The sequence below is a fragment of the Coenobita brevimanus genome, chromosome 40 (genome assembly GCF_032717465.1).
Source record: "Coenobita brevimanus isolate Jiangsu-jjx chromosome 40, ASM3271746v2, whole genome shotgun sequence".
In the NCBI taxonomy this organism is placed as follows: domain Eukaryota; kingdom Metazoa; phylum Arthropoda; class Malacostraca; order Decapoda; family Coenobitidae; genus Coenobita; species Coenobita brevimanus.
This window is the reverse complement of record NC_136993.1, coordinates 54,572,145-54,644,233: the sequence shown is the minus strand read 5'-3', so window position 1 is coordinate 54,644,233 and position 72,089 is coordinate 54,572,145. Positions and strand designations below refer to the sequence as shown.

Here is a 72,089-nt window from a genome sequence, read left to right as displayed (position 1 = left end):
GACTTCCTGAGAAACTCACAATAATAATAACTGTACAGGGGAGGACAGAGATGTGAACAAAATGAGGAGCAGATCTAAGTGGCAATGATGCAGAGACTGAGCTCATTATATAGGGGCCGGCAGAGCTTGATACAACTTGTAAGAAGGACGCGCAAATGAAGCCATGGGGACAAAGAGTTGACAATCCCCCACTGAACAACAGAAAGGACGACTTACTCTACTATAACGGTAGAAGGGGGGGACTGAGGCAGAACACGCTCGTGATCAAACAGGCAGCTCACTTTACGTTAGAATTACACAAAGGATGATGAAATCATAGGCTATGTAACACCTCCCCACAAAGAAAAAGAAATTTACAAAGGAAATTTCTTACTACTCTAAAACAATCTGTATATGGCATTACACAACATGCAAAAGTCTTTCCTAATGTTACAAAACATGAGATCTCCCTATCACATTCAGTCATAGGTACTTGCCAGTATCCCTTTAACAAATCAAACTTACTTATGTATCTAGCCTTTCAAATCTTGTCTATGCAATCTTCCACACGAGGGAGAGGGTAAGTGTCTGTTTTGGTTATCTGATTAACACGTCTGTAGTCAATGCAAAGCCGCTGTGACCCACCTGGCTTAGGGACTAGAGTGACAGGAGAACTCCACTCGCTCTGACAGGGCTCAATCATCTTGTGGTCCAACAGGTAGCCAAGCTCCGTCTGGATGAGAGGAACTTTCACCGGGTTCACACGGTAAGGAGGCAATTTAATTGGCTTTGTGTCTCCAACATCGACATCATGCATCAACACAGTGGTTCTTCCTGGAGTGGCACGGAACACTTGCGGGTACTCCTGCAGTAATGCCGAAAACTCCTGCCTTTCCTCGGGAGGTAGATGAGAAAGCTTAGTCTGGAGATCATTCATGATATCAGGATTCTTCCCCAAACTATCACTCAGGCTCATACTGCATGGGAGAGCTTCACTTGCAGACTCGGGTGGAACAGCTTCAGTGCAGACTAGATTATTTTCGTCCCGCCTGTGATATAACTTTAGCATGTTGATGTGACATAGTTGCTCGTTCTTTCTACGATCTGGTGTGGCGATGACATAGTTGACATCACTGAGTTTCTTCTCCACGAAATAAGGACCACTAAACTTGGCTTGAAGAGGTTGCTCATGAACCGGTAGCAGAACCAAAACCTGATCTCCTGGCTGAAAGTGGCGTAACCTGGACTTCTTATCATACCAAGTCTTCATCTTCTCCTGAGCAGCTCCTAAATTCTCTCTCGCCAGCTGTAAAGCAGTGGACAGCCGTTCTTTGAACTTCATCACATACTCCAGCAGGTTGATGTCATCTTCCTCCGACAGCCAGCATTCCTTGAGTAACTTAAGGGGTCCTCTTACTTCATGGCCAAACAGTAGTTCAAAAGGTGAGAAGCCCAGTGATTTATTTGGAGATTCTCATGCAGCAAACACAACGAATGGAAGACCTTTATCCCAGTCTTTCTGATGTTCCAAACAGTATTTTTTGAGCATCGATTTGAGTGTTTGATGATATCTCTCCAACGCTCCTTGGGTCTGGGGATGGTAAGCTAAAGACGTGATCTGGGTGATGGCCAACTCTTTCAGAGACTGCTTGAAAACATTTGACATGAAATTACTTCCCCGGTCTGACTGTACCTCCTTGGGCAGACCAAACTTTGTGAAGAACCCTAGCATTTCCTTAACCACGTTCTTTGCTGAGATATTTCTAAGTGGAATGGCTTCAGGATAACGAGTAGCCATATCAATCAGGGTCAACACATAAGAAAATCCTGAAGAAGTCTTAGGAAGAGGGCCCACAATATCCACCAACACACGGGTGAATGGCGCCTCAAAAGGAGGAATGGGAACTAGAGGTGCAACCTTTTCGGTCTGATTACACTTCCCCACAACTTGACAGGTGTGACAAGACTTACAATACCAGGAAACATCCCTGAAGATACCTGGCCAGTAGAAGTGTTTCAAAATGCGTGCCACAGTCTTCCTCACTCCAAGGTGTCCTGCCAAACTGGAATCATGAGCCACTCTAATGATATCCTGCCTACAAACACGAGGGATGACAACTTGATGTACAACCTCCCATTCACAGTCGGCTGATGCTGTTGGGGGTCTCCACTTCCTCATAAGTACTCCTGACTTTATATAATAACAAGTAGAAGCACCAGTTGACTCTTCCTCACTGCAAGCAGAGTTAGCAAGACCTTTCAACTCAGGGTCAGCAACCTGCAACTCAACCAACTCTTGACGAGACAAATTATCAACACTACGGGGTACTGCCTCATCTGGTGAGTGGTCCAAATTAGCAAGAAAAGTGTCAGCTAGGATAACATCATCATCATCATTATCCTCTAAATCACCAGTAACTTTAGACTTAGCCCTAGTGACAGCACATGCAGGGAACACATCAGGGACATCACAATCCTGGGTCGCAGCCACTGGCTCACTAGACAACTGAGGAGCTGGACACACTTGACTTCCATCAATATAATTTCCAAGTAAGAAAGTTACACCTGACATTGGGAGTGTCTCAACCAACCCAACCATAACGGAACTATTAGCAAAACCAGACTCTAAATTCACTCTGCACAGAGGGACAGAGATGTAATTATTCCCTACACCTTGTAAGATTACAGTTTCATGAGAGGAATTAACATTAGAGCCTAGAACACTGGTCAGCATAAGGGATTGGCAAGCACCTGTATCACGATATATTTTAACTGATTTCCTGTCATTATTGTCCAGAGGACGGACAAAACCATCAGACAGGAAATTAGCACATGAACTCTTGAGAGTGTCACCCACGTTACTGCTCAAAAGAGGAGCTCCATTATGAGAATTTAAGTTACCCCTCAAAGCAGGTTCAGTTAACTCAGTTAAAGAATTCTGGGAACTCTCAAGGGTGGACACTAGACCAATTGACTGAATATTTAAAGACTCCTTTTTGTTCACATCACGCTGTCTCCTGAAACATTTCTCCGTAGTATGACCAAGCTTACTACAATAAGTACATTTACTTTTCTGACACCTAGAGGTGAAGCTGGTATTTACTTCCTGAGAAACATCATCGTTATTCTCTTTCCTGTTACCTGTACTCTGAGTAGAGGCAACGTACTTACTCTCAGCTTTCCTTTTTTCTTGAGAATATCTCTTGTGAGTGAGAACATATTCATCAGCTAAAACTGCAGCATCAGGCAAATGATCTATTCTTTTCTCATCAAGATATAGGCTTACATCTTTATTAACACACCTTTTAAAGTCCTCCAGCAAAATCATCTGCTTAAATTTGTCAAAATCAGAATCCACATTCTTAGAATTTAACCACTGCTCTAACAGATCTTCTTTGATTTTTGCATACTCAACATGGGATTGCTTATCTTGCTTGTAAGTTGTCCTAAATTTTGCTCTATAGGCTTCAGGAACAAGCTCATAGGCCTTAAGAATCAAGCTCTTAACTACATCATAATTATCAGATTGATCCTGAGGCAAAGATGCATAAGTTACTTGAGCTTTACCGGTGAGAACAGTTTGAAGGAGTACTGGCCAATACTTTTTGGGCCAATTAAAACCTGTAGCTACCCTCTCTAAAAACTGAAAATACTTTGTTAAATCAGATTCATTAAAAGGAGGGACAAGTTTAACATTTTTAGCCACATCAAAATCATCAGAGCTAGATGATCCAGTTCCACCTTGTTTCATGCGATACTCATGGTCTGCCTGAATCCTAGCAATTTCAACTTGTGCCTCAGCCTCCTTAGAACGGGCCTGAAATTCAGCCTCCTTAGCATTTGCTTGAAATTCAGCCTCCTGAATACGAGCCTGAGACTCCGCCTCCTTAGCCTGAGACTCAGCCTCCTTAGCACGTGCTTGAAATTCAGCCTCCTTAACACGAGCCTCCTGCAGGGCTAGCTGTAACTTAGCTAATTCAGTCTGCGTTTGCTCATTTGGAGGAGTTACATTAAACAAGCTTTTATTAATCATGCCAACAATTTGATCTTTAGAATGATGAGAGTGAACTGCAATTCCCAATTGTTGAGCAACAAGCTTAAGTTCATTCTTTGTTCTGTTTTCTACATCACACACTGTTTGCACATTTGACAAAAAATCTTTGGCTTCATCAAGCGTAGTAATAGTAGACATCATGAATAAGTAACAGTCACAAAATATCAAGCAATATCCTTATGATAATATCCTGAATATCCTGATAAGAGGTCGCCAAGTTTATGTTACAGAACAGAGAAAGATAATGTACACTTTAAGTGAGAATACTAAAAAGCACTACTGTCCCGTAAAGTTCCAGGTTCAAAACAAAAGAGTTAGGTAAAATTACAAGTTAAAGTTTAATGCACAAACTAACAACAAAACATTCAGGACTCATAAGGATAATGTAATGGCAAAAAACAGGTTAAATATATGGTTAACTGCAATAGCCTCTATTAACATGAAATTAGCAAGAGTAAATTTACCTAAGTCAGCCCTGATAAAATGAAAATACACTGGGTAATGCTCAGTTAATGCAAGATAAATTATTACAGATACAAACTAGTATTAAAACTGGCTAACAAAATGAATCCTACATAAATTACAAAAACTTCACTAGGCCTACAAATCAACACCTTATGCTATACAGTACAAGGAAAAAATGCAATAACAGTTATACTCAAATTACACAGCTGCTAGATGGTTGGAGACTTCCTGAGAAACTCACAATAATAATAACTGTACAGGGGAGGACAGAGATGTGAACAAAATGAGGAGCAGATCTAAGTGGCAATGATGCAGAGACTGAGCTCATTATATAGGGGCCGGCAGAGCTTGATACAACTTGTAAGAAGGACGCGCAAATGAAGCCATGGGGACAAAGAGTTGACAATCCCCCACTGAACAACAGAAAGGACGACTTACTCTACTATAACGGTAGAAGGGGGGGACTGAGGCAGAACACGCTCGTGATCAAACAGGCAGCACACTTTACGTTAGAATTACACAAAGGATGATGAAATCATAGGCTATGTTACAATATATATAACTGTTTTCCTTGTTGTATGAAAGTGGAATATATCTTTTAATAATTAACATTTGCTTTGCAATAATGTAGTAACTCCAGTCTGTCTGGATGATCACACTCATCAGCCAAAGACAGACAGTCGTCCCTGCTGGGATATATCATGCAGTGAACTGATGATCCATTGTGGTGGAGAGCGCTTCGCTGTGGTGGAGATTTATTTCCTGAATAGGCGCTGCATATGGATTTCTCCACCCAGTTAACAGGGGCACCTTAGTAATCTCCTCATCATGTTGTAAAACAAATTAATGGTAAAACTATGACTTAATTATAATAGCGTTTCTTTTCCTTCTTGGTTGACATTAAACCGATAAGGCAGCAACTTCAACAGGTCCATAATATAACTCTTTCCGAGGATAACGCATCATGACTCTTATTTCCGTTGATCTTATACCAAAAAAAGCTTCCGGACTTACTCTAAATCGTAGTTGGATACCTACAAAACACCCTGATAAAACAACTTACTTTCTTCTTACACCGAGTGGTCGAAGAAAAGCTGAGACTTCATTCTGAAAAATCATTACAAGCAAGCGAACGATATGTAGGCTACTCTCAGGTAAGACTGGAAACGAACTACCCGGCCTGACCCAGCCGTCATGATTAACAGAAGGTAACAATTTTATTCCTATGTGATGCAGGGTTGAAATTCTTTCTGCATTTGATTCAATCATTCAGTAAATTTTATCAACTAATTTCTCACCCATAAAGGGGTAGAAGTCCTTGGAATCTTGAGTTTTCCAAAGGAGTTGTCGGCTCCAGTATATTTTTCATTGTTCAGCTACCATCATGAAAAAAAAAATATCAGAGAAACTGGGATAACATGGCGCTCACTAACTTGTCAATCGTTCACAAGCGTCCTTTGCAGGTATGGTGTACTCAGAGAAAAAATCGTTAAACTTAGGTTGACACACGATGATCTATGACCATTACACCCCTTCTTCCCTATCTTAGGTTAGGTGCATACCACAGTAAACACTAGAGGGGCACTCAGTGGAGCGCATCTCTCCAACAAACCATTCTTCATAATGGGTTAGAGAGAGAGAGATAGAGACGTCTATGGGTTAGGTTTTCTCATCATTGATTAAGGTTTCACAAAAGTGTTTTCCGAATCCAGAATCTGTAATACGATCCGGATCAGTCCCAAAAGTTAACTGAGTGTACCCTGGGACATGGGCTTTCTACCGACCAAATTTAGTCCAAATCTTTTAGTTCTGAGTAATCCTGTCAAGAGACAAACAGATTAACAAACAAACAAACAGGAGAGAGAACATACTCTCCTTGTCGGAGAGAACTAGTATTTGGCTCTTAGAGCATAGACGTACACCCACTAAAACAGTTATTAGCAACCCATGCTTTGATAACCTCCTCAACTGTCACTGCCACAAAGCCATCAATATGCGGGAAGGGTTGGTACACATCTCTCTCTCTCTCTCTCTCTCTCTCTCTCTCTCTCTCTCTCTCTCTCTCTCTCAAGATATAGGATAACTTCTGTTGCTTCATGTCGTGTATAAAGAATAAATCATAACACTGGATATAATGCTCGAAGGAAGGTCTCAACAAAGCATTAGCCACTGAAATGTAGGTAATATAGAAATCAAAGTACTATTTGTCTGCTTGTTACCCATCGTATCTGAGGTTACCACCTTAGGATTTTCTCATGCGTTGTGATACAGTGACAACCACCATTAGCATTTTAAGAGTGGGTTGATGGCAGACTAAGCTAAACACATCCACTTCCACAGAACTATACTACAGTATTATATCTCCGAGCAGTCACATGTTCTTGCTTTCCTTCACATCCTTCCCTTTCTGGATTTTTAAGTTTTATATTTCCCTCCATTTTACCAGTGTGTATTATCCATTCTCTCTTATCAGCCATTTCCTTTTAGTGTTCCGTCATTTTCTACTACCTAGTATAGTATCGTATTTTTGGGAAATCTGTATCTGGAGCCAAGCTTTCAGTAGGGCCTGTTGTTTACCCTCATTCACACCGATGCTGCTGCATCGCAGCTTATTTTAGAACTAGGTTTTTATTGTTCAATTTCTACGCAGTTACTTTAACCAGGGGAGACCGGCAGTTTCTCAATCATTCAAAGCTATGGCATGAAATCACCGCTACAGTATAGTACTAACCACAAAGAAATGTATTGGAAAATATGGTGAGCCATAGTATTGCCTTAATAATGCAATTAAGGTAAGGGAAATAACCTATAAAATTACTAAAATTCCGCTAGATGAAATGAAAGAACTCAATATTTTGATACCAACTCATTCCATTTTTCCCTAAGGAAAAGTTTCATAGTTTGTTATGTCCGTCCGCAACTTCCAAAACATCCTCAGACTCATAGTATGTACTGTACACTGACGGTCAAAAGTTCTGCCCTGATCTCAGGCACAACATATATCTCTACCAACTTGAGGTTCGAACAACGGTGCTTCGGGACGAGGGAGATGCGAGGTACCGGGGTGGCAGGAGGCGGGGGCAGAGGGAGGGATTCAGTGTCCATATCCATGGGAAAATAAGTAACCAATATTGCCATGATCTCAATGTGGTTCACTGATATGGTGATATTAAACTGATATGAACATGAGATACAGGTAACTGTATTCTCCGCGAGGCATAAGTTTTTATAAGGGGATTAATAGAATAACTGTTAGTGCCATGATGTTTCTCAGTTCTCGTAACGTAGGAGCATTCAGTTTGTATTTCATTTTTGTTAATAATCGTTTGCATAACTGTGATTCGTTGGTTTCTTTGCAGAGGAGTCAGTCGTTGGTTATCATTGGATATTAAGCTTTTCAGCGATTATTATGGTCAAACTTTTATTTCTTTAATAAAATTATAATTCATGTCACACAGGTATACCACCGTGATTTTTAGTCCCTTCAGCTAAGGAAGAACTTTATAGCAAAAGCCTGATCATTTTAATCAGTTTCCGGAGGTACTCGGGATGAAGTTAGAAAATATAGCGGCAAATTTTAGTTAGGGAAAACTGAAACAAATGAGTTCAGTGAAATTATATGAGTCAAACACTACAATGTTAATGACACACATACAATCGATTGGATTTAGTTCACAACCCTTCTCTATGTAGTGAAATGACATATCCGGATGCAGATTTAGCCAATCCTTTACCTATCGTGAATGAATCCAAAAGGATGAGGATGTGGGATTGCCATATTTTGCACGGATGGCAATAAAACAATTACTAACACGTCACTGTATTTTTCCTCTTTAAATCTTCCTTCTATTTTCGTCAATTCTCCAGGTCCATTGGCCCACATCCAACCCCTAAATGATAGGGGCACCCTACCATTTTTGCCCTTTTCCTGTATATTATTCATTTCATGCCTTGTGTTTACTGGTCTCCAGAACGTTCGAGTCCCTGCTTCCACCGACGTTAAGTATTTCTCATCAGTAAATATTACTGTGTTCCAGAAATATACATCTGTTCCTAAATACTGTAAAGCAAAGCCCAGTCTACTCTCTTTACTGGCTTGAGAGTTTTTCTTTCTTGGACATCCTACAACAGTGAATGCCCATCTCGTGACTGCGTCTTCTCGTCGTCCGCGGATTACAGGAAAGCTTTAGAGCCCGAGTAACCTGAACTGCAGAACACTTTGACTGCTCGTTTACCATGTCCGCTATACGGGCGACTTCTTGATGAGTGTGAACTCGAGGTCTTTCACTGCGGGACTTTGTCTTCACTGAGCCCTCCATTTGCCACCGACGAATCCCTCGGTTCACAGTCCTGACAGAGACACCGTGAGAAGGGCAATTTCTCTTGAGGACTTTCCCACTTCCCACCGCCCGGTGATGCAGCCACGGAGGGTAATGACCCGACGATCATTTGCACTCTTCCCTTCACCCGCCACGTTCCGCGTCTCTGCCATTTCTACAACGAATACGAAATAATGAAATAGTTGGTAATGTAGTCTTAGACTATTCATTGCTCGCTGTTGATTATATTGCAAGATAACATTGGTAATGCCATCTTGCACTGCCGCTCTCCTCAGCATTCAAAACAACCTCCTCTCTCTCTCTCTCTCTCTCTCTCTCTCTCTCTCTCTCTCACACACACACACACACACACACACACACACACACACACACACACACACACACACACACACACACACACACACACTGTTTCAAACAACCACTCATGTCATTTCATTGCATAATTAAGAGGTTCTGCATTCCTCCCATTGTCTCATTCTTGCATTCCAAAATAACTTGCAGTGCTTATTAAAACTTTCGTATTGATTCAGTAGTTCATTTTTTTTTTCTACAATGAATAAGGGAAGATTTGGAAAATGAGTATTTACAGTATTCATGTAATCAAAAGTCTACGAATAAAGCTGGTCAGATTACTTCTAGATAATAATAAAATGAATGTCGTGGTATACGTGGTAAAGGGAAACTCCATACCAGTTAGCTTTCCCTGTATTTTTTATCACATGTAGCACCTGGTCCAAAAAGGAGGTCCATGACCCTCAGGGGATGGAGTAAGTAGGTAGGAAGAATGAAAGTGGGCGGAGAGAGTTCGGGAAGAGGGACGAATGAGGTAGGAGGTTCACAGGAAGGGTCTGAATGGCTGGAAAGGGGTTAGAGATCTAGTGTTTGATATAAATAAATTCATTTGTTTAACTCATTTGTTTCATTTTTCTCTAATTAAAATTTGCCCTTACATTTTCTAACTTCATCCCGAGCACCTCCTGAAACTGACTGAAATGATCAGGCTTTTGCTATAAAGTTCTTCCTTAGCTGAAAGGGACTCAGAATCACGGTGGTATACCTGTAAGTGTGTATGAATTATAAACTGATTCTATCTATCTATCTATATACCTAGGCTGCTTCCCCCAAGGAAAGGGAGGTAGCCGAGACAGGACGACACACTCCCCATTTACTCATCCATTCAAACCCATTCATTCTCATCTTAACCCCAAAGGGGAGAAGGGACAGATCCTCACCGCATCACACCGCACAAGGGTCAACTGCGCAGTGCAATCAGTGACATCCGCAGCAGGGCCCGACAGCAGAGCTGGTTTACCCCTGCCACATCATAATAGACCCATCCCCTTACCCGCACCTGACCTGACTAGCTGATCAGACCAAATGCGGGAGAATATCCCCTCAGGGCTGCGTCATCATTTATTCATTCCCAATTTCTCTCCATTTATTTCTGTCACGCACAGCCACACTTCCTTGCTTAACAGACATCCCTCTCGCACCCAGCACTCTCTTCACACTGTCCATCCATCCAATTCGGTGTCTTCCTCTCAGCCTTACACCTCTCACATCAGATCTAGTTATCTTTTTCACCAATCGCTCATTATCCGTTCTCTCCATATGCCGAAACCATCGCAACACCCTCTGCTGAACTCTACCACCCATCTCCCGAAGAACTCCAGTTCCTTCGCACTTCATCATTTCGCACTCGATCCATACACGTCATTCCACACATACTCCTCAGCCACCTCATCTCCATTACATTCAAACTTTTCCTCTCTGCTACACACATATTCCATGTTTCAGGCCCATATAACGCAGTCGGTACCACAACACCTTCATACAGCCTTTTCTTTACATCCATTTTAAGCGAACGACATTTAAACACTTTTTTCATTCCTTCCAGCACCTTACCTACTTCATTCATTCTAAACTTCACTTCTGCGTCTATTCTTCCATCCACAGCAACATGTGACCCTAAATATTTAAAACACTCTACCTCCTCAAGCAACTCACCATTCGAAACTATATTCATCCCCCTACCGTCTACCAACCTCGTACACTTCACTTTACTCTTATTCTCATTTACTTTCAATTTCCTCCTTTCACACACCCTTCCAAACTCCTCTACCATCTGTCTCAATCTCTCCTCTGAATCAGCCTCCAGTGCAGTATCATCTGCAATCAGCAGCTTCTTCAGATTCCACTCTCCACCATCAACTGATTAAGGACAGAAAAGTATGACCATAATAATCACTGAAAAGCTTAGTATCCAATGATAACCAACGACTGGCCCCTCTGCAAAGAAACCAATGAATCACAGTTATGCAAACGATTATTAACAAAAATTAAGTACAAACTGAATGCTCCTATGTTACGAGAACTGAGAAACAATCATGGCACTAACAGTTATTCTATTAATCCCCTTATAAAAACTTATGCCTCGCGGAGAATACAGTTACCTGTATCTCATGTTCATATCAGTTTAATATCACCATATCAGTGAACCACATTGAGATCATGGCAATGTTGGTTACTTACTTTCCCATGGATATGGACACTGAATCCCTCCCTCTGCCCCGCCTCCTGCCACCCCGTTACCTCGCATCTCCCTCGTCCCGAAGCACCGTTGTTCGAACCTCAAGTTGGTAGAGATTCATACTGTGCCTGAGATCAGGACAGAACTTTTGACCGCCAGTGTACCTCGGTGGCAGAAGAAAGAAGTGCAATATAGCAGTCTTGTTTCATTAAGCACTGAGCCTACTAAAAGGTATGTATTAGTTTAAATATAAGTGCAATATAAAGCGCTAGCAGAATTTCACATACGTGTAATATACGCTAAATGATTCAGAGTGCTAGAAATGGCGATTTCCGCGCCAAACTGGCAAGGTTACAAGTTACACACTAAAGAGTACTCGAACCTAGGGTTCATATTCAAAATGGTTTCGGATTCTTCGTAACACTTCTTAGATATTTTTTTCTCCATATTACATATCGACATCCTCGTTTATAAATTTTATGAAAACTATGTTGTTACTCAGCCTCTCTAAATAACGTAAAAGATTGAAAATTATTGGCAAAACAAGCTGCTTAGTATTGTAAGAGATGCTCCTCAGCCTTCGATGCAACTATGAATACCGACTTAAGGCTCAGCAAATCAGATACACCAACCAGGCACGTTAACTAAGGGGTTTATTATCAGTTCTCTCGTCCGGTGTGTCAAAATTTATCACGCTAAAAGAGTGCGGATTTTTTTGTTTTTTTTTTTTTTTTTTTTTTTTGTGGGTGTAAACTCTCGAGCACTAAAATCTGCTCAGGGGTTTGGTGGGGAGGGGTCTATCAGCCACGGGCCCAAAGACCAAGGTCATTTGGTCATTCTTTTTTCACTTTTTATTTTATTTTTTTTCATTTCTTTAATCATCGTTGATGTCATAAACTAATCTGTAAAGAAAAATAAAACAATTTAACAGTCAAACACTGATAAACCTAACAAATAAATCGCTATCCTACTCTAAAGGCTAAAGATACAAATAACTAAATCATACAAAATATCCACAGTATGCTAACAACAATCGTGCTCAGGTGTCCCTTTTTCCCGCCTCCACATGTTCAGGGCAGAGGGGAGGGTGAGCCAAAACGAGCGCCGCCGCGCCTCTCTCGCCCGTCACTAATCATCTCCCCATACCCCAAACAGCCATTGTTAACTGGCAGGTATATTTTTCGCTGCCTTCACGGTTAGAGTTATTAGTGATACTGTTATTACACACACTTTTTAAAAAACCGTATGTGTAAAATTATGATGGACCTATTTTATAATTATTAACACACTGCAGGCAAGATATATTAACCTGCAAAACAAAAATGTTTCCAACCGTCAGCCCAAGCCAAAGGGGTAAGTCCCATTGATATAAACACACACACACACACACACACACACACACACACACACACACACACATACACTAAACATTCATGTCCAGTAGGCTACTGCATTATAGGTTAGTGGTTGTACTCCATCTGTGAAGACACTTTTTGGGTGCACTTATGCTACTTTTATCTAAGGAAGAAGGAACAAAGGCCAGAAGTCCGCAAGATCGTTCCCTTCAAGAAAAAAAAAAATCAGAGATCCAGATTCAATATCTGTTCATTTCGAGATGCCTGGATACACTGCGCTTGAAACACGGGATGTCAAAAACAGTAGGGAATACAGGCAAAGACGGTAAAAAAACTTAGAGATGGCATTGCATGTAGTTTTACTGCCTCGACCTTGTTCTGATGTTTTTTAATGTGTTTCCATTTCTACATCTTTATAAGATTTGAATAAATGGTTTTTTAAATGCCTACTTAACTGATTATGTGTAGCGAGATTCCAGAGTTTTAAGTTTTTCATCCGATAAGCATAGCATTATTAGAGGAATTAATGAAGGCTCTGACTAACCCGTTTCATTTTGACAACTCTCCCTTGAGCTGATTATAATTTTCTAAAGAAAATAACGAGAAGTTCTACAATCAGTCTGTGGCCGAAATTTTGACGTAGTTCAGTAACCTTGACCTTTACCCAATTGTTCTCAAACCTGAAGTAGTTAGTCTTTGGGTAAGCTTGAAGCCCACCTCTAAGTTTGGTTCAGATTGGATCAAATGTTTATGACTTTGTTCTGTAACTGTAACCTTTGTCCTGTTGATCTTACATTTAGATAATTTTATGTTTGGCTGACCCTAAATCTTGCCACTAAGTTTAATCCCAATTGAATAAAAACTTTTTGAGCAAAAGGGTAGAAAGTTTCACACTTTCCTGTGACTTAAAATTTTTACTAGTTGTTCCCCAAATTGAAGCATTTCACACTTTGTTCTCCCGTTACCCCTATACCAAACTGTGTTTAAACCGGATAAGAAATGTAAAGGGATCTAGTCGCGACCTATTACCTTTGAACCTTTTTAGACCATACAGTATGTACCATGCTTCCTACCCAGTCGAGAATGAAGTCTCTTTTTGAAAAAAAAAAAAAAAAAAAGTAATAAGCTTAGCCATTTTAGAGACAGAGTGTTTACAAAAGAAGAAGAAAGAAAAAGAAAAAAAGTTGAAGAAGAAAGAAAAAAGAAGGAAGGAAAGCCGAAAAAGGAGAAGACGAAGAGGAGGAGGAGGAGGAGGAGGAGGAGAAGGAAGAAGAAGAAGAAGAAGAAAATGAAGAGGAAGAAGAAAACAAAAACTATAGAAAAACAGTGATTTTTGTCACGTGTGTCTTAGCGTGTTGGCGTTATGTTTTAGAGACATTAGGAGATGCTTTCGGTACAGAGAAGCATGAAGATTGAAGCTGGGTCTTAATATAGAGATAACAAAATGAAGATGATGATGATGATGATGATTACCGGTATGATAATTACAACAACAACAACAACAACAATAATAATAATAATAATAATAATAATAATAATAATATGTTTGGAAGTTAAGCAAGATCATATTTGTTAACACTTATGGACTATTTGGCGACTTCCCTACATAGAGTGTCAACCGACACTGATGTATATAACAACATTTTCACGCTGAGGGAAGCGGAATTTCACGGTAGCCAGCAAGACCAGCGTGACAACAAGCATGTTTTATTCAAGTGAGTGTTACGTTTCAGTTAACATAACCAACTTCAGACCTGAAACACAGATCAACCCACCACATATACCATACATTTAATGACGATGACCATGAACAAAAAAAGATAAATGGGAGTGACACACTATAGCATATAACTTTTATTACGAATTATAAACAGAAAGCGTGTGGAGTCATAAGAAAAACAACGAACCACTAACTCGGTTCTGTGTGAGACCCTGGGTACAGCTTTTGGTCAGGGATAATATTGAAGGGTATGAAGAAGCCATGGTTCACGAGAGTGCAGACACTAGCATTCAGAGTTAAAGGAAACAGGAATCTGGCCTGGGAAATCAGTGTCCTACAAACACATAAATTCATTTAGCTAGAAAAATGACAGTCTACAAAATACAAGATACTTGACAGAATATAAGGATGGGGTGTTGGCAAGCTGCAAACTCTACATGCCTGTATATACAGTGATATGATTATTTTGCTTCTTAATCGTTTGTCGTTGAATACTCCTTACTGTTTAGAGAGTCTATTACAGTCATGAATAATATTGGGTAAAGGTGGATACAACTGGAAAAGACAGAGATCAGTAATTTTAGGTGGTTTGTCCAAGTGAGAATAGCTAAGAAAAAGAATGGGATTGAGGAGATTGTAAGTAAAAAAAAAGTAAGCAGGTTAGCAAGGAGAGAGAGAGAGAGAGAGAGAGAGGGCGGGGGACAGGGGGAGAAACTTACAAGATCGTTTGTCGAATACACTTTGGCCTGTGATTCACGCAATCAGGGTTAGTTAAGAGTCAAGCATTCCCTAAATTACATTTCACATCGTCCATGATAATATCCAAATCTCCAAAATTATTGATGGGTAAACAGAGAATGGGGAAAAAAATATCTCGAAGAGTGTGACTGACCCGAGATTGATCAAGGATATTTCCAGGTGCGAGCTACACATGTTAAGCTTATGTGCCAACGGCTCCCTGAGAACAAGGTGGAGATAATGTGCGATATACACTATATATATATATATATATATATATATATATATATATATATATATATATATATATATATATATATATATATATATCTATACTGGAGGTAGGGTTTTTTTCGAGAATACTCCCCCAGTATCCGTGCTTGCCGTATGAGGCGACTAAAAGGGTTGGCGGAGGGTTAGTGCCCCTCCCCGGAAAACAGCTAACTAAAAAGATGAACAAGAAACCTCGGACAAGGACTGACCAAAAGATGACGACCAAGGACAGGACAAAGGACATGGTACGGATCGCGATGTGGAGTGTAAGGGGTTCGAATACTGAGGTGAAAGAGAGAGAGATTGTCCAGGTGCTAGAGGGTGCAAAAGTGGATGTATGTGGAGTAAATGAAACTAAATAGAGGGGAGAGAGTGTGAGAGAATGGGAGTATGGATGGGGTATATGTGCAAGGGTAGGTGAGAATGAGAGGGCAAAAGAAAGAGTGTGTATTGTTGTGAGTAAAAGATGGAAGAAGAACATAAGAGAGTATGGATCAGTTGGGTCAAGGATTGTGTGGGTAAGATTGAAAGTTGGAATACAAATGTGGGCGATTGTGTGCATGTATGCTCCAACTCAGGATCGTGCAAGCAGAGTGAAAGAAGAGTTCTGGACAAATGTGGAAATGTGCATGGAAAAGTTTGGAAGGAATGAGAGTGCTTTTGATTGGTGATATGAACGGTAAAGTAGGGAATGTGAAGGTGGATGGAATAGTTGATGAGTGGGGTGTGCCTGCAGAGATAAATGAGTATGGCAGTGCGTTAGTGGACATTTGTGCTGGGAGGGGGTTGGTGATAGCCAACTCCCTCTTCAGGCACAAAGTGATCCACAGGTGTACATGGCGAGTGATGAGAAGGGTGGGTGGTGAACTGAATGAAAGGAAGGCAATGATTGATTATGTGTGTGTGGATGAAAAGATGCGAAGATGTGTAATGGATGCAAGAGCTTATAGAGGCTGGGGGAGTGGACTTTCTGACCATTACTTGGTGGTGGCCAGAATTAAGATCCAAGTAAGATGGAGAAATAGAAGAAGGGAAGGAGAGAGGAAGGAGTAGTTGCAAGGAGAGTGGAAAGGTTACAAGAGGATGAGAAAAAGGCAGAATATAAGAGAGAAGTGAAGGAACGATCGGGTAAATATGAATTGGAGCAGATGGGGGACGTGGAAGGTGTGTGCAAGATATTCACAGAAGAAATGTGTGCAGCATGTGATGTGGTGTGTGGGGTGAAGAGAAGACGGAAAGGGGTGCAAGGAACAGCATGGTGGAATGAAGAGGCGAGACAGGCAGTGGCACAAAAGAAGAAAGCATACAATGAATGGATGAGAAATAGGGGCGTGGAAGAAGTTGAGAGGTGGAAGAGAGAGTTGCATGTGAAAGGAAGACAAAGGTGAAAAGATTAGTAAGAGAGAGTAAGAAGAAAGTGGATGAGGAATTTGGAAGAATTTGAGTGTAAAGTGGAGGGACTGTAAGAAAATGTTCTGGAAAGAAGTGAAAAGATTAAGACAGGGTGGCAGTGAAGTTAGTAGGGGAATGAAAGATAAAAATGGTAGATTCCTAGTGGAGAAGGGAGAAAAAGTGAGCAGATGGAGAGAACACTTTTAGGAATTGTTGAACATAGAGAATGGAAGTAATGCGAGTATAAGTGGCTGGGGAATGGATGGGAGAAGGAGGGAGGTGAGAAGACAGGAAGAAATCAGTAAGACAGAAGTTGTGGAAGCATTAAGAAAGTCAAATTGGGGAAAGCCTCAGGAATTGATGGAGTGTGTGGTAAAATGCTGAAGCATGGGGGAGAGATAGTAGTAGAATGGATGTGGATGATGTGCAGATTGGCCTGGGAGGAAGGTGGAGTCCCAGAGGATTGGAAGTCAGATATAATTATTCCCTTGTGCAAAGGGAAAGAGGAAAATGAAGTGTATGGTAATCATAGGAGCATTTGTCTTCTTAGTGTAATAAGAAAAGTGTGTGGTAGGATACTTCTTGAATGAGTTAGGGAAAAAACAAAGGAATTAGTTGGAGAAGAGCAGGGAGGCTTTATGAAGGGAAGAGGTTGTGTAGATCAGAAATTCATTCTTAGATCTTTAGTGCAAAAGTTCCTAGACAATGAAAAGAAGTTGTATGCAGCCTACATGGATTTGGAGAAAGCATATGACAGGGTGGACAAACAAGGATTGTGGAAAGTATTAAGAATATATGGAGTAGATGGGAAATTGTTGAATGCTGTGAAGAGTACGTATGATGATGCTAAGGCTGCAGTGCGTGTGGATGGTGAACTAAGTGAATTTTCTCTTTGAAGGTTGGGTTGAAACAGGGATGTGTTATGTCTCCATGGTTGTTTAATCTGTACATGGATGGGGTAATAAAAGAGGTACAAGGTAGGACAGTGGATGTTGACGTGGCCCTAGTGAGAGAGGGTGATGTTTGGAAACTTCCTGTACTGTGTTTGCAGATGATACTGTGTTTTTAAGTGAAAACGAAGGGGAGCTGCAAGGCTTGATGGATGAGTTTGGGAGAGTGTGTAAGAAACGGATTGTAAAGGTGAATTTGGGGAAGAGTAAAGTGATGGTCTTTGAGAGAGGTTAAGTCAGTGAATGTACAGTGAGATTGGTTGGTGAGGAAATGGAAAATGTGAGTACGTTTAAGTACTTGGGGAGTGTGATGAGTAAGGATGGAAGATTGGAGGGTGAAGTGCTTGAAAGGGTACAACAAGAGAGAAAAGTTGCTGGTTCCTTGAAAACAGTGATAAAAAACAGGCAAGTGAGCATGGAAGTGAAAAAGTTACTAAATGACTGTATTGTGATACCAACTCTAACGTATGGAAGTGAAGCTTGGACGTTGTTGGCAGGACACAAGTCAAGAGTGAGAGCAGTGGAAATGAGTTATTTAAGAGGAGCCTGTGGAGTCACATGGAGAGACAGGCTGACAAATGAGAATATAAAGGAGCGTTGTGGTGTGGATGTGGATGTGATGGGAAGCGTTAGGAGATCATTGAGGTGGTTTGGCCATGTGGAGAGGATGGAGGGTGAGAGACTGACGATGAGAGTGTATGTGAGTGAGGTGGAGGAGGGGAGAGGGAGGGGGAGGGGGAGGCCGAGGATGAGATGGAGGGATGGAGTGGTGGGGTATATGAGAGAGGGGTGTGTGAGTTGGGAGCAGGGCAGTGATATGGCGGGGGACAGAGTGACGTTGAGGCGATTTGTTTGTGGCTACCCCGTACAGGATTGAGGCGTCTGGCAATAGATAGATAGATAGATAGAATATAATGAGTATAAGATAGGGGGACGCATCCCGAGAAGATTGTTACCCGTCTAATAATTAGTGCTATTGACCTATTTCGGTTCACAACAGGAGCGTTGTAATGTTGATGTGGATGTGCTGAAAAGAATGGCCATGTGAAGAGAATGGAGAATTAGGTACTGAATAGGGGCGTGTATATGAACGACGTGGGGGAAGAGTGGGGGAAGTAGAGACCAAAGATGTAATGGAGGGCTGGGGTGTGAAGGAATATCGGTGATGGTGGTGTAAGTTGGATGAAGGACAGCCTGAAAGAGGAGAACAGGCCGACACGGAGGCGACCTGTTTTTTATCGTTTCCATAAACTGATGATACCTCCAGATTTTATCAGGTGGGAGTGATTTAAAGATGGTTGAGAGAATTATGCTGACTTTTCAATAACCCACTCTATACTTGGGAAAACCCTGGTAGCTGCATGCAGCGAACACGAGAGGGACTTTTACCTGTTTAAGTTAGTTATATGAGCCTAGAATTGCTTGGAGATCCTTTTGTCAGGACCATTGCTCACAGGATACTGAGTCAGCTAATAGATAGTTGAATATTCGATGACGAAGTGCTGCAAGAATTAGAGTAGCAACAAATAGTCTTTGCCCACTAGAAAAAAAATCTTTGCACTCCTGAAAATCCTGCAGTTCTGAAGGATCCTCCAACAGTTACTTACACGGATGCCAGTCTGCTTAGTAACTCCTCCAGCGGTGTAGATCAGGCTTGTGAAGATCTTTGAAGCCTTCCCTGTCAGTACCACGAACTGTTCTGAAGTCTCCCAAAAGCAATACTGTATCCTAAAAGGGTTCTGTTTTACAAATGAGTTTACTCATTTGGCATAGAAGGGCTCTTTTCCTTTAAGATCACTTATCTCAGTTGGAGCGTACAGCGCAGTAAGAGAGAGATGAAGCCCACAGTGTACATCAAGTTCATTCTAAGTAATCCTGAAGATTGATGGGGCAAAAGGAATAGAAATCCTCACCCCAACTCAGCTACCATGGACATTGCTGTCATAGTCGGACCAGTAGTGTGTGTAGTAGGGTGATCATTCAAATGGCGAAGTTGGAATGTTTAAGCGCCTTAATAATAAGTAGCCATGCCATGCCAAATTTGAAAAAAAGAAATAAAAATCAAGGGTTTTAATCAGGTCGCACATGAAATAGGTAGTTCTCACTGAAATACACTGTGAAATTGGATTATTTTCAGATAAATTTCATTTAACCATCAAACAGTGATAATTTGTCCATGTACAAGTAATTCTTGGCCTATAGGTTAGGTTCAGTATCAGGAACAAACCCCACATATTTATTTTATTGGCAGGCTTTAAGCCAAATTTGGGTGAACATGATGGAACTGTTTCCTCATGGTAATAAGAGGGCCAAAATAATGCGGCTGAAATATTTTATATACAAACTCACCAATTGGCCAAGGCTATTTGTCTGTGAAAGCTTTAGTCATAATTATCAATGTTTGATGGTTATCTGAAATTTGTTTGAAAACTTCTTAATTTCACCATGTACTTCTGTGAGAGAAATGATCTCCTGTGCTACTGTTAAAATTAAGAATTTATTGTACTAATTATTACATGGAAATATTTTAGGTATAGAGCTTTCTTCTTTTTAGTTTTAGGAGCTTTAAAATTACATTTCCATTTCATGGACCAACTTCATGTGTGAAAATAGCTATTGAACTTCCCATGGCCAGGCCACCTCGCCTGAGAGAGTGCAGCTATGCTAACCCACTGTCGCCAAGCTCTCGTGAAAACAAACCCAGATGGTCATGCTCCTAGAGGCTTCGAATAATCCAAGCCCCAACACAAAGTGCCCACTAAATGTTAAACTGCGTCTGAAACTTCGGGCTTGTGTTTCCATTGCTCCAACGCAAGGTCGAGCTAAAATGAGGGACTACAGGCCTTCCCTTTCATCCAGCTGCTGGGGCCCTAAAGGCTTTACTCAGCAGGCATCATAATTAGGTGCCAGCCTGAGAAAGCCCGAAGATTCATGGCCCATTGGCATCTATGGTGGGAGCCCCCTTCCCTTCCTGGCAATCCTGAAGGTTGGCATCATACCAAAGGTACTAAATACTTAAGGAAAAATAAAATTCCGTGTTTTATGTTCAGTTCTTTCTTTCATGACCTGTTAGCATTTCTCCAACGGCTTTCTTTAGATATTATCCGTAATGGTAACAGGGGTACAGCCAATACTTTTTTTTTTTTTAATGCAAGGAAGAAGGATTCACAGAAAAGAAGCCCGCAAGACTGTTCCCTAAAAGAAAAAATATAAAAGTATAAAAAAGGTACTAGAAAGCCAAATTCAAGATTTGTTTATTTCAAGATGCCTGGACACACTGGAGGCCATAGGCAGTAGGAAATACAGAAAAATTAAGACATTTCCAGAGCTGACATGTTACATATATGATAAGCTGGGAGTAATGGTTATCTCTTGCATTAGAGAGTTGGACAGAAAAGTGATAACAGCGTTCTGTTAGACTGGCGCTATGAGCCCGTCATGGTGGTGGAGGGATGCAAAAAAACAGTTCAGAGCAGCAAGGATCATTGAAGTAGTGACTGAAATGAGATAAAGGTGCTACAATGCAACAAAGGGACAGAGGTTGAAGGGAACCAATAAGAATAGGGGAGGGAATGAGAAGAAAGCTTTTGACTCAACGTTGATGAGAATAGCTGCAGAAGGGGAGCCTCCCCACACATGAGAGTTGTGCTCTAAACTGGGGCAATTAAAACCACTGTATAAAGACAACAACTGTGCAGAGGTAAAGAAGGCATGGAGGTGGCTTAACACACATAATCTATTGGAAGCAGCTTTTACAAGGGAGATAATATAATCTCTCCGAGATATATCCCGAAAGAATGAAACCCCAAGAAACAAGTATGTTCAGTGATGATAAGGTATTGATCTGGATATTGTTAAAAATTAAAAGAAACTCCTATGGTTGATACTGATAGTTCGAGAGATGTTAGAACTGAGTTTTTTATACTGTATATTAAAGACAAAAAGATTACTTTTAGCCCAATCAGAGAAATAAGCCACGACAGTCGTTAAGTGTGCATAGCCTCGTCCTTTGTTTGTTGAAGTAATGCTAAGATGGACGCTGCAGGAAGCGGATGGGAAGGTGAAGGGTGGAGTCATTAGCGTATAAGTGGATTGAATTAGATGTACAGCTTAAAAGGTCACTGATGAAGAAATGGAAGAAAGTAGATGATAGGAGCGAACTCTGAGAACACCACTATTGATAGCCTTAGGAGAAGAACAGTGGCCGTCTACAACAGCAGCTATAGAATGACCAGAAAGGAAGCTAGAGATGAAGATATACAGAGAACGATATAAACCGTAAGACTGTGTTTTGGAAAGTGAGAATTTATGCTAGACTTGACTGAAAGCCTTTGAGATGTCAAGTGCAGTGGCAAAGCTTTCGCTAGTCTCGAAAGGAGGATGACCATGAGTCCGAATGAAAGATGAGAAGATGGCCAGTGGAATGTCCCTGGGGGAACCCATACTGACGATCGAAAGGAACGTTTTGATTGGAAAAATGTTTTCAATTTTTTAAAGAATAGAGTCAAAAACTTTAGAAATACAGGATGCTAAAACAATTGAGCGATTGTTAGAGGGCTGGGAATGGTCACCTTTCTTTGGGACAAGCTGAATGAAAGCAGACGTCCAGCATGAATGAATGGTACAAGCTAACAAAGACAAGAGTTTACCTAGGCAGGATGTATGCACAGAAGCGCACAGTTTTGGGGAACAACAGGGGAGACCCCATCAGGCTGATATTCCGTGTTAGTGTTAAGGCCAGTGATGGCAGAGAAGACACCAACTGAAGAAAATTAAATGTCAATCATGAGGAAGTTAGAGAGTGATAAAGGAAGAGCACTAGAATCATCTATGGTGGAAATGGAGGAAAAAGTCTGAGCAAAAAGTTTTGCTGAATCAATACAAGAAACAGCTACTGAGCCATTACAGCAGAAAAGAGGAGGGAAGGCTGATGAATTAAATACGTAGAAAGGTTTTTGGCAAGGTGCCACAAGGAAAGGGAAGATTTGAGTTGGAGAGTTCAGAGCATTTAGTAAGAATGAAATTGTTTTTATTAGAGCAAATGATGGACTTACCAGAGTTCCGGCCAGAGACACAAAAGAAATGAGATTCATGGGTGGAATGACTCCGGTACTTTTTGCAGGCCCTCTTCTAGTTGTGGACAGCATTAGAAAAGCACAATTAAACCATTTTTATCATTAGCCACAGGATAAGAGAAAGGAACGTATGCCTCCATGCCTAACAGAATAATCTCTGTAATGCACAAGGCTCATTGAAATGGCTCTCGACCACATTCCAGGGAAGAGCAAAGGAATACTGCCTGAGAACCTCCCAGTCAGCATCACCAAAATGCCACAGCTGCCACATCTTGGAAGGGTCCAGAAGCCTTACTGGAGCAAAAGCACAGGTCAAGGTGATAAGGATGTGATTGAAGGTGCACAATAGAGTGAAATGATTAACAGCATAAGCAGATGGAGTAGTTGTAAGTAAAAACTCAAGTATGTTGGAACTCTCTATGGCGGTCAGGGAAACGGGGAGGGTGCTGCACAAACTGTTCTAGATCATTGATGATAGTAAAGATGTAGGCTTGTTCACCAGGTGGATCAGTGAAAGGAGAGGAGAGCCAAAAGTGATGCTGACCACTAAAATGATCTAGAATGGAGATTTCAGAGAAAGAAGAAATTGATAGGATATGTTCCATCTCAGAAGTAAGTTAGCCAAAGACTTTTTGACAGTCAGCAGAAGTAGTTGGTAAGAACACAACACAGGTATATTTAGTCACAGAAAGACAGGATAGCCAAAACCAGAGAGTATAGAATTCAGAGGATTCATTTTCAGGAACAAGAGAGCAAGATATATTGTTGTGTACATATACACGACAGCCACCTCTGGCTTTGAAGTGATTATATAAAAAGTAGAAGGATACAGAGAAGGGTTTGCTATCAGTCGCCTCTGACAGCTGAGTCTCATTAGGGATGAGCAGGTGAGGTTTACAGGAAGAAAGGTGGTGTTCAGCAAAAAGAAAATTATAGGACAGGCTACAAATGTTGCAGAGATGAACGGGAAGTGACTCATACAACGTTTCCATGCATTTCTCTATCCCATGACCGGGAGAGGGACGGATGATGAGGGCTTTTATGCCCCGTTGGAGTTCGAGGCTGGGCGTTGAGATGCCACTATTATTTAGAATAGGAAGTGTGGTGTATATTGTGCAAAGTACTTTTGTGTTACAGTTAGAGGAAATAGTACAGGAGTGTATGCTGGCCTGCTCACTGTAATACTGATATACTTGAATTAGTTCAGAAAAGAGGAATGGTCAGTAGCTGGTCCCGAGGGCTGATGAGATAGCAGCTCCAGCACTCCCTACCATTAGCTTTCCGTCCAGCTTGGGAGTACTATCCTGTTCGACTGGTGCCACAGTCTGCCTTGCAGTCGCGAAGAATCTTGAAAATAACCTTCTGGAAGTAGAAAGAATAAAATTTGATATCACATTACTAATCTGGTAAATATAACGCCGAAACTTCTTTGTCCTTACTCTGGTCAAGTTAGCAGGGTCTCCAGTACCTCTTTCTTTCTCAAATATTTCTCAATATGACAAGGTTAATCCTCTTGCCACAGGGCATCACTGCTATTTTGTTATTCCTGGTACCAGACGGTCCCATTTTATTTCAGGGAGTCCTACTGCACCAGCGGGGTTAATGAAGTCTAAATGTAAACTCTCTACTTTGATATATCTCTTAGTTCAGTAAAAAAAAATAATGGCAATATCAAGAATAAGAAAGTCATCGTACTGAAGGATTTTATTTTTATTTTTTTTGCGTGTTATTTATGCTCTTGGTATAAATACGAGTATTTATAAAAGAACTGCCTTGAAATTGCCTTAAAATGGAACGTCATTAAAGGCTACGGGAGTTGAACACCTTGCATTAGAAAAACCTTTGAGTATGATTGACTGAATGGGCCGTTCCAGACATGTTCTTACATTAAAAAAAAAGAAATTATCAATGAAATAGCCTACAGGAGTAATGTAAACAATGGAAAAAAATAACAATGGGATGTATCTGAAAATTGCTAGTTACCAGAATACTGTTCCCTCAACCAATAGGATGACTGGATTTACTGTTCACCTAACGACACTCAGGGAGTAGTGATTAGTTAATCTCTTCCTTACCCCTTCATTCTGATGATGTATATAAAATGTTTATTATTAGACACTTTTATTCAGCTTTAAGGGGAAAAATCCATATAGAGGGATCAAAAATACCTTCCACGAATCCCTCGATATCATGAAATCCTTTGTAACTCGAACAGTGTCTTCGACTGAAAGGCAGAGTTCTTTGAAAAATATGTCACTGGATTGAAAAGGTTAAGTGTCTAGGCTGAATAGAATACCCCCAACCCTATACTGATGAAATGTTAAAGGATGAAGTGGTGGAACAATATGTAACAGGTTTTTTTAGTAGGTGGTGATGGACACAACAAGACCTGTGCTGATCAAACTATTGCTGACCTCAGCCATCTTTCAGCGTTCCTTCACTCAGCTAAAATTGCCGGCAGGTAAGACTCTATTTCCTTCTCTATATTTCTGTGACAGGAATAGCTGTATATGTTACATTACTGACAAGCAAATCTATTTCCTCCTCTATATTTCTGTGACAGGAATAGCTGTATATGTTACTTTACTGAGAAGCAAATAATGAGAAAATCGTTAATGCAATTTTCTTCATATTAGTTGGTAAGGACTTTCCAGTGACTCAAACCATCGGCGCTTTGCTACCGTCTGAGGCTTCACAGTGCACGGTCTTCTATTTCACGGACGGGAATTCTTCAATTTCTTATTCGGTACTGTCCATGTATACTTATAACTTAGTTAGACAGTATATTATTACTGGTCGGTCAGTAAAATTACACTCTTGGCATAATTATTCAACCATATATATCCATCTTCAACTAAGCGGACATTAATCTTTCGTTCCACACACTTCTGACCTCCAAAAGTTACTTTTTTTTTTTTTTTTGGTTCTCTAGTACTCAGTTGGTCCCTTAATTTACTTCTTCCAATTATTCTGTTTAGCCTTACTTCACTCCAGTCTGCTTTGCCTGTGTGCTACATCTTACTAAATCTTTATCGTTCTTACATACATTCATTTACGAGTATACTCCTCCTCCTACAAATGTTTCCAAAATCATATACATTACTACCCTGCTGAAGCTAATGAATCTATGTCTAATATTGTGTCATCTGCAAATACCAAGTGATTGACTTTCAGATTTCTCCCTTTCGCTTGTTGACTTAAATCTGTCTTCTGTTCAGCAAACTTAAATCTAACTCCCTCACCTACTCACCCTTGCGATAACGACCTGTTTCTTCCATGGTGAAACTCCACCTTTACATTAGTAATGTCACTCATTTCCTCTAACACTCACACACGTGCCTTACTCGTTTGCTAGAAATTTTCATTGCACTAGAGTTTCCCCCTCCGCTCCCAGTCATAATATAGATCTGTGACACTTCCATTCAATCATCTCTGTAAACTTTGCTCTATGCCATTTCTTTATCATCAGAAACCACACATAAGATCCCTCCCTTTGTTTCTTTAATTGGAACACACGGTTCTTAAACTCACGATGAACACAAAGGAAACACCTCATCCACATAATCCCTGCTCTTCAAACCGTCCTTCTTCTGCCTAGTATGATGCTGTACTGGTTGCACACAAACCCTTATTCACGCGCCTTCATTTGCACGCTGAACAGACTAGATCTCTTTTATGACCATACAAGTAGACCTCAAATAATGACATTGTATATGCACTCAGCCAGTCTTTAAGTGACTCAGTTTGATTGAAGCTTACACTGACTACAAATTAAATAAGATTATTCCAGCATATGGGCCTACATCAAAGACCATGGAGTCCATTCTCCACAGTGGAGGGCAAGGAAGCTAACGAAACACAGGCTCTGCTCTCCAGGTTGACAGTAGAGGCAAGACAGGTAGGATTTTCTAACAAGAGTAGACAGGAGATGAACTCTTGAATTACTTCAAAGAACTGAGTGTTATACACTTTACTGTAAAGCGGAAAACAGCGATTTTCCTAACTCTGATACACTGCTAAAAGTACTCTAGGTTACAAGCATTTCCATACATTTTCAATACATTATTTTTGTGTCAGCTGAGGCAGGCGTCGTGGTGCGTAACAGTAGTGGTGATGAGTGATGACCCAACATTCCTTACCGCCTTTTCTGATACATCCCTCAAGAACCGCCTCTTGGTGTGGTCGACAAGGCTTATTGTCCTCACCCGCCTACCGTTGACGCAAATACAAGAACTAGTAGCGTCCAAGTACACTTTATCCAGCATGAATACAATTATTGTTGCGCCTTTTAATGACAGGAATTTGCAAAAGTAAGTGATGGAAAAGGTAATGCCAGTTTTCTTGTGTTAATTCCAGAGTAAAATAAAGAAAAAAAGGCCATCTAAAGTTTCATACCAAGTAGATGATCTGCTGGCTTTCCCAAATTTACATTACTAACTATATAGATAATTTTGTGATATTTTGCAACATCTTGGCCTTTAAAAAGAGGGCTGCGTGTATCAGCATCCATATACACTGAGAAGAATCATACCTATGATTCGATTTTGCTGTCTGCCGTTCTTGAACCCTCTCCATTCGAGCCCAAATACTTCTAAACTTATATAAAATTATCGCTATACGTGTACTGTATTAATATTACATTTGAACAATAAGGGTTCACTGTTAATTAAAAACAAATTGATATTTACCAGGTCGATATAATATTTATTCGTCTAGTTGATGTGCATAATAATTTTCAGATTTTGCGGTTATGATTACTTATTAGGAAATGTTGTTCGTGAGAATGTATATCTGTGTGTGTGTGTGTGTGTGTGTGTGTGTGTGTGTGTGTGTGTGTGTGTGTGTGTGTGTGTGTGTGTGTGTGTGTGTGTGTGTGTGTGTGTGTGTGTGTGTGTGTTTGTGTGTGTGTGTTTGTGTGTGTGTGTGTGAGAGAGAGAGAGAGAGAGAGAGAGAGAGAGAGAGAGAGAGAGGGGATTTAATTTTTCTCTCAGCAGTGCTAAAACACACACTGTTTCTCAGGCTAGGGGTGTATGTTCATCTTCCTTATGGGTCACAAGGTTCTCAGACAATATGTGTGGCTTCGTGGAGTGAGCAGCATGGTCTCGCACACACATCTACTCTCCCAGTCTTTCCTGAGAAGTATGACAAGTGAGTGGATCTTGCCTTTCTTGGTCGGTCACACTGTTACGCTGTGTTTGTTTCCCCCTTGTCCTTGTTCACCAGCCATCGGTACAGTGAAGGACCTTGCTATGTGTTTGTGGGACGCTTGAGACTAAGCAAAACTGTCTGCCTTAATCTCCCATGTGCAGTCAAAAGGTATTAATCAAAATCTTCTTCATGTTGTTTTTCCAGGGCCGATCAAAATATTTCGAGCAGTTTGTTTCTCTCTTGCCTCTGTTCTCCTAGCTGTAGAGTTGAGGATCTTAATGAAATTCTGGTTATTGTGGATACATCTTGAGGAAAATTCTGACGTTGTAAAAACCTGATGTCTGACTAAATGACTCTTATGCAATCGACAAAAATAAAAGTAGCCTTTTATTGTCTTTTTGCCTGTTTAGCGGTTGTTCAGTAAGGATGAATTTAAATATGTGTGTGTTATCTCTCATTAAACCCTTGGCTATTTGATGGCCTTGCTGAGAATAAGTGGACAACCACGCAAACATAAGCCTCCTTACACCAACAAGCACTGAATCAGAAAAATGATTTTCTCCTCCTAAGCACTCCTTTCCATTCCCTCACAACGTAACGCACAACACTCCATAATAAAGAGACGACGTCATTACGAAAAAGAACCCCACAAACGGCCCGGACATCCAAGCCCTCTCAAACATCAGAAACTACTCATACTCACATTCTAGGCTTCCCAACATTTGGAAACCCGGACATCCTAGCACACCCAGTCTTCGGAAACATGGAGCAACTATCATTTCACTTACAACAATTAAAAGTCTAAGACACTAATCTCTGTGCAGACTCACATCATTACGTAACACTCCATTCAAGATAAATGAATGCCTAATTGTTAACAAAGTCTAGCCTAATACCTCCCTTGTTTCACCTGAAATCGACTGTAAACCACTACACTCCTTAAACAGTATAAGCCAGCCTCACACAACAGGCATCTGACGGCATCAACTACGTGAACTTTCAACAATAGAAATTAGTAAAGCCTTTGATACCATCCCCTGAAACGAGCTAATCACAAAAATTTACAACAGAAATATGAAGAACTGAAACAAACTCTGGTATGCCAACAACTTATCTGTTAGACAAGCAAGCTACACTCCAATGGAAGTCATCACAAGCACACAATTTCCCTAACGGGGTTTCACAGGACTTCATTCTTTCACTTACACTTTTCAGTCCATACATGCACGATAGTTCCAAGTCCCAGCCGTCCACAAACCTTGCCTCATATGCAGATGACATTGCCAAAACATACATACATCAAATCACAGACACAACCTGTATGCTACAAGACCACCTCAACACACTGCATGCATGAGTCGAGGACAGCAGGCTGACGATCACTCCTGCGCAGTCAACCAATACACTCATTACCAGCAGCAGTCGTGAATACAGGTACACCTTTAATATCACACTAAACAATAAACATGTTCCACACATTCCCCCTACTTCGATCCTTGGAGTGATAAAATTATAGCACTGGACTCATTTTCAAGGACCACATACAAGCCATCAAGATGTGGTGCATACTCAGACTCAGCGTCCTAATGGGAGTTGCAGACACAGACTTTGAGTAACAAAAAGAAACACTCATCCTACTTTACGAACAATATATCACATCACTGATGCCCTATGCTTCCCAGACATAACATCCCATCCTATTTAACATTACCTCACCATGAGCACTATAAAGAAAACAATACACCTCATCACTGGCTGCACCAAAACCATTCCCACAATTCATGTACAACTTGGCATAGATATCTGCAGCGAGGCCTCTGCTGACATACATATATCAATATTATTTGGCGGAACCACACAACACGACTAGACACATAAAACTACCACCACCCATGTATTACCAGACCCTCTTCAAGAACATCCCACTTCCAAATTCGCCAGCACTGTTAACGAAGACAACAAACAGATTTCACGTGCAGGGCAATACATCTCGATCATAACACTATATTACAAGTCCCGTTCCCACCATCCACAAATCAAAGGTATCGTTTGGTGGAGCTGATCGAATTAATATAGCTGGATAAGCACATCACTTTCCCTCCTCAGTGTCCAACTTAGACTTGGGTTGGGTGGAATCACAGTTTAAATGTGCTGCAACACTCATAATGAAATGCTAACATGCAGACACACCATCAATAATGTAGGAAACCAATGGATCGACCGCACAGGGGCAGTTGCTTGCCTATGGTCGACAGGTCTGCTCGGCCAGACAGGCTGAGGTTAATTAAGCAACGACAACAACAAAAACAACGAGTATATACATTCCTATATATTTTTTGTCTACTTCCAGATACTGTATTCAGTTTAGGGGCGACACTGAACTTGACAAACTAGTTATGCAGCAGCTGCTATTATCTCTTTCTTTCCTACAGATTTTGTTAAACTGTTTTAAATTGCCTCCACGTAACAGCAAGACCAGTAACTACCAGTACCATTATACATATTTTCAAGCGCAGGAGGCCTTTGACTAAGCTACTGTAGAGAGTATTTAATTGGTAGGAGATTGACCTACGCTCGGGCACCATCCTACGTGACAGAGAAATCCCCACTAACCTTATGGATTTCAGGAGTTGTGTGCAAAGTAAAACCATCTCCAGTTACGTTACTGACCATCAAGGAAATGTAAATAAAGTACGGTAATTATTGAATTTAGCTTCAGAGCCTTATTGATTGATATTACACAGACCAGGCCTAAAATTACCTAAACTTGCCATGAAAGCCACATTTTTTTTTCTTGATCAAGGGTAGGACTGAATATTACGAAGGTTAGGATCATAATATTGTAACCTAACATAACTAATGGATTATGTAAGGCATTGGTTTGTGTAAAATTCGTTAATACTGCATAGATGTGCAGCTAAATATAATGATTATTAAAACTTGAACAGATGTGTTACTGCAGGCCCATAAAGGTTTTTAGTCCAAAAAGGGCAAAACATGAGCTAGAGCACCCTGAGAATCATTAAAGGTGGTCCTTCGAAAGCTTCTACGCCTGTCCGAGAGACCTGGAGGCTTTAGCAGTGCCGCAAAGACCTTTTTTGAAACCGGTTCCTCAGTAATTCAAAATTAAGGAAGTAAGTTAGCAATACTGGCTCTCCTGAGCCAAACCCTACGGGGAAGGAGTAATAAAAAGTAATCACGCTGAAAAAATTCATATGTTCCCAAAGCCTATGTGCAAGTTTTCTTCGGTGAGTTATAGTATTATTCATGTAACCACTTGTGCCATGACGTGCGGTTCTCCTCCACAGCTTTCACGGAGCCAAGGTGTCCGTAGCTGCCACAACGTACAAGCCACTGTGGGTGGAGAAGCAGGAGGTGACTAAGGATGGACGTGTTATCACTCATCGCTATGGCATGGACTACTTCCTCCTAGAGACTATTGCCAAAGCAATGAACTTCACTTTCGAGGTCATTCCCATCACTCTGTGGTCTGAGGTAAGGGGAGTATCATCATCCATCTGAGCACCACTATAATTTCATTTATCATGCTCATCATCCTCGTCGTCAACATCATCATTACACACTGGTTTTATGTAAAAGAAACATTGTTACCAACATATCCATCCATGGTGGGTTAGTGAATTTAGGCGTTATAACCAGATGTGGTTCCATAAAGTGTTCAGATCCACTGGGAGGTTGCTCATGTAATGCCACTCAGGGAGGAGTACCTGGTCAATTAAACCAAAATTACTTTTTTTTTTTTTAATGCGAGGAAGAAGGAACCAAAGGCCATGAGCCCGCAGTAACAGTTCCCTCCAAGAGAAAAACAAAATACAATAGAGAGCCAAATTCAAGATCCGATCATTTTGAGATGCCTGGACACTGCGTTTGAAAGACTGGAGATCATAGGCAGCAGGAAATACAGACAGAGGGAAACAGTTCCAGAGCTGACCTGTTGCATAAATAAAAGACTGGGAGTAACGGTTAACTCTTGCATTAGAGAGTTGGACAGAAAAGGGATGAGAGTTTGCTGCCAGACGGGTGCTACGCGCCCGTCGAAGAGGTGGAGGAATGCAAGCAGACAGTTCAGAGGAGCAGTGACCATTAAAGTAGCGATAGAAAAGAGATAAAGATGCAACAGTGTGGCGAAGAGACAGAGGTTGAAGGGAGTCAGTAAGAGGAGGAGAGTTAATAAGACGAAAAGCCTTTGACTCCACCCTATTGAGAAGAACTGTATGTGGGGAGCCTTCCCACACATGAGAGTTGTACTCCACACAGGGGCCGATAAAACCCCTGTATAGAGTCAACAATTGTGCAGGGGTAAAGAAAGAGCGGAGTCGGCTTAGCACACCCAATCTCTTGGAAGCAGATTTTACAAGAGATGTAATATGATCTTTCCAAGATAAGTCCCGAGTAAATGAAACCCCAAGCATGTTCAAGGATGATGCAGGATTAAGCTGAATATTATTAAACATTAGTAGGTATACCTGTGGAAGATTTTGTCGGGTTGATAGGTGTAAGAACTGAGTCTTAGATGCATTAAAGACAACCATATTATTTTTACCCCAGTCAGAGATACGAGCCAAGTCAGACATTAGGTGTGCCATAGCCTCATCCCTTGTTTGTTGAAGTAACTGTTGAGATGGGCGTTGCGGGAACCGAATGGAAAGGTGAAGGGTGGAGTCATCAGCGTATGAGTGGATAGGGTTAGATGTACAGCTTAGAAGATCATTGATGAATAAAAGGAAGAGACCTGGTGATAGGACAGAGCCCTGAGGAACACCACTGTTGATAGATCTAGGAGAAGAACGATGGCCGTCTACAACAGCGGCTATAGAACGACCAGAAAGGAAGCTAGCGATGAAGGCACAGATAGAAGGATAGAAACCGTAGGAGGGCAGTTTGGAAATTAAAGATTTATGCCAGACTCGATCGAAAGCCTTTGAGATGTCAAGTGCAATGGCAAAGCTTTCGCCAAAGTCCCGAAAGGAGGATGACCAGGAGTCTGAAAGGTAGGTGAGAAGATCACTTTGGCCACAGCCTTGCACCTCCTAATGGGGCAATTGACGTACACTAAAGGCTTTGTTAGGAACATTACCTTAACATATTAAAGAAATATATATTCCGTATGTGGAATTTCGTACTATCATCAAAGTATGCACATCAGCATAGACGAAGCTGCATCCCTTGTGCCACATCTCCATACTTTCCTCCGTGCTACACGGGCATCTGGTAGCGCTCATGACTGGACTGTTACACTCCCATATTGCAGAATTTCTGCCCATCAGAATTCCTTATTCCCCAAACTGCTTCTCTTTGGAACTCACTTTCTCAGATTATCTTCCTGTCAGATTTCAGCTTATGGAATTTCAAGTCCAATTGTTGCATATTTTTATTTAATGAACAGAGGACACCTGTAATGTGGTGTATGGCGTTATTATTGCCCCGCAGGGGACGGAGTTCGACAAGGTATTGTTTTTGGTTAAGTTTCTTTGATTATGGCATCTGGCAATAGATAGATAGATTCTTTGCTTGTTTATTTGTTTGTTAGCAACATTACGGAAGAACGGCTAAATGAAATTACATGAAACTTTCAGGATATGTGGGCACTGGTCTGAAAAGGAACTGATTAAATTTTGTAGGTAATCGAGTAGACGAAAAAGGTCAAAATCAAGTTCACGGATTTTCAGAGGGCTATAACTTGAAAGTGGATGAAGAGAGAGGTATTCACTATTATCAGCATCCCAGATCTCCATATGGGCTTACTTTTGGCACCAAAACCTTTGACCTTGAGTGACCCTGAAGGGTCAAACTGAAGGTCACAGATATTCAGAGGGTTATAAACCGAAATTGGTTGCAAACAGATATTTACTCTTATTAACAAATAGGAAATCCCATATGGTCTTTTAATTAGTACCATGACCTTTGACCTTAACTGACCTTGAAAGGTGAAACTCAAGGTCATGGATGTTCACAGGGCTATAACTCGAACCTGGTTGAAGATAGATATATTTACTTTTGCTAAATGGCAGTACCGATTCAGAATTTAACTGCAATAAATTCACTGCTGTCGGGCGAGGTTTATTGTCCCTGGCACCTCTTGTTTTTGTTTTTAATTTGTTTTCGCTTTCTCTGTTCATCTTAAAAAAAAAAAAAAAAAAAAAGGCCCCCTTTCCCCATAAGAATGGGACAAGGTATATTTAGTGAAATTCATAATCACTGAGGGCTGTAATATTCCTATATAATGTTTTTGTGGCCACAAGCTTATGTGAAACTTAAACCAAGGTTGAAGTTACCCTTTTTCTATAGACTACCTTCCTCTTTTCTGGGGATAGGGAAAGAGTTAAGAGACTTTTATTCATCTGGCTAGTTTAGCGGCCATTCTTACCGGTGCCACCACGTGAGGGCAGTTCTCTCCAGCATCTTCCCCATATACTAACCTCGCCCGTATCATGACGTGTTTCAATTAGTGAATTCTTGATGTTTTTCGAGGACTATACTGAGATGAGGGCTGCTGTCTCGTGTGGAAAGTGTCAAAGAAAGCTGTATTTATCTTTCCCGGAAACAGAGTAAAATCGTCTTTGGTCTGGTGGAATGGCATCCTTCTGGTTATACATTTGCCACTATTCTGAGACTCAAACCTTAACCGCAGCGAACATTAAAAGCGGGTGCTAGTTTTATATCCTTTCATAAACCTGCATAATAGGTTCGTACCCTTTCAGTTCGGCTAATGCCATACACAGATTCTGGCGCACAGTTTCAACTATAGCACTCTGATTTTCACATTCGGCACTCTTCGTATTAAACAATAAAAAAAAAAAAACTTTCGCCAGTATGGAGAAGAGTTCATGTGGGTGCCATCCGCTTTCCGATAAGAAGGCCCAGCACTGAGAGAGAGAAAATATATATATATATATATATATATATATATATATATATATATATATATATATATATATATATATATATATATATATATATATATATATATATATATATATATATATATATATATATATATATAATAAACTGACAGGGACAAGGACAGTGAAGAAGTTGATCCATCCATCCATCCATCATCTAATCCTACGTTGCCCCATGATGAGCGTAGGAGCCCGGGGCTAGGCAGTTGGTCCTGACATTTAAGATGAGAGTGACCAGCCTCACTCATCCCTGAGTGGCATTACGTGAGCAATAAACCCCAACCACCCCTTGGATAGAGACATTCACCGGCTCAATCCGATTGGAGCGCAATAATTACCCACTAAACCACCAGGCGCCAAAATTTGGTTATATGGTTACCACCCAGCGTTGTAAATGGTGTCCTGGTGTACAGGAAACCATTTGGCTTGTCACTCAGTGACGGTGTAGAGTCACCCACAGGCAGAAGGGGGAGGAAAGAAAGAAGAAAAAAAGACAAAAGAGGGAGTCTAAAGTCACCCATAGGCAGAAGGATGAGGAAAGAATGAAGGAAAGACAGAAGAGGATGGAAGGAAAGAATGAAGGAAAGACAGAAGAGGATGATAGGAAAGAAGGATGGAAGAGAGGAAAAGGCAGACCCCCTAGAGCAGCACTACATCGAGTGAGTGGATGGTGAGCTCCCCCACCTACCACTAAGAAGATAAATGATGAAATTATTCCTCCTAATGGTGAATCTGTAAGTTTATAGAAGAATTTAAGTATTTAGAAACAATAATAATTTGACTACTACATGTCTGTCTCTGGTTGGTTAAAATCATCTATTGGTAACAACCTATCACTCTATCTATTGCCAGGGGCGTTAATCCCGTAAGGGATGGCCACAAACAAATCGCCTCCATGTCGCCCTGTCCCCCGCCATTTCACTGCCCTGCTCACAGCTCACACCCCCCTCTTTCATATACCTCTCCACTCCATCCCTCCATCTCATCCTCAGCCTTCCCCTCCCTCTCCCCCCCTCAACCTCAATCACACACTCTCCTCGTCAGTTTCACACTCTCCATCCTCTCCACATGGCCAAACCACCTCAGTGTGTTTCTCCTAACGTTTCTGTCACATCCACATCCATTCCTCAACGTTCCTTCACTTCCTCATTTGTCAGTCTGTCCCTCCATGTGACTCCATATGCTCCTCTCAAATAACTCATTTCCACTGACTCACTCTTGATAACAAGAGTATGATAAAAGAGTTCATCATTGGATGGCAGGGGTTAAATAGGTTAATCACCTCAGTAAAACTACAGCTTTATTAATCAAGCTATTTCAAGACGATTATTGTAACTTACGAGGAAACGCTGTATTGTAGGAATTAATAACAGCATATATAACCTTTCATGTTCCAGCAGTTTACCCAAGGTGAATATAACGGGCTGTACACAGGAAGGGTAACATGTGAGACCCGTCCTCATATTGTCTATTTCTAGTCCTATGAATGTCCTTTATATTTAGTCTTGCCACCTTTCTTCATTTGTTTTTATTCAGCTTCTGAGAAATTCGTGAAATAAAAGAAGTTTTGTACAGCACGCATTAAAAGTCTCAGCCTTTCCCACACTGAGTAAAATCCCCTAGAGGCAATAAGTATTAACTCCCCACTCAATCCTATGACGACATTTGTCTTTTAATCATTTCTTCCTCTGGCCTACATCCACCAGGCCCTAGATCTAACGTCCAATCGCAAGGTGTTCGCCACGCCCGTGTATCACACTCTGCTCTACCACCGCTACCAGTTCTTCGAATTTTCGGTTGGCTACACCTACGCCCGCTACTGTTTCAGTATGGCCAAGCCTCAACTGGTTACCAATTGGCTGAGTTTGTATTATCCTATGGACGACTTGGTGTGGGCCTTCATTCTGATGGCACTTATGCTGGTGCCAGCTGTACTGCAACTGGTAAGACAAGAGTGTAACAATATATTTGGAAACTTTATCTATCATGAAATACCTGTGCAAGGGAAGTAAATAGTAATCTTGTAGCTACATAGAAGGAATATTACTGATTTCCCTGTAATCTCTCTCCCTCTCTCTCTCTCTCTCTCTCTCTCTCTCTCTCTCTCTCTCACTTAACAGTTACTTTACCATAATAAACGAGTTTTGATTTACATATTTGTTTTCAGTTTACTTGGTACAGAGATCTATATGAAGACTATCTTTACACACTGAGATTCTGGGAGGCGACCATAGGAGGCGAAGCATCGCGACATTGTAGTCTTGCATGTTCAGCTTTACTTAATCTCAGTTACCTATTTTCACATGAGTTGGTATGATACTAAACTCTGCTACTTATTATTGGGGTACATGAAAAAGGAGTACGTTTGTAAGTGCGGGGTGGGAGGATAGCTACATTTCTCGGCAAATATTACATAACACATTTTAATTGTTTCAGTAACATAGAGAATAGGCCAGCATGCTCTCCAATACAAGTTCATCTAACTGGCAACACCAAACTACATGCATATTACACGCTACACTTCTTTCTCAAAATTTAACCCGCCCCATCCCGACCACTTTTCCACCACTGACTCCCCCCAATCCCGACCATTTTAGGAAAAATTTTTTTTTGGCTCAAACCTTCGCTTTTGGTGAGAGACATCGAAAATTCATAGAGAAATCGCTCACCTTAGGTTTAAAATACTCATTACAGGTAGGAGTACCTCCTTACCTTACAGGGTTTTCTATCAGGCTGGCACCAAAGAAAACGAGTTCTATGGGAGGATAACTATTTCACACCACTCATAAACGGTATTTATTTATTTACTGGTACGAATTTATATGTAGTACAAGAGTGTATTGGTTTTCAAGCAGTAATATAGGGATTATAAGCATTGTTTCACTCACTAATACCTGACCTTTTTTTTGCCACATTACCTGATCATTATTTCTAACTGTTTCTTCCTCTAATGCTATGTAAAGTTTGTCCTCCACATTGTCATTGATTGGGGAATCACTCTGGCCCTGAATTTCGTACCGTGGCATGACATGGCTATACTGGCCAGGTCACTGATAACAGGTGAATTGCTGATACAATGGCATGCAGGGGGGGGGGAGGAGGTCATGCTAGGTAAGGCATTGTCCCTGCCTGGCATCTTGTTCAGGAAGGTGTCACGTGTATATGTACCAAAAATGACTCGCGAAAATTGAAAATTGTGCAAATTAGGGACCTTGCAATTTTTTCGCGTTTATGTACATCGACGGGATTGGCAGTGACAAAACGTGTGGACGTTAAAGAACGTCGACGGGACGCCGCGGGTTAAGAAAAATTACACTGCATCAATAGCCCTCGGAGTCCCCCAGGGGGGGGAGCATAAAAGCACCATTCATCCGCCCTTCTTCCTGTGAAGACCAAACGAAGTGCTTGTAATCACTGACTCACTCCATATTCCTTTCTGTAACATTCATGACCTATCCTCTAACTTTCTCTTTCTGTTGACACCACCTCCCTTCTAAACCTCACCTTCACTTCCTTTCTGACACTCAGCTGTCTGAGGCGACTGATAGCAAATCTTTATGTGTATCCTTTTCATTTCTCTAAACTCTCTTCAGAGCCAAAGGTGGCTCTTCTGTATACGGACGCAATGACATATCTTGCTCTCCTGTTCCTGAAGTTAAATCCTCTGAATAATCTACTCTCTGGCTTAAGTTGTCTTGTCATTTTCTGACTAAATGTGTCTGTGTTGAAAAGTTGTCCGCTAATTCCATAGACTGAAAAAAAAAATTCAACTATCTTACTTCTTCGATGTTACACATCGTATCAATTTCACTTTTCTCTGAAATCTCCATTCTAGGTGATTTCAGTGTTTACCACCACCTTTGGCTCTTTTCTCTTTCGCTGATCCATCTGGCGAACTAGCGTACATCTCTCCTATCCTTTATGACCTAGAGAAGCTGGTACAGCACCCTACCCATTTCCCTGACTGCCCTTTTTTCTTTTCTTTTTTTTAATGCAAAAGAGAATGAACCAAATGCTAGGAGGCCACAAACCGTTCCATCCAGGAAAAAACAAAAACAATACAAATGAGAGCCAAATTAAAGATCCTTTCATTTCAAGATGCCTGGACACACTGCGTTTGAATGAATGGAGATCATAGGAAGTAGGAAATACACACAGAGGGAGACAGTTCCAGAGTTGACCTGTTGCATAAATGAAAGACTGGGAGTAACTATTAACTCTTGCATTAGAGAGTTGGACAGAAAAGGGATAAGAGTTTGTTGCTGTGCACCCGTCGTAGAAGTGCAGGTATGCAAGCAGACAGTTCAGAGGAGCAGTGACCATTAAGTAGCGATAGAAAAGGGATAAAGATGCAGTAGTCCAGTGAAGAGACAGAGGTTGAAGGGAGCCAGCAAGAGGAGGAGAGTTGATGAGACGGAAAGCCTTTGACTCCACCCTATTGAGAAGAGCTGTATGTGGGGAGCCCTCCCACACATGGGAGTTGTACTCTAAACATGGGCGAATAAAACCCGTGTATAAAGCAAACAACTGTGCAGGGGTAAAGAAGGTACAGAGTCGGCTTAGCACACCTAATCTCTTGGAAGCAGATTTTACAAGAGATGCAATATGATCTTTCCAAGATAAGTCCTGAGTGAATGAAACTCCAAGCATGTTCAAGGATGATGCAGGATTGGGGTGGATATTATTAAACATTAGTGGGTGCTCCTGTGAAAGCCTGCGTCGGGTTGACAGATGTGAAAACTGAGTTTTTTATGCATTATAAACAATATTATTTTTACCCCAGTTAGAGATATGGGCCAGGTCAGACATTAGTTGTGCCATAGCCTCATTCCTTGCTTGTTGAAGTAACTCCTGAGATGGACGTTGCAGGAACCAAATGGAAAGGTGAAGGGTGAAATCATCAGTGTATGAGTGGATAGGGTTAAATGTACAGCTTAGTATGGTCATTGATGAATAAGAGGAAGAGAGTTGGTGATAGAACAGAGCCCTGAGGAACACCACTGTTGATAGATATAGGAGAAGAACGATGGCTGTCTATAACAGTGGGTATAGAATGACCAGAAAGGAAGCTATAGAAGAAGGCACAGAGAGAAGTACAGTATAGAAACTGTAAGAGGGCAGTTTGGAAATGAAAGATTTATGCCATACTCGATTGAAAGCCTTTGAGATGTCAAGTGCAATGGGAAAGCTTTCGCCAAAGTCCCGAAAGGAGGATGACCAGGAGTCTGAAAGGTAGGTAAGAAGATCCCCAGTGGAGCGTCCCTGACGGAACCTTGATATAGGAAAGATGCTTAAAAATTTTTCAGTTAAGAATTGGCTCAAAAACTTTTGAGACACAGGATGTTAAAGTAATTGGACGATAGTTAGAGGGTTGGGAATGGTCACCCTTCTTTGGGACAGGCTGAATGAGAACAAACATCCAGCAAGAAGGAAAGGTACAAGTTGACAGAAAAAGGTGAAAGAGTTTACCTAGGCAGGGTATAAGCACAGAAGCACAGTTCTTGAGGACTACAGGAGGGATTCCATCAGGCACATATGCCTTGTTAGTATTAAGGTCAGTGATGGGAGAAAATACATTAGCTGAAAAAATGTTAATGTTAGCCATGAGGAAGGAAGAGGGGGGAAGTGATGGAGGAACTGCACCGGAATCGTCTAAGGTGGAACTGAAAGAGAAAGTCTAAGTGAAGAGATCTGCTTTATAACTAGAAGAAATAGCAACAGAGCCATTAGAAAAGAAAAGAGGAGGGAAGGATGATGAGGTAAAGTTGTTAGAAAGGTTTTTGGCAAGGTGCCAGAAGGAGCGAGAAGAATAGGAGTTGGAGAGTTGAGAGCATTTAGTACGGATGAATTTTTTTTTTTTATTAAGCGAAGAACAGACAGCACGATTCTGGGCAGAAATATAAACAAGATGTGATTCAGGGATGGGCTGGCTCTGGTACCTTTTATAGGCCCTCTCCTTGTTGCGGACAGCAATACGACAAGCGTGATGAAGCCAAGGTTTTCTTGCATTAGTCAAAGGATATAAGAAGGGAATGTATGCTTCCATGTCCGAAAGAATAACCTCTGTAATGTGCAATGCACACTCAGATGGTGCCTGGCCATGGAAGCAATAATCATTCCAGGGAAAATCAAAGAATTACTGACTGAGGGCCTCCCAGTCTACAGCTCCAAAGTCCCACAGTCGACATTTCTTTGAAGGGTCCACAGGCCATTCCGGAGCAATAGGATAGGTCAAGGTAATAAGGTTCTGACTGGAGGAAAGATTAACAGTTTTAGCAGCAGGATTAGTTGTGAGCAAGAGGTCAAGTATGTTGGAGCTCTCTCCAAGATGGTCAGGGATACAGGTAAGGTGCTATACAAGCTGCTCTAGGTCATTAACCCCCCCCATCTCAATGTTTTGTGGGCAGTGGTACGCCCCAGTCCCAACATTTTTGGACCTTTTTTTTTTTTTTGGCTCAAACATCCGCTATTGGTGAGAAACATCGAAAATTCATAGAGAAATCGATCACCTGAGGTTTAAAATACTCGATCCAGGTAGGAGTACCTCCTTACCTTACAGGGATTTCTATCAGGCTGGCTGTAAAGAAAACGAGTTCTGTGGGAAAATAACTATCCACACCACTCATAAACGGTATTTATTTATTTATTTGGTATGAATTTATATGTAGTACGAGAGTATATTGATTTTCAAATGGTAATATAGGCATTATAAGCATTGTTTCACTCACTAACTCATCACCAGTCCTGACCTTTTTTTACCACATTACCTGATCATCATTTCTGACTGTTTTTTCCTCTAATGTTTGTCCTCCTCATTGTCATCGATTGGGAAATCACTCTGGCCCTGAATTTCGTACTGTGGCATGACATGGCTTTACTGGCCAGGTCACTGATAACAGGTGAATTGCTGAGAAAAGGGCATGCAGGGGGGGGAGGTCATGCTGGGTAAGGCATTGTCCCTGCCTGGCATCTTGTAGAGGAAGGTATCCTGTGTATATGTGCCAATAATCACTAGCAAAAATTGAAAATTGTGCAAATTAAATTGAAAATTGTGCAAATTAGGGACCTTGCAATGTTGCCGCATTAATTTACGTCTCCGGGATATGAGTGCACATCATGTGAGGACGTGAATTCTCGTCTCTGGGACGGGGTGGGTTAAGGATAGAAAAGATGTAGGCTTGTTCACCAGGTGGATCAGTGAAAGAAGAGAAGAGCCAATGGTGGTCGTGAACATTGAAATCTCCTAGAATGGAGATTACAGAGAAAGGAGAAATGGATAGACTTTGTTCCATCTTAGAAGTAAGATAGTTGATGAATTTTTCAGTCAGTAGATTTAGGAGATAAGTAAACAGTGCAGATATATTTAGAGAATGACAAGAAAGCCAAAGCCAGAGAGTAGAGAATTCAGAAGAATCAAGTTCAGGAACGCGAGAGCAGGATAAATCATTGCATACATATACACAACAACCATTTTTGGCTTTTAAATGAGTGTAGAGTAGGAGGTAACTGAAAAGGGTTTGTTGACAGTTGCCTCAGACAGCTGAGTATCTGTCAAGAAGGGAAGGTGAGGTTTAGAGAAGGAGAGGTGGTGTTCGACAGAGAGAAAGTCAGTGGAAAGGCCGCAAATGTTGCAGAAATGAAGAAGTGAGTCAGACAGTGGTTCCAGGGATCTCTCTGAGTCATCACCGGGAGAGGGGCGGATGGTGAGGGAATTTATGGTTCCCCCCCCGGGGACTCTGAGGCCTGATTTATTAAAGAAATTTTTCTTTTTTAACCCGTACCCTCCTGACATCGTACGTTGTACAACAGTACATGGTAGCTGCCATGGACCCACCGTTGTACACCATACGATTCGCAATTGGAAGGCACATTGCGTGCACATTCTTCACATTTCAGGGGTGATTCGTGGCAGGCAGATGCGTGAGACCTTACTCTAGTGTATGTTAGTGGAAACAACAGTATCAGCTAGTCAAGTGTGCCAGAAATCAATGATTTATGGGTTGAACCATTATGAACCTACGTTATTTTCACCCATTTTTTTTTTTTTATAGATATATATACCACAGTATTGTTGTTGTATACATACTTTTGTAGCAAATAAATGTAAATATATGTATTAAGGTTGGTTTTGATTAGTTACCCTCCTCCTTCCCACTGTAGAAAAAGGAGCAGCCGCACCGGCCCGGTCACAGAACACCTGCCTGAGGTGAGGGGGGGACCTACCTTAGGAGCACTTAGGGGTGATGGGAGCAACTTTCTTGGTGATTGTCATTAGTTTCTCACTGAAAGGGAATGTTTGAGCAAAAAAAAAAAAAAAATCTAATATTTACCGGGTTTTCAGGGGGTGGGGGGGGGGCCGGAAAAACCGGGAGGGCACGGGTTAATTTTGAAAAGGAAGTATAGTGTGTACTGTGCATGTAGTTTGGTGTTGACTGTTAGAGAAACCTGTATTGGAGAGCATGCTGGCCTGCTCTCTGTGTTACTGAAACACTGAAAAAGTTCAGCAAAGGGGAATGGTCAGGAACTAGTCCCAAGAGCTGATGAACCGGGAGCTTCAGCTCTCCCTGTCATCAGCTTTCCAGCCACCTTGGGAGTACTGCCCTGCTCGATTGGTGCTACAGTCTACTCTTAGCCATGGAGAGAGAGTGCCAGCATATATGACTTTCCTTATGACTAATTCTTTTGCTTATGCGTTTAGTCTTTTCTTTTCGTTGGGCTCCTTCAATCACAGCCTTATCATCATAACCTGTCCTATCACTCCAGTAAGGCTGATGGACACTTCCATGAAACAGCAGCTGTGGCACTTTGGAGCTGCTCACTGGGAGGTGCTCAGGCAGTACTTATTTCAGTTTCTCTGGAAAGATTATTGCTTCCATAACTGAGACCCATCTGAATGTGCCTTGTGGATTATGAAGGTTATTCTTTTGGGCATCTAAACATACATTCCTTTCTCATATCCTGTTACTACTGCCCCCCCAAAAAAATGGTTTAATCACGCTTGTGCTAATGCTGTCCACAACAAGGAGAGGGCCTACAAAAGGTACGGCAGACAAGTTACGCACGAATCTCATCTCACTTATATCTCAGCCCTGGAATCATGCTAAGACTGTTCTTTGCTTTGCTAAAAATATTTTCATCTGTACTAAATGCTTTGAACTCTCCAATTCAGTTACTTTCCGCTCCTTCAGGCACCTTGCCACTAACCTTCCTAACAACTTCACTTCATCATTCTTCTTTCCTATCTTCCACTCTGATGGTTCTGTGGCTTTTTTTTTTTTTTACTGGAAGGCAAAACTTCACTCCACAATTCTCCTCCAGTTCCATATTAGACAATTCCGGTGCTGTTCCTCCATCACTTCCCCCCTCTGACTTCCTCATGGCTAACATTAAAATTTCTTCAGTTAACGTATTGTTATGAAGGGGGATTTGCCAGTTAGGTAGTCTCGTACCTTCGAGACGTTTCTGGTCTCGTATCGGTACGATTCAGAGTTGCCGGTTTGCCTGTTGTTTGTGAGCGTAGTTATCTCGTAAGTTAAACATTCAATTATTTTTATGCTCTTTTTCTTTATAATGTTTTATTTTAGTGATTGCTTGTTATGTAGTTTAAGTTCATATGGTAAATGATTTAGAGTGTTATGTAATGTGGGACAGTTATAGCTTGTTTTGGTTGTCTCCGAATTGGCAACTGTTGTTCTCGTGGAATGTAGAACAGTCTAGAACAATGCAAGCCTATATAAGGATGGCGAAGAGATTAGTAAGTTAGTCGGTCGGTTTGGAGTTTAGTCGGGTGTCAAGTCAGTTTGAGTGAAGTGCAGTCGGTTTTGGTTTGAGCGTAGTGCAGTGTCAGTGTCAGTGAAGATTGTATATTTTTGGTACTTGTGAAAACAGTAGCAAAGAGTAACGGGTTACTGAAATTTGTATATCATTGGAACTTGAGAAAACAGTGAAATGAAAAGCATTAAGTGGAACTATTTGGAAAATAAAGATAGTGAACTATAAGGAGGCAGTGTTTATTTTCGCCTCAGCTGATCATGTGTACTGCACACAGAAAGGCTGACCATAGGAAGAACAACTCACTGGGCAACGTCCTTCCTGTACTGTACTACTGCTGTTGGAGCCTGTGGCAGTGTGGGAACTGGGACATAACAGTATTTCTGTCATCATCGCCCTCAATACCAACAAGGCATTTGGGCCAGAGGGGGTCTCTCCTGTTGTCCTCAAGAACCGTGCTTCTTTGCTAACACCCTGCCTATGGAAACTCTTCCGCCATTGTCTGTCAAACTGTACTTTTCTTTCTTACTGGAAGTTTGCTCTCATCCAGGCTGTCCCAAATAAGAGTTGCATTTCCCAGCGCTCAAACTATCTCCAAATTGTTCTTAATTAAAAAAATAATAATAATAAGTACCTATCCTATCACAACTTTCTTTCTCATCATCAGTATGGGTTGCCAAAGGGATGTTTCACTGGCGATTTTCTCATCATCTTTTCAGACTCATGATCATCCTTCTTTCGGGACTTTGGCGAAAGCTTTGCCATTGCACTTGACATCACAAAGGCCTTCAGTAAAGTCTGGCATAAATTTTTATTTTCCAAACTGGCATCGTACGGTTTATATCCTTCTACCTATGCCTTCATCTATAGCTTCGTGTCTGGTCGTTCTATAGATGTTGTTGTAGATGGCCTCCTGGCCTCCGTTCTTCTCCTACAGTTAATAATAGTGATGTTCCTGAGGGTTCTGTCCTACAACCAGCTCTCTTCCTTCAGTTCATCAATGACCTTCTAAGCTGTACATCTAACCCTGTTCACTCATATGCTGATGACTCCACCCTTCACCTTTCCATTCGCTTTTCTCAGTGTTAATCTCAGCAGTTACTTAAACAAACAAGGAGTGAGGGTATGACACACCTAATGTCTGACTTAGCTCATATCTCTTACTGGGATAAAAGTAACCCTGTAGTTTTTAATGCACCAAAAACTTGGTTCTTATATCTTCCAACTCATTGAAATCTTTTGCAGGAAAATCCTCTACTTTTTAATAATATTCAGCTCAATCTTGTATCATTTTAAAACAAACATGGGATTGTATCCCCTTGGGATTTATCATGGAAAAATCATGTTACCTTTCTTGTAATATCTGCTTTCAAGATATTTTGGTGTGCTAAGCCAGCTCCATGTGTTCCTTAACTCTGCATAGTTGTTCACTTGATACACGGGTTTTATTCACCCCGAGTAGAGTAAAACTTTAATGTGTGTGGATGCTCCTTACATACAGCTCTTCTCAACAAGGTGGAGTCAAAAGCTTTGCATCTCATTAACTCTTCCCTTTATACTGGCTTCCTTCAACCTCTGTCTCATCGCCGCACTGTTGTATCTTTATCTCTTTTCTATCGCTACTTCATTTGTCAGTTGGTCAATGCTTCTCTGAACTGTCTGCTTCCATCCCTCCACCACTATGGTGGGTATGTAGCACCATTCTAGCAACAAACTCTCATACCTTTTCTGTCCAGCTGTCTAATGAAAGGGCCGTTATTCCTAGTCCTTCATGTATGCAACAGGTCAACTTTGGAACGGTCTCAATCTGTGTGTATATCCTACTGTCTATGGCCTCCAGTCTTTCAACCGCAGTGTGTCCAGGCATCTCGAAATGAAAGGATCTCGATTTTGGCTTTCTGTCATCTTTTTTCTTTTTTCTTGAAGGGAATAATCTTAAGGGCTTCTGGCCTCTGGTTCCATCTTCCTTACATGAAAAACATATTTCAATATGAAAGAAAAGCATTCGAGAGCCTAATGCTAACCGCCCGCCAAATTATGCTGTTGGCCAAGTCCAAGATTTAGGTCATATCCTGATACCCTGAAGGTTTCATGCTGATAGCTCAAGCCGTTCACGAGATATAATGGTGTTAAAGGGGGGCGATAAAAAATAGTTGATCTTTGGCAGGCATTCTTGTGACCTTGACCTTGACCCCGAGTGCCCATTTTCGAACTCGGCCAAGATTTTGGCCATATCTTGAAACCCTGAAGCTTTCATGTTGATAGCTCAAGTCGTTCATGAGATATAATGGGAACAGATACACACACACACACACACACACACATACACACACACACACACACACACACACACACAGAGGCATGCAAAAACATTATCGCCCCGCCTTCTAAAGGTGGGCGACAATAATAACTGCTAATGTAACAGTTCATTAAAGTATTATCTGTAGATGGTTTGTATGGTACCTGAGAGTGGTGGTGGTGCGAAACATATGTCATGGGTGGGTGTTGTGGAGACGGTGTTGGCTGTGCTGCTGGCCCAGAGTGTCCCGCACAGACTGCTAACAGTGACCTCCTTACGACCAATAGTAGCGGCTTGGATAGTTGTGGCTGTGGTGTTGGGCGCAGCTTATAGGGGTTCACTCATAGCCTCCCTCACACTGCCCAAGTACCCATCGCGACCAGAGACCATTGAAGAGCTTGTGAACACAGTTATTAAGTGAGTATTTACTATTACATGACTTGATAGTGCTGTAAAATATTAAGTGAAAGACTTTTGCAGTCATACTATTTATTATTTTTGAGAATTATACAATTTTACTGTCCGACTTCTGGCGTGTTGTGGAAGTAGTTATAAGCTAAGGCTTATCTGTATATGAACTCGGTGGACTGCAGGCTGAACTCCACTGTCCACCATCTGCCTTTCGACAAATAGGATGGAATTAATTGATTATTTGTATAACCAGTCAGCTCCATCGCCTGGCACTATCGGTGCCTTCACATGAAAACCTCCCTTCAGCATTTGTTCTATTGTTACAGTAAATAGTATGAATAGGTACTTCTATGACATCCACAGTGAAGCAGCAGCTATCCATTGATTTACTTATCATTTGAAAGGGGAGGCGATGGTGCACTAGTCAGCCCATTCTACTCACAGTTGGAACAACTGGAGTTCGATTCTTGGGCCGGTGAGACTCAGGGACAAAATTTGTTTCCCTCTTGTCTTGCTCACCTAACAGCACAATTGGCCATGTGAACGTAACATCTACTTTTGTGGGTCGTAATTTTGGGATGGTCTGATTTAGCTAAAACTGATTATCAGCTTCATAGATCTACGTGCAGTCGATGGGCCCAAAGAAAGTCGCCTCCATTCTGAACATTTGCGGGGGAATGATGCATAACTCATTTTACTGAAAATTCTGTTGCTAGCTAGTGTTCCTGATGGTCTTTTCTTTTTCCTGGGTCAGAGGAAAATAAGACAGGAATGATGATGATGATGATGATTATAATGACGACGATGGTGACGATGACGACGACGACGACGACGACGATTATGACGATGAAGATGATGCAATTCCTCGGTATTTCATAAACAAAAAAAGAACGCCAAAAGTGGATACTTGTTTTCTTTATTGAAAGTGTTAGCAACCTACTTAATACTGCAAATATTCTCCCCAGGATGACAGTGATGCCGTGGGGTGTGGCCTTTGCTACAGACTTCAGTAAATCAGGGTCACCACTTTTCCAGCGTCTGGCCGATATCATGGTGGTGGGAAAAGACGACATCGTAAGCCTTCAACAAGCCATTGAGAACAAGTGAGATAATAATACATAGTGATTATTATTGTGAATGAAAGTGTTAAGAGAATGCTTTGAGATTTCAGATCATTTGGGAAGGATGGAGAATGTGAGCATGAACAGAGGAGTGCATGTGTGTGTGGTGGAAGGGGAAGAGCAGGAAGGGGAGACCAAGGATGTGACAGAATGATGGATTGGAGAAATATATGAAAGAGGGGTGTGTGAGTTAGAGGGGGGGGGGGGCACACAAACAGCAGAGGACAAGGCAACATACAGGAGATTTCTTTCTGGCTGCCCCTTACGGGATTAAGGCGTCTGACAATATGTAGATAAAGAGAAAAATAAATAAATACATAGAGAGACAGATAGACAGATAAATTATTATCTTTGATGCTCTTAGTCTGCAGTATAAAGACAGTCATGAATTAGCCTACTTATGTAAGACAACGTGAAAAATAAATAGTCAGAAATATAAATTTTTAGTACATAAAGTTCTCTTGGAGATACTTTCAATGAAAAATATTTGTGTAGTGCCACAAATTTAGTATTCATGTATGTGTTTAGAGGTACTGTAATTTCTAAGTTAGATAGGGTGTAATCTGAATTAGTCTATAAATTCCTGTCCTAAGTAGTAATTCATATGTTAATAATTGATGTAGGGTTAACTTTATTTTTATATGTATACATCTCTGTATCTACGCATGGGTGATGTAACTGTGGATGTTGAGCTATGGGAATTCCTCCATCTGGTCGAGTAATGAATAACATATGCGAGCAGTCTTTCTCCTTGTTTGTGCGTCGTTGTGGGGCGCCAAGTTTAAACCTTAAACAGAGTAATGATGGGTATACAATTCTTTCCGTATCCTAGTTGTGAAATGCTTACTAATGAAGCTGCTAGAACCCAAATATGTAAGATTAACAGTCAAAAAGGCCTAAATAATGTCATTTGTGAGGGATTTAATAGTCCCGCTTGCCTTAGCCGTCACTATAGTAGGACTCGCCTACGTTTGCGGCTGTGGTGTAGCCCGCACCTGTGTACAGTGTTGCCACGTTTTCTATACCGTTATCTCTCTCTCTCTCTCTCTCTCTCTCTCTCTCTCCTGGCGGGAAATGTGAGCCACCCTGAGTACTTTTGATTCTTTTATAAGTTATTTATAATTGTGCTTTCATTTGTTAATTTGGTTTTGTTATATTTAGTGATGCCGACAATGCATTCAATGCATGCCCCTCTCCTGCCTCTCTCTCTCTCTCTCTCTCTCTCTCTCGCCGACTGGGTGTGGAAGTGTTGCCGCTCGCGAGTGAATAATTTTTTTTTTTTTACTTCGGTATTGGCATATGCCTACTATTTTGTCCTACATATTAGCTTATGATTATAAATGTGATTATTCCTCGCCCTTAAAATTACGGTAAAAGCCAGTAAATGTGAGCATTTTTCCCTAGCAACACCTGTACAAGCTATGGTTGGGTATACGAAAGTACTTTACCGTAGGCCAGACTGGTAAGTGTTGCCACTCAGAAGAATTACATGAATTATTTCTTTTACTTTGGATATTGGCATATTTCTTCTTTTTTCAGGCTCATTATCTTATATCCTTAACTGTGATATTATTACCCACCCTAAAACTACGCTAAAAACCATTAAAAGTGACTACAATTTCTTTTAGCAACACTGTACAATATGTATGCCATGTTTCTGTGTTACTGTATAAATATTTTATGCATAATAAGATTACTGTTGATTCATCCATCAAAATACACAAGTGTAAGTTTTATTCATCTGAATTTATCGAATTTCTGATGCCTTGTACATAAATAGCTTCCGTTTCACCTCGCAAGTTGGGGAAACATGGCACCATTGTACACAGTTGCGAGCCACACCACAGCCGCAAACGTGCGCGAGTCCTACTATAGATGGCATAAGCTGCCCCAAATTCAGGGCGGGATAGTGGTAAATTCAGTATTTGAATTAAGTAAGAATTGAATCCCAAATTTTCCCCAATTCAATCAAAAGTCCTAATGTCATGCGTACGCTACTAAATAAATAGTGAAGAGAATTAAAACCCACCATATTGCAAAAACACCATCTCATTTGATCTATGCAGTGGCGTCTCTGGCGTGCCCGGGGAGGCCCACTTGCTGCTCAGACTCAGACATCGTGTGTAATGGACGTTGGTTCAGTCCCCAGACACCCGCGACGTCAGAGTGTGCACGAGGCCATCTCGTGGTATTGCCCATAGACTCTTACATACACATTTACACTACCCATGAATTATTTTATAAACCGAATGTAGTTGAAATGGTATTATTGATCTATCAAGTGAACTTCTTTTTTGTGTAGATAAGGATTAGAAATTTGAAAAAGTGATGTGATCTTGTAACGGAAAGGCGAAATTCAAATTCATTAACCGTTTTCTTTCTCTTATATTAATATGTTAGAAAATTAGGAGCGTGGAAGGGAACTTAGTGGTTGTGAGCAATAATGTGATTTTTGAATTGTACCTCGAGGCTACACCAGCCCGAGTGATTATGTATTCTTGGTGATTATGCGATTTTGAGTTGTTCCTCGAGGCTACACAAGCCCGAGTGATTATGTATTTTTGGTGATTACGCGTTAATGATGATTATGAATTGTAAATAATTATGAATTGATAGTGATTGTGAGTTATAGTGAATTGCATGATGATGATATACTACACGGACGAAATAGAACACGAGTGATATATTGTTTTTTGGTTCGAGGCTATGCCAGCCCGAAAAGACAACCAAGCTCATAAAATGTCCCTGTCTTGAAGCTATTGTCGAGCCCAAGAATAACTGACAATAAAAAGTAAGGTACGATGACCTCAGAAATCGCTTGTATGTACCAAATTGTTTCGCCTGGAGACAATATTGTAGGAATGATCACCCAAACCATGGTTTTAATGTACAACCCTTTTTCATATGACTAAAGGTCATGTAATTAAAATGTTTGTTGAAAACCAGTTTAGAATTATTAGCGTAAAGTATGTTTTTTTTTTTTTTTTTTTTGTATACCCAGTCAAGGGAATTATGTCTCCTCATGCCTAACTCACTCCCCTTCCAATTCAAGATTCCTTCGCTTTGGGAACGACGACCACACGTACTGACTTAATCTCGACTCGCCCAAAAACTACAAACGTTACCAAAACTATCTTAAACAATTATCCTTTACCATACCAAGTCAAAACACCAACCCCTCCCCCTTTTGTTTTACTGAAGTGAATTTTCTATCAACCAAGGAGGGGAGACTAAGTCGAGTACCATTTGTATTATCAATGGGTAAGTTGACCAGAACCAACAACCAGTAAGATTATAAATCCTAACATTACACTGATGGAACAATAACAAGCGGGGAAAGATCGCAAAAACCCGTCGTTACACTGGTGTCAACCGGTGGGATGAACAATAACGGTGGGATAAAATATCTACCGTTACATTTGCATCATCCAAGAGAATTATTTTTTCTTACAGTGGTTAGTATCAAGAATAATTAATAAAAAAAGAACGTTTATTCCCTATTTAAACGAAGAGAAGTGTAGGAAATCACAATTGAACACTGAAATCTTACGTCTGATAATCCATTCTTAAATCAGACATTTTTTTTGTACTGGATTTTGCATAGCCTGAATTATTTTCATCTGTACCTATCGTAAATTACTTCTCTGGACTATATAGTTTCTTTCATGAGACAATACCTGGGGAGAGCCTTAAATATGCGAGAGAACAATAGGTTAAATTCCGACTTTGTAAAATTATTAAAAAATATAGGTATATCGGTGTACAACAAAAACCTACCGATTATAAACAGGGTAAGCCTTTACCAAACCTGTGTTCCGATTTCAGTAATGTTGGACCAAATAAACCGTGTCTTAACCTCAACATGCTTCGGACTTTACCTAGAAATTTATAGTCTTAGTATGAGCATTTGCCTAGAGGAGCATGGAGAGCAAAATGGAGTGACAGACCAGCACAAGAGGAATTAATGGAGCGGTGTGGTGCTCATGTGGATACGATTGGAAGTGATAAGAGAAAGTGGTAAGCGGAGGAGGGGGGAAAGGAAATGGGAGATACCAAGGATGAGAGGGAGGGCTGAAGTGTAGAAATGTAAGAGAGAGGGGGATGAGAAAACGAGGGCGAGCAGCCAAATGGCAGAGAACAAGGTAACGCGGAAACGATTTGTTTGTGGCCACTATACGGGATTAAGGCGTCTGGCAGTTGTAGTCGATAATACATTGGGAATTCTTCTGTCTCTACCTTGTTAGCCTATTATGCAAAGTGTTGTACTAATCACAGGGTCTCCCTTTGGTGTTTGCGGAAACCAAACATAACTGAAACTTATCACAACTGACAAAGAACATCCTTCAGCCACAATCTTGGTGGTCATCAGCGCTAATCTGGAAGTTCACTGGTATTACCAGAACATAATTATATAACTTAAAATTGCCATTGAATCATGCACCATTTTAACCCCAGTGCATCATATGGAATATATTTTTGACACTATCAACCATTTATTCAGGACAGAACACCCTAGAAGAGCAGGTAATAATATCTGATGATTTCACCTCCTTCGGTTCGAAACGGTTCATCAAAGATAAGTCAGTAAGTTGGGATAATAGGAATACCTACCTCATTATGCACAGTTAACTTTGAGGTTGATTTATTATTAGTCACCCAAATCTACCGCAGCCCAAGGGTACCACCCGCGTGGGTGGTGAGGTGCGGCAACTTGTTCCTACCATTCCTTTTACTTAGGTTTCGTGGCTACAACCTGTAACCGACAGGAATGAGCTTCAGTTGATATTAATTTGCAGTCTTGAGATGCCAGGATAGGATTAGCGGGCCACTGTTGGATGAATTATCAGGCAAGCAATGCAAATCGAGCCTCGGAATAAGACGGCAAACACGATGACGAACAGGCGACCCTTTTTATCAGGATTACAGAATAAAAACTTTAGAGTTGCGACCATCAACTTGTCAGCAACGAAGGACAAGGAAGAGATAGTGTTCACGAAGAGGGAGAGAAATTTAGAAATATTAGGAGTGTGTGAAGCCAAAACAAAAATGAAGGTCAGAGGAGAACTCATGTATAAATGACGAAAGTAATAAGGACGTTATTACAAGCATGATTTTGGACTTAAGAGAACAATTTCCATTACCTCTTACTACGAATTCTTGTCGGAATAACGTGTCTATAAGTTTCTAGCAAACAATTTTTAAAAATATTTTGACCTCTAGGCATAAAATCATGCTTTTAATCTCTTTTTAGATTCATTATTACTACCCTACCGCTGTTTCTCGAAACGTCGTATTAAAGACACAGATTGCCGACAGTGTTGCTACCTTGCTGAGTCAGCTATTTATTTTTAACCATTAACCATATTCATCCATTATATAATTTCTTAGCCCAAAAGAGTTAGAGTCTCACGCTAGGCTAAATACCAGATATTCCTATGCAGGAATATGTACTCTTTGTCAGTTTTCACCTATATTTTTTGGTTTCGTCTTAGACTCATATTCCCTAATGATACGTCTTTCACAGAAACTCTTAAGAACAGGTATGGTCCCTATTCTCTCAGTCTGACCAGAAAACTTGAAAAGGCTGACTTAAAAAAAAGAACAGCTAGGCTAGATCTTTAAAGAACTACTTATCTGTACAAGTAATGTTTGAAATCAGTGAAAAGAGCGGCACATAAAAAATATTCATGAGTATGAATTCCATTCAGGTTTTCGACTTGCTCTCACGTCTAGACCTCATCTACTTATTCGCCTGCCTCACTCGGACTAATGGCTGTAAAATAGAATCCTTTAGGTTTGTCCGTGACAAGAAAGTCACAGCCTTAGGTATCTCATTCCTGAACTTTGATCTGAACAGTATAGTGACTAACGTTTTTAAGCATCGCCTTGCTGTACAGTATATGAAAAAGATGTCCTGACCTTGTTCTATGGTTAAAGATTTCTATCCCCAAAACTAGAAAACGAGTTTTCATAATACTTTTCTTGTTTTGAGAAACCCATTCAGTTAGTAAAATAAATCGCCATAAGCCACGATACTTACACAACACTGGATATTCTTATTCTCTGTCTGCTTCGACTCACACTTAATTCAGTGATTCAACCAACATAGAACCGGTGGTAGATGGTGGCAACCACCACCAAATCACTTGATGTATTGTTGGCTGCTTCTTCCTTTATCATGCAAATCTTTTTCTGTCTGTCCTCCTCTCTTGCTATTTCTCCCATGCTTTCTGTCACTATTTCGGCCTATTTCCCTATCTTTTTTCCGCAGGCAGGCACATATGTCTGGAATCCACAAGATGCAGCAGGATATTGCAGAACACTTCACGCAGCTGGATGGATCCACCAGACTGTACATCGGTCGGGAGAGCCTCATGCCGGGACTATCTGCCTGGCCCATCCCACACGACGCCCCTTACCGACCACAGCTGGACATACACATCACCGCTGTTGTTGAGGTGAGTATTGCAACTCCCACTTAACTTGACGAAACAGAGCTGCACCCCGAACCTGAAAGGTACTTTTTGATTAACTGAACTTCGAGTGATCACAGACAAGAAAATTGTATTCTGTTCCTCCCCTCATATAGATTGCCTTACACGACTTGCAGGTAATAATATGCGTGGCCTTATTTTCAGGGGTCGTAGTGGCACAGTAGCTCAGGTCTTAGGTTTTCAAGAGCTCAAGTAAATCCTGGGATTACTCGGTATACCTTGATAAGAATCTGTCGACTTGTCGGTGGGGGTAGGGGGAATGTCTCCTTTATTGATTCATTCTGTCATAGGCTTTGTCTATGTTGCTGGTAAAGTTGGAAACTCGTCATTGTAAAGAATGCCGAGGTATTCTACAGAATTATTAAAAGTTCAAGACAAGGTATAAATTAAATCATCTGTCCACATTTCCTAGGTAATCTGCAGATTACTGGGTTTGCTTTAGGCAACGTTTTAAATATCCAAACTAGCAAAGAGGCAACCTGCGAAGTCAGTCACTTCATATACATTAGGTTAATCTAGGCTCTGGTTAGGTCGGGCTGGGATAATCTAAGTTAAGTTTAAGTTTGATTTAGGTTAAGTTTAAGTTAGATTATGCTAGGTAAGTAAGGTTAGGTTAGGTTTGGTTATTTAGATAAGCGCTTGACATTACTTAGCGTTCTTCTAATGAACCAAACCCAACTTCACCTAACTAAATTTGACCTAACCTAGCCTAACCCAACTTAGCCTACATTATCCCAGCCTGACTTAAATGCAGTTCCCCCTATTGTCTATTATTTCATACTTTTGCCAGAAAAGCTAAATATTCTATAGAATACCTAGCCACTGTATTAAAATCCCTAGGTAAAGAATATAAGGTCAGAATGAAATAAGCTTATTTCATACTTAGCCAAAGAATCCTAGACATTTCATTGAATACCTAGGTATTCTATACAATACCTTAGTTTCACATACATACACCATACCTAGAGGGAGAATGTCACTGTTGTCATCGGGGATAGCACAGAGCACTCATTTGTTAGTGTTGACAGAATCCTATATCTTCCCTCATCTCACGTGATGCCTTGGGGCTCACGGCTTTAATCCTTTACATCCATTAAAGCATTAATCTATTAAAGCATAAGAGAAATTAGTTTTATCCCTTTTTCCCTTTCAGTCATTTATGGACCCCTCATCATAGATAAGACCATGTTTTTACATGCCCACTTTCTTTGTTCTTTCTTCCCTTCTTGGAACGATGTTTTAATTTGGTGTCATTCCTTCATGACGTCAACATTTCACTGCAAACATGATATATTTGTTCTTTGGGTACCCACAGATACGTTTCATCTGGGAGAGTGAGGCTTTTTAAATGATATTACAATATGGGATCAATGTCAAGCAACACAAATACACATAAAGAATGAACTGTAGTAACATGGCTGTGTAGAGTTGGTCAACATTGTCAAGTAAGGGTGAGGACAATCTTTCACGGAGATCATTAAGCATCCCCTTCGGAACGTCGGTAATCTATAATATCCTTCAGTTTGGATTTTCGTGTGCACAAAAAAAAAAAAAAAAAAAAAAAAAAAAAACGTTAACACCGTTAAGCTACTTTTTCATTTAGCATTATTACATGATATTAATAGAAATGACAACAAATATTACTGTGCATGAGTGAGAGTGGTGCGAAAAAAAATGCATCTAACTGAATAGTGGTAAAAGTATAATAATGATGTATGTGAGTGGGTAATGATGTAGTGGAAATGAATAACAAGCGTCAGTTGTTATTGAAAAAGAGGAAAAGTGTGTTAGGTAAGATGGTTAGTACTCTGTGTCAGTGGGTAGTGATATTATGCTGAGGATAAAATGATTGAGTGCGTAACATTATAATGTTAAAAGTATGTTATGTGTGTGGGAAATATTATACAGCAGAGAAAAAAAATGGTAACTAGACAAATATGCAATATGATAGTGACTGTATGGTCAAGAGATATGATGTCATGAATAACCAGTGTCAACACTACAGGCAGGGTTGTACGACAAGTGGACAGAGGACATGATGGAACTGACTCGAAGGGAAAGCAGAGCCAGAAGGAGGGAAGAGAAGGCGACAGTGTTGGAGTCACACCAGGAGGATGAGCCGCAGTCGAAAGACATCATCAGACCACTGAACCTTACACAGATCCTCGGTCCAATCCTGTTGCTTGCCATTGGATTAGTTACCGCGGTATTTATATTTATTCTGGAAATCTTGATCGTTTATGAGCTGGTCAGGTGAACCTTAAGGTGTTCAGTCTGATCACTTCTTTTTCACCTCTTCTTCTTTTCTTTTCTTTTTTTGACCATATGAATTTATCAACTACTACACTTCAGGTAAAGAAAAGTAAAGGAAGGCTATAACTCCTCTAGTTCATAAGGTCTTTCCTGAGATGGAATGAATCGTCTCTGGATAGCAAGAATGAAATTTAAAAAATAGAATTATTCCATTCAAGGAATAAATAATATCTATCATGCTACCTACAGAAAAAATTATACAGTTTGAAACAGCACCCGTGTATTGATACAAATAATAGAGAATAATCCTGATTCGAGTTTAATTTTTTTTCTAAATAATATCACCTGTAAGTAGCAAGAATAAATTGAATAATTCGCTCTTGAATTTTCTTGTTGGCCTAACCATTTTAACTGAACGTGCACCCGATAGATTGACTGAAGCTACCCTTCTCGTACACTACACCATCGTTGTTTCTCTACTGAGGGAGGAACATCAGAACAGTTTGTATAACTGAACAGCTGAGCCGCCCAGTTATATCGGCTACTGTACGTGCAGGCAATAAAGCGTCCCTCATTAGTTCCACGTCCTAGGAAAGAAAGGGTTTGTAATGCAGACTCTTGTTATGAGAAACTATAATCACATTATGCTCATTTTCACCCGCTGAATCCGATAAGATAATCTTTTGCATATTCCTAAACTCTTCAGACGAGTTTATTCTGTTTCGCTACGTACTTGAATACAACCGTTCGGTGGCAACAAAAACAAAATATAATTTGCGTCCCTTGACTGAAGGTATATATATATATATATATATATATATATATATATATATATATATATATATATATATATATATATATATATATATATATATATACAGAGAGAGAGAGAGAGAGAGAGAGAGAGATTGCAGGTAATTTGTGTAACCAGTGACTTCATTAAATCTCTAGGGCAATGGTTCCCGTTGTGTGTTCCGCGGAACCCCAAGGTTCCGGGAAGAGGTCTTAAGGGTTCCCTGAGACAACACGTCTAATACACGTCCACAGTGACTCTTTTTTGACGAACGGGAATACACCGAAATGACACACGATTTAACTTATCAAATTAGTGAAAGTGAGAAGTGAAAGATGTTCTCTCGAAATTGGGCTACTACTTGACGAAATCCGCTACTTTTTTTTGGCGAGTGTAGGCTACTTTTATGAAAACATTCTGGCAACAGTGTGGCTGCCAGTGACGGTAGTACCCCTGCAGGTGTCACCTCGACTGGAGTGATTGTCTCGGCCTCTGCTAATTACATCATCAGCTTCTCTCACTGCGTTGTGTGGGATGGAAAATTGGTTGAAATATCACACTTTAAAGCCAAAGCTGCAAGATGATGAGGTTGCTGGTACATCTGGTGAGCGTACTGAACATCAAAGTACAATTACTGCCGAGGTGGAATCGAGGAATGACCTGCATACATCTTCCACTTTAGTGATACAAGGGGCTAGCGAATCAGTAGTTGGGAAATCCAAGAAGCATAAGTTTCATGACAGTTACACAACATTTGGCTTTATGTCAATTGGAGACGAAAATGCTCTTGATGGACAATGTGTTGAACGTAATAAAGTATTGGCAAATAGCAGCGTGAATCCTGCAAAAGTGAGAAGGCACATGGTAACGAAGCACCCACAGTTAGTTGACAAACACAGTGATTATTTGGTTAGGAAACGAGATCAGTTGCAGAAAAGTGCTGTTTCCAACAAGGTATTTGATTACCGGGACAACAAAAATGGACTTGAAGCCTCATATTGCGCGAGTCACCACATTGCTAAGGCTGGTGAGGCACATACAATTGCAGAATCTTTATTGAAGCCGCGTATGAAAGATGTGGTTTCCTGTATGTTAGGAGAAATTCTTGACACTGTGCCCCTGTCCAATAACACTGTCACGTCGTATTAAAGATAAGGCAGAAAACTGTAAAACAGAGTTAGTGAATCGTTCGAAAACGAGTCCAGTTGGTTTCACCAATCAGCTCGACGAGTCAACTGATGTTGCAGGGATTAGCTATCCTTCTTGTCTTTGTAAGATACATATAAGATAAGTCCGTCCATGAGGATATGCTATTGTGCCAAGATATCGAGACCAATACAAGAGGTGAGGACATGGTTAAGATCTTGGACGCTTTTTCATGAAACATAATCTCAGGTGGGACCTTTGCACAGCTGTCTGCACTGACGGTGCAAAAGCAATGACAGGCCCATTGAAAAGTGTAGTTGCTCTCATCAAAAATGTTGCCCTTGCAGTAGATCACAGCCACTGTTCCCTTCATAGGGAAGCTCTAGATGTAAAAAAAAAAAAATGCCAAATGAACTATAACAGACACCTGATGAAGTAGTCAAGATTGTAAGTTTCATCAAAGCAAGACCTTTTAATTCTCGGCTGTTTACTGCTTTGTGTCAGGAGATGGGTTCCACTCACACAACTCTTTTATTACACACGGAAGTGCGTTGGTTGTCTCGCGGCAAAAGTCTTTCGAGTGTGTATGAACTGAGGAACAAGATTCAAATATTTCTGACGGACCACAAGTTCTATCTGTCAGACAGATTCACTGATGAAGTCTGGCTATGAGAGCTGGCTTACCTTTCAGATATATTTTCAAATTAAATGAGTTGAACATATCGTTACAAGGCTCAAAAACTAATATTCTGAATGTTCAAGACAAAATCGAATCATTCCTACTAAAGACAGATTTTTGGATGGACTGTACACAGAAAAGCCGGACTGAATGTTTTTCAAATGTTGATGCCCTTCTAAAGGACAACTGTACAGCACTGAATGGTAGTACAAGAAAATGCATAATGCAGCACCTACGACAAATAAAGAATACAATAAGACACTGTCGAAAGAATCAGACCTCATAACATGTCTGCGCAACCCATTCTTGGATTCAGATACAGTGATGAAGCAGAGTCTATCAATGAGTGAAAACGAGCAGCTAATTGATATATCAAATGAACTGACTCTTAAAACTACATTTGATAAGGATTTACTTCTTCTTTTTTGGATAAAGCTTTTAGTGGTAGGCTATATCCTGACATCAAAAAGCACACATTGAAACATCTCATGCCCTTTGCAACAACACACATGTGTGAAGCTGCTTTCTCATGCTACACCGCCACCAAGAACAAATACTGTACAGCAGCAGGTTGGATGCAGCACCTGTTATGCGTCTGCAGCAATCAAACATCGTTTCAGACTTTGATGGTCTCTGTAGCCAAAAACAAGCCCATAAATCACACAAAAATTGGTAAGAGTCATGATATTCAGTAATAAACTCTAGCAGCTCAATTTCCTGTGCATGCCCCCCCCCCCACACAATCTCTCTCTCTCTCTCTCTCTCTCTCTCTCTCTCTCTCTCTATATATATATATATATATATATATATATATATATATATATATATATATATATATATATATATATATTAGAGAGAGAGAGAGAGAGAGAGAGAGAGAGAGAGAGAGATTATACAGAGAGGTACAGTCACCTCCACTTCTAACGAGTACAGCATGTGGTGTGTTCGGTGAAATGTGGCACCACTGTGTTTGTTTACTTCATAGTAATAGTACGTGAATGGGAAGACCCGGCAGAGTTTCCCCTCCGCTACAGTATCTAGTACCCACAGAAACAATGGTCTATCATGTCAGACTGTCTGCAGCTACAAGTGTTTGCCACATATATATAGTGGAAGGTAAAGAGAAAAATAGTAAAAGGCTGTATGATGACACAGTGCATAAAACACTCCTTACTTTACATATAAAATTGCTCTGTTCACTCTTAATGTTTTTTTGTTTTTGTTTTTTGAAAACTGGATCTTATTCAGACTGCTGGGAGGTGAATGTGTGTTCAATGGTCAGTCATTACAATCATCAAAACCGCGACTTTGGCTGCTATCTTGGCATTAGTGTGAATAAGTCGGTGAAGTATATTACCTGACTCCCTGCACAAATACGCAGTTTTACACTCTCCCAGCAGCACCACGCCACCGATATATTTTGTGTAGCCTTGCCCAGAAGTAAAACCTTGCGTTATAATGGCAGACAACGGACAGACATTCATGGTAAAGAAAATATTGCTCCCTCTGGATGAAGAGTGCGTGAGTGTAGACACACAATTAAAGAGTATAATGTGTCTGGAGCTAAGGAGGGCATGTATGTATAATATTTCTATGAAAACTAATTTATGACTGTTTTAAAGGGAATATAACAAACGATGATCAATGTTCGTGGATGTTATGTCACAGCTATCCAGACTAATGAAATAGCACCTCGAAGAAAGTGACATCATTTGTGGACTGAACATCCGTAACACTGTTATTTCGATTATTATAATACAAGATATGCATTCATTATGCAATACAGTATCTCATTACCTCCGTGTGATCCATCAGTTTGATGACTGCACAACATTTTCGCACAAGCCACTAGCTGTCGAGCACTGAAAGTAGCTATAATCCTGTGCAACAGGACATCTATTTATACCATGGTTTGTGAATATAATGATTGTTTTTCCTTTACAATAAACAGAATGATGTACAACATGGCATGACCATTGTGTCACACGCATAATCATGAATCATATATGGCCACCCTGGTTCAGCCACAAAAATGTTACAGCAGTTGAGTCGCACACTCACTAGACTCATTTGAACCACGTTTCGAGACACCGGACATCACACCTTCTTACATTTATGCTCAATTACAGTTGTTCATCACACTGTATGACGAACATTAAGACTCCAACATTCATCCAATACACGTTATTGCATACGGAGCTACAGATTACCTCAGAACATCTGTATAATCACAGCGTGAATCATTCTAAATGAAACACGACAAAGTTTCGATGCATGCTTCCCCACTACCTGCCCCCCCTCCCATCTGTTCCACCTCGCCTCACAGTCATCTCCTGTCCGAGAAACAATGGGATCCAATGATATTACTATTTTTCTCTCTACCTTCCACTATCCATACATGGCAAACACTTGTAGTTGCAGACAGAGTATGATTTGATAGAACATTGCCTCTGTGGGTACTAAATACTGTAGCGGAGGAGAAACTGCCGGGTCTCCCCATTCACTCACTATTACTATATAAACAAACACAGTGGTGCCACATTTCGGGAGAGAGTTCACCTCCGACCGCAAGGGCAGAAACAAGACTCTCTAACCAGCTCCTGACCTGAGGAAGAACATCTACGGGAAGAGAACCATGGCAGCCAAGGTTGTTGGGCGGGTTAAGTGGTACCACGTCCGAAGGGGTTACAGCTTCGTAACTTGCCGGGACACAGGGAAGGATGTATTCCTCCACCGGTCCTCCATCGTGGCCCCCAACCCTGTCCACCCTGTGCCCTCTGTTGCTGCTGGTGAGGAGGTGGAGTTTGTTGTCGGAGAGGATGTCAAGGGCCCTGTAGCTGCTTCTGTCACCGGCCCTGCAGGCCAGGCAGTGCGGGGCTCTCCCCACGCCCTTCCTCGTGATCGTCGTCAGCGTCAGCCTCTACTTGCTACTCCTGCCTCCTCTCACTCGACCATCATCACCATGTGTGTGGAGGTTGCCAAGGCCTTCTCGGGAGGAGATTTGGCAGTTTTAGCCCAGCGCCTGCCTGCCATCTTCCGGGCCAACGGGCTCCCCGCCGTCTCCATTCCCGATTCTTTTTCCTCCACACCCGTGGTGAGGAGGAGGCCTGGGAGGAGAGCTCCTAAGCGTCGTTCTGGGTCATCTGCAACCCCCACCTCCCTGGTTCCGAGGGTACTGCAGCTGCAGCCCTCTACTACCCCGACAAGGATGCAGCTGTCGGGGCGTGCCGTCTCCCGTCAGTCTGCCTCTCAGCCACTCCCTGAGGTGCCCATGGAGGTGGGGGATGTCACACCCTCCTCGCCACCTGCTGTTGCTGCTCCCGACGACCCTGTGACTTCAGTGGCGCCTCCTTCTGTGACCAGTCCTCCACCAGAGAGCCAGGCATCGGCGAGTCTACAGCCTACAAGCTCGGGCCGACAGTTATCTTGGGATGACTTTGCCTCCCTCCCCCAGCTGGGCCTTGAGATCTTAGAGGACCAGCTGCGTCATTATGAGGGCTCGGCACCAGAGGAAGCTGGCGAGCTTGAGTATGCCAGAGGGGACTATCGGCGGGCATTGCTCTCTTTCACCGAGCTGCACCGGGGGTCCCTCCAGGCTGTAACCGGCCCCGAGGAGTACCGTATCCTCTCTTACACCCTCGGGGTCATGAAGTCCCATCTATCTACCGGTCCTAACTCTGACTCAGACTCGGACTCCAGCGATTCGACAGCATAACCTTCTGTCAGCCTCCATAGCCTTTGAGCCCTACTGCTCCTGTTTTGTCGTTTCCTTAAATTGGCAGTTTTACTGCTCTAGAGAACTGGCACATAGATATTGTAGGATATATACTGTACAATGTGAAGTGCATGTAAGTGTAGATAATGTATATATATTTTTTGGCTTAGTGCATGTAAGTGTAGATAATGTATATATATTTTTTGGCTTAATGACCTATCATGTGGCCGATAGCCATAAATACCAACCAAACAAATAAACGAAGCCACATTTCGGACTTTGATGAATGGTTGCGGACAGTGCAGTCGTGTTTTCGTTGCTCTCTCCTCTAGCGATCTAGGGCTGCCTCACCGGCAATAGTTTTGTAAATAGGGGAATAAAAGTTAGGTTAGCTAGATCTCATTTTCCTCCCTGGCCTTAGTAGATATAGTAAGTGTCTATATCTGTTTCCTGAGATTGCCTTAGCTTACTCACCTCTGGAGTGTACCCACCACTGATCGCTCTGGGGTGTGAGTGACACACAGGCGCGTCCTCCCAAGAGTGGTTTGAGAGGGTAATCTCAGACTAGGTGGGTCTTCCCCAGGTGCTCTGTCCCTTGCTCGTTTTTCTCTTTCTTCCCACTTCCCCTGCGAGGGGGAAGTGGTACCTATGGAGGACGCCCCCACTGCCTCCCCCCCCTTCAGGGGGAGAGGTGGTCCTGACGATATTAGGCATGACAGGACTGACCACCCCCAGACTGACGGACGCCAGACTCGAGCCCCACTTGACATCCCAGTAGCTGATGTGACCTACGTCACCATCCATGCGCTAGGTTCCACTCCCCTGTCCAGTCTCAATCCCTTCCTTATCAAGAAGGTGATTGACCACTGTGCGGGAGAAGTCGAAAAAGTTAAAATACTTGCTAATGGAGATCTCCTGGTCAAAACTGTAAACTCGGCACAAGTAAAGGATTTGTTGAAACTGCGCAAATTCCATTGTTACAATGTCGAAGCCAAAATCCCAGTCTCCATGAATTCTTGCAAGGGTGTTGTCACTTGCAGGGATCTCATGGTGATGAGCGAGGACGAGATTGTAAGTGAATTGGCGCAGCAAGATGTCATCGAGGCTAAATTCATAACTCTCTACTCGGAAGGCATAAGGACGAAGACAGCAACTATCATCTTGACATTTGCCAAATCTTCTCTTCCTAGTGATATCAAAGTTGGTTATGAAATTATTCACGTTCGGCCGTACATCCCTAACCCTTTGCATTGCCTGAAATGCCAGCTGTATGGGCATGGTACAAAGACTTGTCGGGCTTCCCAGCCAGTGTGCGGCAAGTGTGCAAGCCAGGGTCATGATGCGGAAAGTTGCACATCAGAGACAGTACGTTGCTTTCGCTGCAAGGGTACTCACTCCACTTCCTCTAGGGATTGTCCCAAGTGGAAGGAGGAGAAGGAAGTCTGCACAGTGAAGGCAACTGAGGGTATTTCCTACTATGAAGCTAGGAAAAAGGTGAAGGAGTTGCATGCAACTCCCACGCCGAATAGGTCCTATTCTTCGGCGGTAATGTCCCGTCCTGTGATGTGCTCTGTCGAGACGCAGACTGACCCTGTCTTTCTCCCTCCTGCCGCTCACAGTACATCTCCATCTCGACCTCCTGTCCGTACCAACTCACTCACTGACATCCCTAAGGCATCAACTTACTCTCAGGCTGCTGCTGCCTCTCCATCAGTACGGCCTAAAGCGAAGCCTGACAAGCCTACTAAAAATAACATGACCACCCTCACGAAACAGTCACGTCCTCATGTCCTTCCGGTTCCTACTCCAGCGAGGGAGAGAAAGGTTAGCTCTTCCTCGGGGGAGGCTGGGAACCTAGTTATTGATGAAAATATGGAGGTTTCCATCAACAAGCACCGGGATAGGTCCCCTGGTAGTCGCTCGCCTACTGGCAGGCGACAAAAAAAGACGAAGCACACTGGCCCCCAACGGAAATCTTAAACCGCCGCATTCACTCTATTACAGTGGAATTGTAGAGGTATTGGGAATAAGTTACAAGATATAGCAATCTTGCTGTCAATACACAGGCCAGACGTTGTTTGTTTACAGGAGACGCGCCTGGAGGATCATTCTGATCCTCCACAGTTCAGACACTACCACTCATATAGAAGATATGAAGGTCACGGAGTTGCCATTTACACACACAAATCACACCCACAAACGGAAGTGATTCTAAATTCTACTCTGGAAGAGGTCACGTGCCGAATAAAATTTAATAACACGTATCTGTCTATTTGCTCTCTGTACTGTCCTCCACATGGCCTCATTGAAAGTGATGCTTTAAATTCACTAGTGGAACACCTCCCTGGGAATAAGTTAGTGTTGGGCAATTTTAACGCCCATCACTATCAATGGGGTAGCTTGAGGATTGATGGTCGTGGGGAGCAAGTAGCTGACCTAATACTACAGTCCAACCTCTGTCTTCTGAACGATGGTAGAGCGACTCGTGTAGATGATCGTACTGGTAACTTTTCGGCCATTGACTTATCTTTGACCTCCCCTGGTATACATCAAGATCTCTCATGGGACCCTTACGATGACTCCTTGGGAAGTGATCATTTACCCATCTGTCTTTCTTATACACGCGACATCATTTCGGACCCTCCACCTCCAAAATTTAACTAGAAGAAAGCAGATTGGGGATCCTTCTCAAGGACCGCCAATTTAGATATATCTGGGGAGACCATGGATGTTAAGGTCGAAAATATAACCCAATCCATATTACACGCAGCTTAGGCTGCTATTCCCAAGACTTCTACAGTTCATGCGAAGCATAGAGCACATTGGTGGACGCCGGATTGCCGACAAGCATTAAGAAAATGCAATAGGAGATACAGGATTTTTGATAGTCAGCCCACTGAGGAAAATTTTATTGCATACAAACAGGCACAGGCTGAGGCAAGGAGAATAATAAGAAGGGCCAAACGTGACTCCTGGCTGTCCTTTGTGTCCACGGTGACTCGTACAACACCATTACGTAAAGTCTGGTCCACCATAAGAATATTTAATAATAAAGGCCCATATTTCCCGATCACCACCTTGCAAGTCAATAATAACATCTATGACGAGCCCGTGGACGTTGCTAACATCCTCACCAGGAGTTTTTCTCATGTAAGTAGCTCAGCCAATTATGACCCGCGTTTCCAACATCATAAATGCACGGCTGAGCTACAGATATTAGACTTTGCCACAGAAGACGTAAACTCCCCGTACAACCAAGAGTTTACGCTAGATGAACTGCTCCTTGCCCTTAAATCCTGTAAAGACACCAGCCCTGGACCAGACACCATCACGTACGGTATGATCCAGCATCTTAATCAGGACAACCTGATTAAGATGTTAGCATTGTACAATGAGATTTGGGCGTCTCGAACTTTCCCAAACTCCTGGCACTTTGCGCACGTCATACCGATACCCAAAGAGGCTGGTCGTCTTATGAATCCCACTTCATTTCGTCCTATTGTGTTGACTTCTTGTCTATGTAAGGTCATGGAATGTATGGTAAACAATAGGCTTGTTTTTGTTTTAGAGTCGAAAAATTTGTTAAATGATCAACAATGTGGCTTCCGTAAATACAAAAGTTCACTAGATCATTTAATGAATTTGGAGCATTGTATTGCAGAGGCATTTGCCAATAAAGAATTCATGATAGGGGTGTTCTTGGACATCCATAAAGCCTATGACATGACCTGGCGACACGGTATACTAATGAAGCTCTATGCTTATGGTTTAAGAGGAAATTTACCTGTTTTTATTTCAAATTTCTTAAGGGACAGAACTTTCTCTGTCAAATTGCCCCGTAACGTAACATCGGATATATTTATCCAGGAAAACGGGGTGCCACAGGGAAGTGTGCTTAGTCCTACTTTATTTAGTATTATGATCAATGATATTCTGTCATCAGCTCCCGTCCCGAGGAATCTTAAATACTCGCTCTACGCTGACGATTGTGCAATATGGCACTCTTCCCGTAATGCACAATTTTCGGCTGGGCGGATTCAAGCAGCCCTTGACTCCGTCCACCAATGGGCCTTGCAGTGGGGATTTAAGTTTTCCGTACGTAAGTGTGCCGCTATAGTTTTCACTAATCGTAACGTACCTAATTTGTGCTTAACTTTGGATAATCAGGCGGTACCTTTTCAAAATTCTGTAAAATTTTTAGGAATACATTTTGATCGTAGAATAAATTTTAAACTTCACATTAATACTTTGCTTGCTCGTTGTGATAAACTATTAAATGTCCTCAAGTACCTAGCGGGTACTACCTGGGGTGCCGACAGAAAATCTTTATTAATGGTGTATAAGTCCCTTATTCGATCGAAGCTAGACTATGGCGCACAGGTGTATGGCTCGGCATCCGATGCCACTCTGAAAGGATTGGATGTGTTACAGAATAAATGTTTGCAAATGTGTCTTGGAGCCATCCGGTGTACCCGTGTGAATCGTATGGAAGTGGAGGCGAATGTGCCTCCCCTCCATATTCGCCGTGACCACCTGGCCTTGTCCTACGGCATAAGGATGTTAAGGAAAAGTAATATCGGCAATGTGGCCTGTACCCCCCTGCGTCAATACCATCACCTTCTGCGGGGGGTGCGTCGACCACTTGCCGCTCGCCTCCACTTACTGACTCAGGAGCTTGATGTGGACCCCAGTGACTGCGACAAGTTGGTGCTTAAAAATATAGCGCCTTGGGAGCTACCCGGCTTTACAGTCAATGTCACATGGCTCCCAGCACCAAAGGCCAAGGCGCCGGAGGCGGAGGTCCACCACTTGTTTCGTAACATCAGTGTTCGTCACTTGGGGTCCCATCAATTGTACACCGACGGCTCCAAGTCGAGTGAATGTGTGGGTGCAAGTGTGTGGTCGACTGAATGCGCCCTCAGGTATCGGTTGCCGACTCATACATCTGTGTTTACTTCAGAACTTTTTGCTATTGACAAAGCCATAGACTATGCTCTCAATTCTAGGCATGACTCATTTGTCATATTTTCAGATTCAAAATCAGCCCTTCAGGCAATTGCATCTTGCACTACGGACTCTCATGAGATCCAGGGCCGCATCGTTAATAAGTTGCACTCATGCAACAAGTCATTCACGCTGATCTGGGTGCCTGGTCATTGTCGTATCTACGGCAATGAGCAGGCTGACTTACTTGCAAAGTCGGCTGTAGAGCTCGAGGAGACTTGGGACGTTCCTCGTGATCTACGGTCGAGTCTCTCTCTCGGAAAGAAATCAATAAATCTTCTGTGGCAAGGTCAGTGGACCAGACTAAATATTCCAACTTGTAAGCCGTACCTGGGCGACTGGGACACTGCCAACCGTCCCAGTCGCCTAGAAGAAAAAGTGTTGGCACGATTACGGCTTAATGCCACCATTTTAACCCACATAAAACCATATATGGAAAGACGCTTCCCACCGCACTGTGACATCTGTAATGCGGTGTTATCTATTAGTCATATCATCCTGCGCTGTCGGCGATTATTCGTGAACGTGCTTCACTTATAAATTACTGCGGCGCAGTAGACGTCCCCTTCACCCTTTCCACCATCCTGGGTGATGGGGACATTGTTATGACTGATAAATTGATGGCTTTCTTGAGAGAGACCGGACTGATCAGAGTGATGTGACTTTTTTACTGCGTGGTTATGGTTTTTATGAACAGTGAATATGTATATATTGTAATATTAATTAGGGTTGACAGTTGACATATTTTAAATAGTTCCTCCTCCCACCGATCTATATCTAATATAGATGTCCCCTACATTAAGCCAAGTTCCTCGCCTGACAGTCACCAGCTGATGAGTGCAAGTGTGCAATATAGGAAGGTATTGCGCACTTGCAGTCGATGGTGGTCTGCTGGGCGAGGTTCTTCACTTTTTGTACAAATTATGTAAATACATTATATTATCTTGCTTAAGTTATTCTAATTAGGGACGACAGCTGACGTATATGGAAATGTTCCTGACTCGTCTGGTTCCCTTTCATATATTGATGTCCCCTATATTAGGTTGTGCCTCGACTGACAGGCACCAGGTGATGAGTGCAGGTATGTAATGTAGAAAGGCATTACATATCTGCAGTCGATGGTGTTCTGTTAGTCGAGGTATTTTTACCATTAGTGTAGGTCTAGCTATTTGTCTCTGTAGGATTTAGTATAGGTTAGCGATTTGTCTGTTAGGTGACTAGTTTTAGGGTAGTTAGATTAGCTTTTCTTTATAATATAAGGTATAAAAAATATAAAACCAAGAAAAAATTAAAAAAATAAAAATACAAAAAAAATAAATAAGATTAAAATTATTATATATATATATGTACCTCTGCATGAAAGTGTGTCTGTATGTATGCATGGAAGTGTGTGTGTGTGTGTGTGTGTGTATATATATATATATATATATATATATATATATATATATATATATATATATATATAAAAATATATATATATATATATGTTTGTATATATATGTGTATATGTTTAAATATATATATATATATATATATATATATATATATATATATATATATATATATATATATATATATATATTTTGTTACGGAACAGAGAAAGATAACGTACACTTTAAGTGAGAATACTAAGAGTCACTACTGTCCCGTAAAGTTCCAGGTTCAAAACAAAAGAGTTAGGTAAAATTACAAGTTAAAGTTTAATGCTCAAACTAACAACAAAACATTCAGGACTCATAAGGATAATGTAATGGCAAATAAACAGGTTAAATATATGGTTAACTGCAATAGCCTCTATTAACACGAAATTAGCAAGAGTAAATTTATCTAAGTCAGCCCTGATAAAATGAGATACCAGATAATACTCAGTGAATGCCAGATATATTATTACAGATACAAAATATTATTAATGATGACTGACATAAAGAACCCTACATGAATTACAAAAACTTCACTAGGCCTACAAATTAAACTCATGCTACACAGTGCAAGAAAAAATGCAACAACAGTTATACTCAAATTACACAGCTGCTAGATGGTTGGAGACTTCCGGAGCACTCACAACAATAACTGTACAGGGGAGGACAGAGATGTGAACAAAATGAGGAGCAGATCTAAGTGGCAATGATGCAGAGACTGAGCTCATTATATAGGGGCCAGGAGAGCTTGATACAACTTGTAAGAAGGACACGCAAATGAAGCCATGGGGACAAAAAGCTGAAAATCCCGCTCTGAATAACAGAGACAACGACTTACTCTACTATAACGGTAGAAGGGGGGGACTGAGGCAGAACACGCTCGTGATCAAACATGCAGCAACTGTGCGTTAAAATTACACAAAGGATGATGAAATCATAGGCTATGTAACACCTCCCCACAAAGAAAAAGAAATTTACAAAGGAAATTTCTTATTACTCTAAAACAATCTGTATATGGCATTACAGAACATGCAAAAGTCTTTCCTAATGTTACAAAACACGAGATCTCCCTAGCACGTTCAGTCATAGGTACTTGCCAGTATCCCTTTAACAAATCAAACTTACTTATGTACCTAGCCTTTCCGATCTTGTCTATGCAATCTTCCACGCGAGGGAGAGGGTAAGTGTCTGTTTTGGTTATCTGATTAACACGTCTGTAGTCAATGCAAAGCCTCTGTGACCCACCTGGCTTAGGGACTAGAGTGACAGGAGAACTCCACTCGCTCTGACAGGGCTCAATCATCTTGTGGTCCAACAGGTAGCCAAGCTCCTTCTGGATGAGAGGAACTTTCACTGGGTTCACACGGTAAGGAGGCAATTTAATTGGCTTTGCGTCTCCAACATCGACATCATGCATCAACACAGTGGTTCCTCCTGGAGTAGCACGGAACACTTGCGGGTACTCCTGCAGTAATGCTGAAAACTCCTGCCTTTCCTTGGGAGGTAGATGAGAAAGCTTAGTCTGGAGATCATTCATGATATCAGGATTCTTCCCCAAACTATCACTCAGGTTCATACTGCATGGGAGAGCTTCACTTGCAGACTCGGGTGGAACAGCTACAGTGCAGACTGGATTATTTTCGTCCCGCCTGTGATACAACTTTAGCATGTTGATGTGACATAGTTGCTTGTTCTTTCTACGATCTGGTGTGGCGATGACATAGTTGACATCACTGAGTTTCTTCTCCACGAAATAAGGGCCACTAAACTTGGCTTGAAGAGGTTGCCCATGAACTGGTAGCAGATTCAAAACCTGATATCCTGGCTGAAAGTGGCGTAACCTGGACTTCTTATCATACCAAGTCTTCATCTTCTCCTGAGCAGCTCCTAAATTCTCTCTCGCCAGCTGTAAAGCAGTGGACAGCCGTTCTTTGAACTTCATCACATACTCCAGCAGGTTGACGTCATCTTCCTCCGACAGCCAGCACTCCCTGAGTAACTTAAGGGGTCCTCTTACTTCATGGCCAAACAGTAGTTCAAAAG

General features: G+C 41.4%; 1 protein-coding gene across 1 annotated transcript; it reads left to right on the top strand.

Moving 5' to 3' along the window:
• Nucleotides 1-23,052: 23,052 nt before the first annotated feature.
• On the top strand, nt 23,053-58,311 carry LOC145397109 (uncharacterized). Its single transcript, XM_080270311.1, has 11 exons — nt 23,053-23,209; nt 26,705-26,769; nt 26,949-27,118; nt 27,891-28,019; nt 31,328-31,514; nt 36,649-36,885; nt 47,161-47,429; nt 48,389-48,526; nt 54,816-55,002; nt 57,044-57,244; nt 58,243-58,311. The coding sequence occupies exons 1-11, from the start codon at nt 23,053-23,055 to the stop codon at nt 58,309-58,311; spliced, it is 1,809 nt and encodes a 602-aa protein (XP_080126437.1).
• Nucleotides 58,312-72,089: the final 13,778 nt, after the last annotated feature.

What these genes read in the sequence shown, in the direction of transcription:
- LOC145397109 (XM_080270311.1), top strand. Translation starts at nt 23,053, where the DNA reads ATGGCTCTCGACCACATTCCAGGGAAGAGCAAAGGAATACTGCCTGAG. An exon ending in TGACAGTAGAGGCAAGACAG is followed by an intron (nt 26,770 to 26,948) that starts GTAGGATTTTCT and finishes TTTTTGTGTCAG; the next exon opens with CTGAGGCAGGCGTCGTGGTG. An exon ending in CAAGAACTAGTAGCGTCCAA is followed by an intron (nt 27,119 to 27,890) that starts GTACACTTTATC and finishes ACTGTTTCTCAG; the next exon opens with GCTAGGGGTGTATGTTCATC.